General features: G+C 45.4%; 2 protein-coding genes across 2 annotated transcripts in view; one reads left to right on the top strand and one right to left on the bottom strand.

Annotated features, from left to right (window-relative positions):
• Positions 1 to 5,599, top strand: part of IGFBP1 (insulin like growth factor binding protein 1) — a 6,851-nt gene extending 1,252 nt beyond the window's left edge. The window contains exons 2-4 of the mRNA XM_009898367.2: positions 1,105 to 1,283; positions 3,174 to 3,302; positions 5,053 to 5,599. Coding sequence (XP_009896669.2) covers positions 1,105 to 1,283; positions 3,174 to 3,302; positions 5,053 to 5,184 — 440 coding nt within the window. The 3' untranslated portion in view covers positions 5,185 to 5,599. The remainder of the gene's footprint in view (positions 1 to 1,104; positions 1,284 to 3,173; positions 3,303 to 5,052) is intronic.
• Positions 5,600 to 22,149: 16,550 nt separating this feature from the next.
• IGFBP3 (insulin like growth factor binding protein 3) lies at positions 22,150 to 39,960 on the bottom strand. The gene is made up of 4 exons (XM_009898368.2): positions 39,224 to 39,960; positions 35,186 to 35,421; positions 31,658 to 31,777; positions 22,150 to 22,731 (listed from the first exon to the last, which is right to left on the bottom strand). The coding sequence occupies exons 1-4, from the start codon at positions 39,597 to 39,599 to the stop codon at positions 22,606 to 22,608; spliced, it is 858 nt and encodes a 285-aa protein (XP_009896670.2). The 5' UTR covers positions 39,600 to 39,960; the 3' UTR covers positions 22,150 to 22,605.
• Between the last annotated feature and the right edge of the window lie 31,484 nt (positions 39,961 to 71,444).

Here is a 71,444-nt window from a genome sequence, read left to right as displayed (position 1 = left end):
TTATGCTATTTGATTAATCAGGAACTTTTTCAGTGCTACTTCATTATCTTGCAATTTGATGTTTTCACCATCATTACTGCTATCTTCATGCAGTGGTGACTAAGGTGACTCAGTAGCATTTCAAAAATAATCGTTGGTGATCCAAAATGCCAATGGCTGTTGGTGGCTGGAAGTGGAGATTCTCTTGTACTTGAGAGGGCAGGGAGGGGAAAGAGTGGTTACTAAAACTGGGTGTTTAAGCCTCCTGACGTTAAAAGGTCTAGGATTTTATTTGATTCTCTCCTTGCTTTTCCTTTTTTTTGCTTTCATTCTTTCCCTACTCTATCTTCCACCTCCATTTTCTTTTAAACATCACCAAAAGAAAGAGGTGTTTTCCAGTCCATTGGATGGTTGCAGCCTTGACCCAGCAAGCTACTTGAAGGCATTCAGACACTTTTATCCCATGACGTGGCCCTCCAAGTGCAAAGTGCTTTTTTTCCTTCCAGTGAGAGAGTTCACGCGTGCTAAGTGAGGCACTGACATGCAGGCCATGATCAGGCACAGCCAAAGAGCTCCTGACTATTCCATCCACTGCAGGCCAGCATGAGCTACTGCTGGCTACTGTGGATTGCTGCCCCATCTTATATGTGAGGCAAGCCATGGAACAAAGTACAGGATGCCATGGGATCAGGTCTGGACCCCAGTACCTTTTCCAGATTAAAACTGAAATGCATCATGCTGATGAAATTATAGATTCATGACAAGTTTAACTCCAGTCTTTCCTCATTTAGCAAAGTCTCAACCATCTACTGTAGCCAAGAAGGGCACTTTCTTAAATATCTGAGATACTGGCTGCAGCTTCATCTTTGAGATCAGAGTGATCTTGAAGGATCACAAAATAAGGAACTTGTCAAAGAACAGCTGATATGTCCTCCTATGAATTTATGACAAATTTAATCTGCTGTGTTGCAGATGTAGTTTTATTCCTTCTGTAAGAGGCACTGCAGTGGATCTCAGGTGTTACTTTTTATTGCTGTTATTTCTTACTATTTTTTTCTTTGGAACTTGGAGAAATAAATGCAAAAACTGACTGAAGATACTCACATTATTATCACTCCTTTCCAGATTCTCTCGAACCTGAAGACCTGCCTTTGGAAAGTACTGAGTTGACACAGGCTCAGCTGCTGAGCTATCAGCTGATGTTTCCCATAGGCCATGACAAATCCATCCCCTGGAATGCCATCACTGCATATGAAAATATGAAAGCCAAGAGAGTATCTGAACTCAAGAAGTGGAAAGAGCAGGTGGGTTGGGGTTTTGTTTGTTTGTTTGTTTGTTTTTCAAACCTTTCAGGGACTGTTTCAGTAGATGTTATTGATTTAGAATACAAGATTAAAATGTGCATGACATCCTACTGGGATGACAGCACTTTGGGTGGCCAGAAAACAGACTTCTGAAATGCCTCTATCAGGTGATTGAGGAACAGGCAATGGGGCAGAGGCAATAAAAACAGGTGTACACCAAGGGCCAACAGACACTAATTGGATCACAGGAGGTTCCACCTGAACATAAAGAAAAACTTCTTTGAGGGTGGCAAAGCACTGGACCAGGCTGTAGAGAAGCTGTAGAGTCTCTGTCTCTGGAGGCATTCCAAACCTGCCAGGACGTGTTCCTGTGTGATTTAGTCTGGGTGATCCTGCTCTGGCAGGGGGATTGGATTGGATGATCTTCAGAGGTTCCTTCCAGCCCCTACCAGTCTGTGATCAGGTGTGTCCTGTACAGACTCCATGCCAAGGCTGAGCCTTCCTTTGCATTTCCTATCACTTTATAATATGAGTCCTTAATTTCCAGGAGCCCATGTTAAAATCTTGGACTCCTTATGTATTTTAGTCAAAAAATAAAGGTGTTTGTCACTGGTCCAGTGCTCAGTGGCATGAAAGGGAGTCCTTATATCCAGGTATTGATGGCATGCCGGTGCAAGCCCAAACGTGTTTCTTGCAGATGACAGGGATTCACCATCAAGTAGCTGCGTGTAAAATGACAGAAAGCTCAGCAATTAAATTGAGCTTTTACCTCCGACACTGCAAACCGCAGTGGAGCTGTGGAGCCTTTGCAAGCAGGTCCGTGTTCCACTTGAGGGCACCAGAGAACCGCAGTTCGACCAGTCCCAGGCAGCGAGCGGCACGGCGCTGAGTTAGAACCGGGCACCACACAAGCCCAGTTTCCTAAGGGGCACAGACACCCTGAAAAACAAAGCAAAAAACTAACTAACCCCCATCTCAACCTAGGAGGTTTGGTTACACGTGCAGAGCAGGACTTAATCATTTATCTTCTCTGAGATAATTCTACGAAGTGATGTCAGCTCTGGTTCTGAATTGTAGGCTTTGCTTTTCTCACCCAGAGCCCCACACTGGCTTGAGCAGGACTGCTTGTGTGAGGGGCGGGCACAAGGAGGTCTTGCAAGAGGGCATGATCATTTCACACTCTGAAGTGAAAAGTACTTCTTTACTTACTTCTCCTCCCCTTTCCCTGCTTTGAGCACACTAGGCGCTGTTAAAGCATGACAGCCGTGATTTGGGGAAAGGGAGGAAGCAAACTGTGACAACACTGAACAATGCAACAAGTTCTTCATTCTCAGTTCCAGGCACTTTGGGTCTGGGTCTCAGAGCCACGGGGCTGCCCTCTGTTCTGCTTTGATGACAGCTCTGTCCTGCACAAAAGATAAACACTCAGATGTTTGTTCTTGCACCATCTCTATATGCCTTTCACCTATTCTCCATGCAGCAACAGAGTGCAGGGCCATGGCAACCCAGAAGACGTGGCTGGGCTCACGTACACCAGCCTCCTAACGTGCACCTCCCCATAATAGGAGAGATTGTGCCCTTGGAGCAGTAATGTGTTTACTTAGCACAGGTTAAATTTCCTTGTGTGGCAATTGCAGGACTTAAATCCTCATGTTTCTGAGGACAGAAAATACCTCAAAGAATAAAAAACAAAGGCCTAAGTGCAACACCAGAGTTTTCTGGCCGTCCTACTGAAACAAGTAAAAGCTACCTGTCAAGCAGCCTGGTGCAGATTATATGACTAATAAGCATTTTGAGCTGCTTTTTTGCGGGCTTTACGCTGGTCACTTTTTGTTTGGCTTGCTTCTGTGTGATTTTGGTATTGACAGCCTTTGCTTGGTGCTCTTGCAGGGACCTTGTCAGAAGGAGCTCTACAGAGCACTGTATAAATTGGCGAAGGCTCAGCAGCAAAGCGGAGGGGAGATATACAAATTCTACTTGCCCAACTGCAACAAGAATGGTTTTTACCACAGCAAACAGGTACCTGCTTCTTCCCCTGCCTGCGCACAAAGCCCTGCCACCAGCCTGGCACAGTCAACCCTTCCCTGGCCCTCTGCTCCCAAGCTCAGGAGCTTGCAGCTGCTGGAAAAGCGGGTTGTGAAAACAGGGATACTTGGTTGTGAGAGCAGATGGTTTGTCCTTCTTCTCTTAGAAGTGAGCTGCATGCTGTGGGCTGACAGCAATGGAGGCAGGAGGCTTTTCCATTCACAGAACAGGTGCAGGCAGGGCCGTCTCCAAATTCGTTTTAACCCTGTCTGCTCCCAGGCCAAATCAAGCCCCTGGTCTATTCACACACTCATAGTTGACATTAATTCACAGTGTCCACCCTACTGCCTGCAAAGGCCATTGAATAGATAGAAAACATTGCAGAGAAAGGAGGCTCTCAGCTCCCAGGTGGTGAAAAACTCACATAGGCAGTGAAAAAAAACCCTCTGGAGCAAAATTAGCTTTCTGAAAGGGTCACCAAAAAAACTGGATCTGTGCTGCTTATGGATTATGTTATGTGCTCATTTCCATCACAGCCTCCAAAAGAGCCATTGCAAGTTACACCGAGAGTAATCGGTAAACTAACTAAAGCTCCAAACCTCAAGCCACACCCTGCTAACCACAGGTCATGCACACAAATTTAGCAGGTCTGCATAAATCTGTGTCATCGAGACTCCTTGGTTTTGGGCATGCCAGTACCGTGTGACTCAGACACTGTGACCCGCGATCTAATCATGCACAAACAGAATTCTGTTTAACCCCCTCACAAGAAAAAACAACAACAAAGCAAAACACCTATTTTTGCCTCCTTGCATTAAGGTCCAGACCATCCAGTCACTGCTCTCTCCCTACCAGCTGGCATAGTCTGCCTTCATAGAAACGCAGAATCATAGAATGGTTTTGGTTGGAAAAGACTTCTAAGAGCATCGCGTCCAACCATCAGCCCAAAACCACCATGGCCATTAAACCATGTCCCAAAGTGCCATATCCACACATTTCTTGAGCACACCCAGGGACAGTGATTCCACCACCTCCCTGGGAAGCCTGTTCCAGTGCCTGGCCACTCTTTCAATGAAGAAATTGTTCCTAATCTCCAGCCTAAACCTCCCCTGGCACAATTTCAGGCCATTTCCTCATTTTATCACCTGATACTAAAGAGAAGAAACCAACCCCCCATCTGACTCCGGCCTCCTTTCAGGGAGGTGTAAAGAGGAATTTCCTTTGGTTTCTCATGCTGGAAGACATTTCTGATTTACAGTGCTGTTTACCAAAGGGTGGGTATACTGTTTTCAATCCAGTGTTGCTGAGCATGGGTCAGGAGGGTAGATTTAGACTGGATAATAAGAAGAAATTCTTTCCAGTGAGGGTGGTGAGACACTGGAACAGGTTGCCCAGGGAGACTGTGGATGCACCCACCCTAGAGGTGTTCAAGGCCAGATTGTATGGGGCCTTGAGCAGCCTGGTCTACTGGAAAGCATCTCTGCCCATGGTGGTGGGGTTGGAATTAGATGATCTTTAAGGTCTGTTCCAACCCAAACCATTCTATTAATCCGTGAATCCATGAATCTCTAGCCAGTGTGTCGCTCAGCTGTTCTGTCAGAGCAGGGGCCACCCCATTAAAGAAAGTCAGTGCACACCAGATACCCCCAGCTCTGCTCCTAGTTCTGTCCAGCGCTTCTGCTTTCAATGTGGCACAGGTAGCCTTCTGCTGAGAGTGACTTACTCTGTTTTGCTAATCACCTAGTGTGAAACCTCACTGGATGGAGAGTCTGCTGGCTGCTGGTGTGTCTATCCCAAAAACGGAAGAAGAATTCCTGGATCTCCAGAAATGAAAGGAGACCCCGAATGCCAACAGTATCTCGACTCACAAGAATAAAACTCAACACATTAACTCCCACCAGGTTTCCTGTGGGGCCTGCCATTTCAGGAAGGTAGCTTTTGTGTGCCTGATTTTCAGCCTATGAGTAACCTCATAAAGTAGCTTTTTGACTGCAGGGGGATTGCTCAGATGCTGGAGTGACAGATACCAGCAACTGCAACACCAAGTCCTAAAGCCCTGTGCATACCTTGTTTGTATAATACTCTTGTGTGTAAAGCTTTTGAGTTATTTATTTCACAGTACCTGTATTTTTGTGTCTGTGTGTGTTGTTACTAATTTATATCCTCAAACACTTTATAACTTTATATGTAAATACTTAATGTTATTGCTCTTAAATGTATGGATCCTATGTTGGAGGAATGTTGCTACTTAAAAACTCCTAATGGCATAACCCTGTTGGGGGAAAAAAATGGCTTGTAAACTTGCCTCTTTTTTTTTTTTTTTTTTGTACTGGTTATTTATAGATATAAAACTGAATTAAAGAAAGAAAGCAAAAAAGCCTTCAGTAGAGAACAGGCTTAGAAACTTATTTAAAACCTGCTTTGTTTGTCTGTCACGTTGCTTTTGCACCTCAGTTTCAGTGTCAAGCTGTTTCTTAAAAGATAATATCTCAACCCTGGTTATAAACAGAGGCTTCTGATGGGATAGGGTTTGTCTCTGGTTTCCAAACAGGGAAGAACACGACAAGATATTCTGTGCCAGCTTTGGACAGGTGTAAGTTCTTCACCTGTTGACATTGTCATGTCATTTAAGATGAGCTATTCAATCCTATCCTCTACACCGTCTTGCTTTCTGCTTGCTCCCAAATTCAGTGGCAGGTGGGAGAGTAGAGAAAAAGGCACCTCTGGCAGATCTGCCTCCTGAGTTTCTAGCTTCCCTTTCCAGAGCTCTCACTGCCCAGTTCCACTTCTCCCAGCCTCTCCAATCCTGGCTGTGCCCCGTAAGCCTTTGTCTTGGGCAAAGCAGCCTCCAAGGAATGTTCTGAAGAGGTTTCTTATATAGGGACTCTGGATGCCTTCCTCCACTCAGAAGTATTAGTGAGTTTAAAAGATAATCATGGAATCCCAGCACGGTGGATGCTGGAAGGGACCTCCAGGCATCATCCAGTCCAACACTTCTGCTAAAGCAGGGTCATCCGCCACAGGTTGCCCAGGATCACAATGTCCAGGTGGGTCTGGAATCCCTCAGAGGAGACTCCCCAGCCTCTCTGGGCAGCCTGCTCCAGGGCCCCAGCATCCTCACAGCAAAGTTTTTCCTGACATTTAGGTGGAACCTCCTGTGATCCAGTTTGTGCCTGTTGCCCTTTGTCCTGTCACTGGGCATCACTGGGAAGAGTCTGCCCCCTTCCTCTTGCCTCCCACCCTTTAGCTCTTGCTGAGCATTGAGAAGATCTCCTTTCAGGCTGTTCTTCCCCAGTCTAGATAGACTCAGAGGTCCCAGCCTTTCCACCTTATCAAGATGCTCCAGTCCCCTCTGTTTTTGTAGCCTCTGTTGAACTCTGTTCCCTGTCTCTCTTGAACTGGGAAGCCCAGAATTGGACACAATACTCCAGGTGTGGCCTACCTAGGGCAGAGTAGAAGGGTAGGTGAACCTGCTGGTCATGCTCTTCTTAGTCCATCCCAGAACACCATTGGCCTTCTTGGCCACAGGAGCACACTGCTGGCTCAGTGTTGGTACTGGAAGGAGCCTTTCACTGCACAGAAAGTCAGAGGTCATAAAAGGGAGCCTGGGGAACAGCCCAGCCTTACTCTTTCAGATGAAAGCACAGAAGAAGGTTCCTCAGCTTGGGATACAGTCTCTCTCCCTCTACTCCATGTTTCTTCGACTCAGTGGTCACAAAGAAAAAGAAAGAAAACAAGTGACTTCCCTGCTGGCTTCAAGCTGGTGTTGTCCATGGAGAAACTGGTATGGGACTTAGCAAATCCCAGAGGTGGAAAAAGGCTGCACCAACCCTGCCTAATAGAGCAATAATATTTTGCAAGAGCCTGACAGGGTGGAAACTAGGCATAAACCCCTGCTGCTGCTTGTTGGCACAGGCTTGGGGTTTGAAACAGGAGTGGGAAGTGGCTCCCAGAAGCTGCAAAGCCAGAGTCCAGAGGTCTGTGCTCTCTCTCTCATAACTTTGTGCCTGCAGAATACATTTGCTGCTACGGCATCTCAGTGTGGGCCCATCAGGTTGGCATCTAGTCAACTGATCCAGATTTAAAACTGTAGGTATTCTACTGAGCCTCTTGTAAAGTGTGTTTTGGTCTTTCCAAGGAAGGCACCTGCACTAAGTTCACAGGTGATGATCAGCTGGGAGTGAGAGTGTTAATCTGCTGGAGGGTAGGAGGGCTCTACAGAGGCGCCTGAACATTGATGAGCCATAACCAGTTGTATGAGATTCAACAAGGCCAAGGCCAAGTCCTGGGTCCTGCACTTGGGGCACAACTACCCCATGAACACTTCAGGTTTGCAGCAGAGTGTCTGGAAACTGTCCAGCACCTGGGGGTGTTGATCAACAGCCGACTGAAGATGAGCCAGCTTGTGTCCAGGTGGCCAAGAAGGCCACCAGCATCCTGGCCTGTATCAGCAATAGTATGGCCAGCAGGACCAGAGAAACAATTGTCCCCCTGGTCTCAGCACTGGTAAAGCCATAGCTTGAGTAGTGGGTTCAGTTTTGGGCTCCTCACTACAGAAAAAAAAAACCAAACAACATTGAGGTGCTGGAGTCTGTCCAGAGAAGGACAACAAAGCTGGAGAAGGGTCTGGAGAACAGATCTGGTGAGGAGCAGCTGAGGGAGCTGGGATTGTTTAGACTGGAGAAAAGGAGGCTGAGAAGAGACCTGGCTCTCCACAGCTCCTTGAAAGGAGGTTGGAGCAAGGTGTAAGTAACACAGTAACAAGCAATAGGTCAAGAGGAAATGGGTTTCAGTTGCACAGGGAAGGTTTAGGTTGGATATGAGAAGAACCTTCTTCACTGAAAAGGTTCTCAAACCCTGGCACAGGCTCCCCAGGGAGGCAGTTGAATACCCATCACTGGAGGTGTTTCACAGAGGCAGAGATATGGTGCTAAGGGACATGATTTAGCATCAGTCTTGGGAGAGTTAGAGAATGGTTGGACTCAATGATCTTAAAGATCTTCTCCAACCAAAAAGATTCTGTGATTGTGATTCCAAAGGCAGTTCATGGCACTGCTGTTATCAATAATAAACATCTGACCTCCCTGCAGTGAGCTATAGAGAGACCTGGGTGAAGCTGTGTTACACCACCACACTCACTGCATCCACATGCAATGGCAAGAGTTTTACCAAACTAAGAAAGAAGCACCAAATTTCAGTCGAACTTTGGAGTCCCTTCATGAAGCCTACCCAGTGCTGAGTAACTATCGTGTGGCACTGTCAAGAGAAACCACTGAAGGAAAAAGAAAGAAGGGGAGCTCACCTCCTCACAGCTCCAGCATGTTGCTTGAGAGTACTCTGACTCTTCCGACCCCACTGACCTTGTGTAAAGGTTGGCCAATGGAATCCTGGCCTGTATCAGGAACAGTTTGGCCAGCAAGAGCAGGGAAGTCATTCTGCCCTGTACTCAGCACTGGTTAGGCCACACCTTGAGTCCTGTGTCCAGTTCTGGGTCCCTCAGTTTAGGAAAGAGGTTGAGTTGCTAGAACATGTCCAGAGAAGGGCAACGAGGCTGGTGAGAGGGCTCGAGCACAAGCCCTGTGAGGAGAGGCTGAGGGAGCTGGGTTTGTTTATCCTGGAGAAGAGGAGGCTCAGGGGGGACCTTATTGCTCTCTACAACTACCTGAAGGGAGGTTGTAGCCAGGTGGGGGCTGGCCTCTTCTCCCAGGTGGCCAGCATCAGAACAAGAGGACACAGTCTCAAGCTGCACCAGGGAAGGATTAAGTTGGATGTTAGGAAGAAGTTCTTCACAGAAAGAGTGATTGGCCATTTGAATGTGCTGCCCAGGGAGGTGGTGGAATCACCATCACTGGAGGTGTTTAAGAAGAGATTGGATGGGGTGCTTTGTGCCATGGTTTAGTTGATGAGATGGTGTTGGATGATAGGTTGCACTCAATGATCTCAAAGGTCTTTTCCAACCTGGTTAATTCTATTATATTCTATTCTATCTTATCTCTAAAGAGCAGAAATTCATAGAATCATAGATTTATTTCAGTTGAAAAAGACCTTTAAGATCATTGAGTCCAACCTTCAACCTGAGACCACCATGGCCATTAAACCACGTCCCCAAGTGCCATGCCTGCACATTTCTTGAACACCTTGAGGATCTTCATTGGGATCATTATATCTAGAGGGGAAATATCGGTTGTGTTCATGACTATTAATAGTCTAGTTGCTATTTGCAGTGGAGCACTCTGGTGGGCAGCTCCTTCCCATGGTTTGCTGGGTGGCAGGTTTCCATCCTAGCCATGAGGAACTAGAATTTTTACCAGCAACAAGGTTGTCAAAGAACTCTGCTTTAAATGCGAAGTACTAGGCACAGGAGTTGCTTTGTGCAGCATTCAGGCATGACAGGCCAATTTCTTTGAGGGGTTTAGCTCCTTACCTCCCACTGAAAGCAACAGGGGATGGGTGGCTTCTTAGCTGCAATCTGGCTTCCTGTGACATCTTGCCAGGACTCACCAGGACAGGACTTCTGTTGAGCTACACTGGGCTGGGCTGGCTGACTTGGGCCAGACTTTGCCATATACTGGGATTAGGACTAATGCAAGGAGGCAAAGAAGGCAGATTGTCTCTCCTCTGTCACAGTGCTGCTAGGAGCTTGGACTGCATTTACATGGTGATCACAACACGTGGTGATCTCATCTGGTCACCTGTCCTGTCTTCTGTGATTGGCTTCAGTAAAAAGGTGAAAAATCCAAGGTCTGGACTTATGTTTGGTTGGTTGGTTTGGTTTGGTTTGTGTGGTTTTTTTTTTTTATGTTTGTAAGGCTTTTTTAAATTATTTTTATTTTTTGGTTTTTGGTTGGTTAATTGGTTGGGTTTTTGGTAGAGATTTGTTTCTTTGGCTTGTTAGATTTTTGGCTTCTGGCAGCTGGCAATCTGGGCTTCAGTGTGTGCCTGCCACAGTGGTCCCATCCATGCTGGTGATCCAAGCCTAGTGGGGATGAGTGAGGAAACAAGGAAGGTGCCACAGGACACTCCTAGCAGCTCAGGTCACTTGCTGTGCAAAGGAGATAGAATCATAGAATTGTTTCAGTTTGTGGTGGTTTTACGCTATGCCTTTAAAATTTTGCTGCAGATTTTGAGCAGAAAAGTAGAAAACTATGAATAAATCACTACTGGGTGTAAAAAAGGAAAACAAAAGAGTATTCTAAAGCAAATTCTTTGGATAAATACCTGGGCTGCCCAGGGAGGTGGTGGAGTCACCATCCCTGGAGGTATTCAAGAGGGGATTGAATGTGGCACTTGGTGCCATGGTTTAGTAGTCATGAGGTGTTGGGTGACAGGTTGGACTTGATGATCTTTGAGGTCTCTTTCAACCTTATTGATTCTATGATTCTATGATAAGAGGAGCTGTATCATAAGAATTCTTCACATTTCCCATTTCCCATTAAAACTACCACACAGTTGGAAAAGACCTCTAAGATCATCAAGTCCAGCTGCCAAACCAACACCACCACAGCCATTAAACCATGTTCCAAAGCGCCGTATCCATACATTTCTTGAACACCTCCAGGGATGGTGGTTCCACTCAGGCAGCCTGTTCCAATGCCTGACCACTCTTTCAGGAAAGAAATTCTTCCTAATTTCCAATCTAAGCCTCCTCTGACACAATTTCAAGCCATAGGTGTCTATAGGTGAGCACCAGAAGTGTTTGGTTAAGCTTATCTGAGCACCCTACCTACACAGTTTGTGCTTCTCTGTGCCAAAAACCTGCCAGGTTTGCTGTAGTGGTGTTTGTTCCAGCTTTGCCTCCTCCTGCCCCTGGCTTCCTGCCAGCTGCAAAATGCTCATACCACAGAAATGAGGTCACTGCCCTCTCCACTGTATTTTCTACCCTCCCTTTTCCCTAATGCTGTCCAAGACAGCCTACAGTAACCTGGTACTGGGCTTTGCTCATGCTTAGCCAAGTTCTGATTATGACTTTGGGGTACGGCAGTGACACATTTGTGTTGGCTGGTGCTGGCAGAAGGTGAAGGGGAAAAAGGAAAAAGAAAATGGGGATGGAGGGCAGCCAACACCCACACTGAAACCTCATCAGCATCTCTGTCACTTCTCCACTGTAAGAACATCTGCTCTGCAAAGGCAAAACACAAGCAGGGAACAGCTTTCTACAGACCCAGTCCAAAGCACGGTCAGACATGAAGCATGCTGAGGGAGCTGGGATTGTTTAGCCTGGAGAAGAGGAGGCTTAAGGGAGACCTTATTGCTGTCTACAACTACCTGAAGGGTGGTTGTAGCCAGGAGGGGATTGGTCTCTTCTCCCAGGCAACCAGCACCAGAACAAGACGACACGGTTTCAAGCTGCACCAGGGGAAGTTTAGGCTCGAGGTGAGAAGAAAGTTCTTCACAGAGAGAGTTGTTAGCTGTTGGAATGAGCTGCCCAGGGAGGTGGTGGAGTCACCACCCCTGGAGATGTTCAAGAGGGGATTGGATGTGGTACTTGGTGCCATGGTTTAGTAGTCATGAGGTGCTGGGTGACAGGTTGGACTTGATGATCTTTGAGGTCTTTTCCAACCTAATTTTTTCTATGATTCTATGTTAAGCTGTAGTTTTTTTCTTTTCCACACCAGTGTGTTCCTTTGACCTTGCATTTGCTAATGAGAGTCCTAAACACATGGCAAAGCAAAAAAAGCTAACAGCAAATGTATCATAAAATCACAGAATCATAGAATCATTTCCGTTGGGAAAGACCTCTAAGGTCATCAAGCCCAACAGTCAACCCAACACTGCCATGGCCATCAAACCATGTCCCCAAGTGCCACGTCCATACATTTCTTGAACACCATCAGGGACAGTGACTCCAGCACCACCCTGCCCAGCCTGTCTCTAAGCCTGACCACACTTGCAGGAAAGAAATTTTTCCTGATATTCAACCTAAACCTCCCTTGGCACAATTTCAGGCCATTTCCTCTTATTCTATCACCTGATACTTGAGAGAAGAGACCAGCCCCTACCTCGCTGCAACCTCCTTTCAGGGAGCTGTAGAGAGCAGTAAGGTTTCCCTTTAGCCTCCTCCTCCCCTTTCCTTTCCTCAAGGGGAAGGAAAGCCGGATGGGAAAGAATGGCACATGGCACAACCTTGTCCCAGGATTTATTGCACTCCTTGGCTCCTGCAGCATCAGGCATGACACGAGAGCCTCAACAAAACGCTAAAACCCAGCAGCCTTTTCTCTGCAAAGTCAGAACCAAAGGTGTTTGTGCTTTGCCAGCAGTGCAGCAGCACTGACTCGGCAGAATTAGAAATGTTATTTTTGTACCTACATGGCAGCCTTGTCTGATGTCTAATGCCTGCCTGACCCATAATAGTCATAATAAAAAGTATCTGTGGGGGGAAAAAAAAATGATTCAAGTGTCTCATTCCAAGCTGGACTCCTAGCTCATGCTGTAAGTCGTATGGACAACTCCTGTCTCTGGATAACTTTCACCTTTCTGGGGAAGAGGAGGCTGAGGGGAGACCTCAACCTGAAAAGAGGTTGGAGACAGGAGGGGAGGGGTGTGGGGGCGGTCGTGCTCTCTTCTTCCTATTAGCAAATGACAGGATGAGAGGGAATTGTCTCATGTTACACAAGGGGCCATTTAGATTGGGTAGTAGAAGAAATTGAGGGGGTTTTCAAACATTGGAACAGGCTCCCCAAGGAAGTGGTTGAATCCCCAACCCTGGAGGTGTTGCAAAGAGGCAGAGATGTGGTACCAAGGAATATGGTTTAGCACCAGACTTGGTGAAGTTAGAGAATAGTTGGACTCAATGATCTTGAAGGTCTTTTCCGACCAAAACTATTCTACAATTCAATGGTAGAGCAGCAGCCCAAACAGCCTCCCCAGGCTGCACTGACCACAGGTCCCAGCCTTGCTGTCTGCTGACACATTTCATATATCTGGACCTATTATTTGATTCAGTGTTGTGCAGGGGCTCCAGTGGAGACTCTGACCACATAGGTAAGTGGAGGTACGAGCACCTTAAAAACCACCTAAATGTGTTTAGCACATTTGCCTTCTTTAAAGCTTTGGTAGGCAGGATGCAGTAAGAGTAGTAAGGCTGAGGTAAATGGAGAGCTTCTCTTAGTGCTATGTCACCCTATCTTACTTAGGCACTTTTAGGTAAAGGCAGAAGGGGACAAAGCAGGAGAGGAGCTGCTGGGAGCACAGCCAGTTAGTTAGCTCTGCGCTGCCAGAAAGTCCCCAAACCAACGGGAGTGCCGCCGGAGTCCAGACATACCAGCACTTGCACTCTGAGTAAAGAAAGCAGCTCTGACGATAGCTCTGCCAACAAACAAGGGCTTTATTTTCTTTTCCCTCCTTCCCTTCTCCCTTGGCCTACCTCCTCCCCCCAGGGTGCAAAGTTCATCTGCGGGTAAGCTTCTGTGAGGTTCCAGGGAGAGGGGCAACTTGCTGCAGGAGAGACCTGGCAGCCAGGGTGCTTGAGGAATGTTGAAGCAGGGTCACATGAACAAATCCAAACTTCATCTGTTCCAGACCCTGGCTTTTTCCTGCTGCAGATGTTTCTGCTCTCCCTTCCAGACTTTGTGAAGGCTGATCACCTCTTGAGGTGCAGTGTGGGCAGAGGCATGGGCAGCCCAGCAGAACTAAGGGGTGCACAGGGAACGCAGGGCTGCACACATGCTTGTCTCCTTGGTGCTTCCCATCCTGGATGCTGCCTGCCCAGTCGGCACAGTGATGAAAGCAGCAGCTCTGTGCTGCAGTCTTGCTTTGCAGAGCATGGCACAAGCAGGTCTTCCTCCTTCCTCGTGGTCTCAGCCTCCTCCAGCTGCTATTAAGTGAGCAAAGCACAGCCTGTCTGTGCCTACCCTCAAGTTTTTAACTGCATAATCATGCCAGTGGTGATGTGGGATTTGGGTTTTCTCTCTCACTGATGGTGCTCTTTAATTCCATGTGTGTAGATGTTGAGGTTCCTCAAAAAAGCATCTTCATGTGGAATGTCTCTGGAGGCCTAGAGCAAATGCTGGCTGTATCATCACCTTCTTCCATATTTTCTCTTTGCTTGAAGCTTCTGTTTATTGCTGTTTGGGCAGCTGAGCCCTCACCATTTAGCTCCAGCAAGGGAACATAAAAAGGAATGCAGCAACATGCCAGCAGTGGCAGGGCAGCAGCAGCTGTGGACATGTAATGCAGGATCAGAGGGCGGAAGGTTGTATGTGACATCCCTGTGATAAAGCAACAAGAAAGACTTGGAACTGTTGGAGCAGTTCCAGAGGAGGGCCACAAAGATGATCAGAGGGCTGGAGCACCTCTCCTATGGCATCAGACTGCAAGAGTTGGGGCTGTTCAGCCTGGGGAAGACAAGGTCTGGGGAGACCTTCTAGGAGCCTTCCAGTACCTGAAGGGAGCTACAGGAGAGCTGGGGAGAGACATTTTGTGAAAGCTTGTAGTGAGAAGATGAGGGGCAATGGCTTTGAGCTGGAAGAGGGAAGATTTAGGCTGGGTATTAAGAAGAAATTCTTTACAGTGAGGGTGGAGAGACACTGGAACAGGTTGCCCCTGGAGGTATTCAAGGCCAGGGACCTTGAACAACCTCATCTAATGGAAGGTATTCCTGCCCATGGCAGGAGGTTGGTACTGGATGACCTTTAAGGTCCCTTCCAACCCAAATCATTCATTGATTCTAAGATTCAATGATTCACACTCAGTTGCTCAGGTCTTTTCTGCTGGGTGCAAGTTATGTGCTACTTAGCAGATGTAGGAAACAACTCTCCACCTTGAGCATTCTCTATGTAGCATAAAGAGGGAGTGAGGGGAATGCATGCTCAGCCTGGCTCTCCTTAGGAAGCCACCTCACTACTCGGCTTCTTGAAGGTTTCACCACATGTGGCTGTGGGAAGCCATCCTTCTCGATGACATTTTCTTCAGATGCACAAGATGTTTCTGGAGGAAATCTCAATAGCACTCTGCAGCAATCACTTGGCTGCCTTGCTTTCCATTGCCACTCACAGAGAGAGTGGTTGGGTGAAATTAGCCATGACAGAGAAAGGCTCTTCAGGAATGCGAATGGGTCAGCAGAAGTGGAAAGCCAGGATACATCCTGCAGCAGGACACACATTCTGCAAGGATAAACTGAGATTTGCAGCATTACCCTTTGCTTCTGCTAATACCTGGTCTCCAGGGTCAGGGTTTTTTTTTTAGCTGCAGCTCTCAGCCTTGAAGTTGTTTGTGAAAGCAAAAGCAAAGGCTTTTACAGTGGGATTTTCTCCAAGGCTGGTGTATGTGCTCCTACAGCTGCAAACATCAGAACTGCAAGAAATAATTCTTAAAATTCAGAGTTTAAAAAGTACAACTTATCCTGTTCAACAACAGCAGAAAAAGGATGTAACATCTCAAACAATGTGTTGTATAATGCAGATATTATACATTGTGCTGGAGATCCAGGCACCAAGCTACCACATCCTGACAGCTTCATAGGATCACAGGATGACTGAGGTCAGAAGGGATCTCTCAAGATCACCTGGTTCAAGCCCCTTGCTCAAGCAAGGCCACCTAGAACTGGTCGCTCAGGACCATGTCTAGACAGCTTTTGAGTATCTGCAAAGATGGGGATTCCAAAACCAAATGGAGGTTAAATGCTTTCCAGCTGGAAGAAGATCCTCTGGTCCACTGGAGACACCAAAACATGGTGTGTTTCTAATGGCCTTAAACAAAATAATTTTGCATGCTTGCAGATGAAGGCATTCCTGATACTGACCAGGCAATTTCCTTTTGGAATGTTCCTGTTTCGGGAAAGAAGAAGGAGTGGGGAAAGTAAAAGGGGTCCTTTCTAACATGGAAATTAATCATCTTCTTCTGCCAGAAGTCCATAGATGTGAAGAGTTCCTACAGGAGAAGCAGACCCAGGTACCTACATAAACATTTCCTTTTGAACACTAACACTGCCTGCTTTGGCATCCAGGAGAATTGCTCAGCAGTTTTCATACTTTAAATATAATTCCTATTGCTGAGACATCAAATCTCTGTGGAGCCATCCTTGCTTACAGGGTTTCAGTGAGCGACTTAAGAGATACCAAAAAATTATTTCCCCAAAGGTTTGTAAAACCATTACTTATAAATTTAGGGCTGGGTTCAATAAAGAATTATGCTGTTAAGGTTGCTATGGAATCATGTGTTAAGGTTGCTATGGAATTTAGTCATAAAATGTTCAGCCTGTACTAAAACCTAATTAATTCTGTGGCTTTTGGTATTCATTGGAGCCTCCTTCTTCCCCTGTGCACAAATAGCTAAACATTATGCCCTGAAGGATGTGCATGCCAAAAAGGTGGAAAAGGATATTCTGAGCTCAAGACTATGGCACAGTAAGTCTATTTAAGAAAAAAGAAGAGAAAAAAAAAGGGAACTTTCTCAACTAGTTAGAAAGATAATAGAGCTGCCTGCAGGCATCTTTAACTTGCATTCTGGTCAATTATAGGGATTTATGCAACTATTTATTACACTGGTTAAAGGAAATACTTGCCCCATCAATCTGGGTGACAGACAGTACCCATGAGATGAAATATTCTCAAAAAGAAAGTAGTGGGTTTTGCAGAGCACACATTGAGCTCTTGTAGTGCCTTCCCAAGCAAGTACTTGTGAACAATGTTAGTAGTTGCAAGGCGTTTTCTGAGACTTCACCTGAGCTTTTCCTAAGAGCTTCAAAAGTTCTTCAAAGAGGTTAAAAATAGGAAGAAAAAAAAAAAGATGACAAATGTTCACTGAAAAGTATGTGTCAGCTGAGCTGAAGGAGGTGAAGGCACCAAACTGTGGAGTTCTCATAGACTGGCACAGGCTGCCCACGGAAGTAGTTGAATCCCCATGCCTGGATGTGCAGAGATGTGGTTCTGAGGGACATGGTTTACCAAATCACAGAAATGCTCAGGTTGGAAAAGACCCTCAGGATCACTGAGTCCAACTGATAACCCTACTCTGCAAAGCTCACCCCCAAACCATATCCCCAAGCACCACATCTAAAAGATGGTGACAGGGTTGGTGGCTCCATTGCCTCCCTGGGCAGCACGTTCAATGCCTGACCACTCTTTCTGTGAAAAACAGCCTTCCTAATGTCCAGTCTAAACCTACACTGATGCAGCATGAGCCTTGACAGAGTTAGGTAATGCTTGGACTTGACGATCTTAAAGGTCTTTTCCAACCAAAGCCATTCTATGATTCTTTTCTGTGCTTCTAACCAGGAAGCATTTTTCTAATGCTGAACATGAGCCAGCAGTGTGCCCAGGTGGCCAAGAAGGCCAATGGCATCCTGGCCTGGATCAGGAATAGTGTGGCCAGCAGGAACAGGGAAGTCATTGTGCCCCTGTACTCAGCAGTGGTTAGGCCACACCTTGAGTCCTGTGTCCAGTTCTGGGCCCCTCAGTTTAGGAAAGATGTTGAGTTGCTGGAATGTGTCCAGAGAAGGGCAACAAAGCTGGGGAGGGGTTTGGAGCACAAGCCCTATGAGGAGAGGCTGAGGGAGCTGGGGTTGTTTATCCTGGAGGAGGCTCAGGGGAGACCTTATTGCTCTCTACAACTACCTGAAGGGAGGCTGTAGCCAGGTGGGGGTTGGTCTCTTCTCCCAGGCAACCAGCACCAGAACAAGAGGACACAGTCTCAAGCTGTGTCAGGGGAGGTTTAGGCTAGATGTTAGGAAGAAGTTCTTCCCAGAAAGTGATTGGCCATTGGAATGTGCTGCCCAGGGAGGTGATGGAGTCACTGTCACTGGAGGTGTTTAAGAGGGGACTGGATGAGGCACTTGGTGCCGGGGTTTAGTTGATTAGATGATGTTGGGTGATAGGTTGGACTTGATCTCTAAGGCCTTTTCCAACCTTGTTAACTCCATTCTATTCTATTCTATTCTATTCTATTCTATTCTATTCTATTCTATTCTATTCTATTCTATTCTATTCTATTCTATTCTATTGCATTGGTACCATTTCTGCCACCAAAACCAGCCCTTCACTCATTGCAGCTCTTAGAAGGAAACATTATTCATCTCTGCATGGATGAACATCTTCCTTTCAACCTATACCAACCCACATTCTGGATGTAGCCCACCAGTCTTTCTTTGAATTGCACCCTGGCTTCCCACAGCCAGGAGAAAGGTCTCTAAATGACACGTTACTTGTCTATGGAATTGAAACCCTGCCTTCAGGAATGTTGAAGAAATAGAAAAGGGAAAAGCCACCACTGATTCTCATAGTTTCAGAGTTGTTTGTTTGGGGTATTTGTTAAGGTGGGAAAAATAATGATATTTTGCATTTTATACCAAGAATGCCAGCTGCCAGAAACATCAGCTAGAAAAGGGCAAGCACCCAACATGAGTGCAAGTAACTGCACTCATAAAAACATATCTGAAAGGCAACTCCTGTGAAAAGGGAAGCTTGAAATTACAGGTGAGAAAATGTTTGGGGGCTATTTTTAGACAAAGCATTTGTTTTAAAGGCATCTGTTGGGAAGAAAATAACCAAAGTGCTTTGCAGAGTGACAATACTCTTTTTTTAAGTGCCCCCCTATGGGTGTTATGTTTTCTCTATTACTCTAGGCTGGATGTTACTTTTAGGCTGGATGTTAGGAAGAAATTCTTCATAGAGAGAGTCCATTGGAATGGGCTGCCCAAGGAGGTGGTGGAGTCACCATCACTAGAGGTGTTTAAGAAGAGACTTGATGGGGTGCTTGGTGCCATGGTTTAGTTGATTAGACGGTGTTGGATGATAGGTTGGACACAATGATCTCAAAGGTCCCTTCCAACCTGGTCTGGTCTGGTCTATTCTATTCTATTCTATTCTTGCTAAAGGAGCTGAATGCAATGTCTTAAACAATTCAGAGCACCACAGATTGTGTGGGTTGGAAAAGTCCTTTAAGATCATCTAACTCAGCCATTCTCTAACTCTACAAAGTCTGGTGCTAAAGCCACACCTCTGTCTCTTTGAAGCACTTTAAGGGATGGGGATTCAACCACCTCCCTGGGCAGCCTGGGCAGGGTGAAGTGGGATGAGAAGATGCTTTTCTTTTTTCAGAAGGCTCAGGAGACAACAATTAGAAATAAAATAAGGCAAATGACTAACTTCTCTGAACCTGACCGTCATTTTCCTTTCTATGGTTACCTGCCCAAATACTGGTGTGTATTTAACTTTCTTCCCTCTGTGAAAGGATGGGAAATGAACTGCTTTACAACTGTTTATAAAACCAAAAAGGCCCAGAACTTACTGTTTGGGGTTGTTTTGTTTTGGCTTGGGTTTTTTTTTTTTGCCAACAAATCTTAGCAGGTGTTACATTTGCACTAGCAATAAAAATATTGCAGTCTTGACCTCACAAAGCTTTCTGTGACCATCTGTTAGGAAATCTCTGCAGAAGCCTGCAGAAAGCAACACTTCACAGAGGCTTCCTTACTCTGAGGTTAAAAAGCTTCAGTTGCAATAGTGATGTGAACTCATATTGTTAAGAGGATGCTCAGAAGCCACACAGGGCTATTCAGCCAACAAATAAGCTTGGGTGTAAGGTTTTATAAACATCTGATTGATGGTAAACAAGTGTTTCCATGCTTAAGTTGGAAGTGAACTTAAAGATCATCTAGTTCCAACCCTCCTGCCATGGGCTCGGACACCTCCTACTAGATGAGGTTCCTCCAGGCACCATCCAACCTGGCTTTGTATAGATCACTGTTCTTGAGGGGTAAAGATCATGTAATTCCAGCCCTCCTGTCACAGAATCACAGAATCATTTCAGCTGGAAAAGACTAAATTTAATCATTGAGCCCAACTATTCTCTAACTCTACCAAGTCTGGTGCAAAATCCACGTCCCTCAGCACCTTATCTCTGCATCTGGGGAGCCTGTTCCCATCTTTGATAACCCTTTCAGGGGAGAAGCTTCTTCTAGTATCCAACCTAAACCTCCCCTGATGCAACTTGAGGCCATTTTCTCTTGCCCTATCACTTGTTCCTAGGGAGAAAAGACCAACACCTGCCCAACCTGGTCTTGAAAGAAAGTGTCAAGAACTCTTGAAGCTCTTGAAGAATGTCAAGTGCTTCAAGACATTTGCCACTGCTGGCAGGAACAAGGGTGATTTGAATTCACCAGATGGGAGAAGAACAGGCTCCTCAGCCCCACAGTCTTCTGTCCCCAACAGCACATCCAGCTGGAAACCCCCCACCCTCAGTCTCTGGAGATTTCCCAACCCAACAGCAAATTACAGTGTTGCTGGTTTCTTTTTTTCTTTCTTTTTGTTGTTTTTTGTTTCTACAGTGACATCAAACATCGATAGTGACACATATAAGAATATATTATATATTTATATAAATATATAAAATATTTATATAAAATATATAAATAAATACATATACAAAATATGGCATTACTTTCCAGAGAGATGTTACAGATCACCGGCCGCCCTCTTTTGCTTCTCCAGGTGTCATCATCAGACAGAATTTGTCCGTCAAGTTCAGCAAACAATCAGCCTCAAGCCAAACAGGAGAAACTTTGCCCAAGTCTTCCTCATCTGAAAGCATCGCACGAAACCAAATCCCTTCACTTCCAATGAAAAGGACATACGACATCGTGGCAGTCAGTTGGATTCAGTCTTTAAGCCCAAGGGTCCTTAGTCCTACGCTTAGATGCAGGTGAATCATTTCTACCAAAGTCAAAGCAAGCAACAAAGAGTTCGCGATCCCCCCCGCCCCGCCATCTCCTGGGCGGCGTCTGACACGGGAGTTCCTCAAACAGAATATCTGCTTTTGGTAGAGTGTACCAAGGTGACACAGAGTAGATAACAGCTTCTCAAAATAAATAAGCAACTCAAAAAGGGCTGGCAGTGGAATGGCCAATTTTTTCTTGTCTGTTAGCATGAGCAGGAAATGTGAGCCCCGCTGCACAAACTGAAGTGAAGGACAGAGGCAAGAAGGCCTTACGGACAGCATCAGTGCAACATTGAATCCTTTCCAGTGGCATAATTCAGTGATGGGTATGTTAGAAATACCAATGAAATAATCACAATCAAACAAAAGAGAGAGAACTATTATCTTGATGTTTGGATGTTTGAAGTTAATTCAATTTTTAAAAAAATTAAACAATTAATGGAATCACAGAATAGTTTGGGTTGGAAGGGACCTTAAAGATCACCTAGCTCCAGCCCCCCTGCCATGGGCAGGGACAACTCCTACTAGACCAGGCTGCTCAAGGCCCTGTCCAATCTAGCCATGGACACCTCCAGGAAGGGGGCATCCACAGCCTCCCTGGGCAATCTGTTCCAGTGTCTCACCACCCTCACTGCAAAGAATTTCTTTCTGATAAGCAGTCTAAATCTCCTCTCGTCCAGCTTTAATCCATTGCCCCTCATCCTATCCCAACATCACTTCTGGAAACACATCCTTGGCTCCACAAATTCCTTCCCATTGCCTAGAACAGGTCAGTGGGTGCGTGCAGATGGATCTATACATATCCGTAAATCATTCCATACCCTTAACTTCCTCTTTGCCTACAGAAGGATAATTATTGCCTGGTATTTGGTATTCACATGTTACATTTAAATAAGGTTTATTTAAAAAAAACAAACAAATGAAAAAAAAAACCAAACCCCAACACAATTATATTAAATACAGACTAAACAGAATAGTCATAATATATTTTACAGGAAGAAAGGAGGGGGGGAGGAAATTAGCCACGTCTTTTAGTTCAGAAATATGCTTCTTTAAAAAGTTCTTTCAGACTTCTATAAAACCTTTTACCCGTGAAGATTTAAGTTTCCCATCAGAGCTGTAAAAAAAACAACAAAAAACCAAACCCAAAAAACAAACAAAACCCCCAAACAAAAAAAACAAAAACCACCCAACCTTTAAATCCCTGTGGGGTTTTTGTTGGTTTCTTTTTGCTTTAATACTTTTACAAGTTTACAACTCTTTAAAAAAGAAAGAAAAAAAAATAAGTAAACCCACAACAGTATCTTTTGGGATCAAATTGGTCACAGGCTGTTCTTTCCAACAGTCAGTGGAGACTCCCTGAATCCATTCTGAAGTGCCTTTTGTTCTTCCTCTCTCTCTCTGGGTATCAATAGTGCAGGTTTGGGTGGGAATCCAGAGCTCCCTACACGTCCGTAGGAAGCCCAAAGCATGTGGGTGGCGGGGTACAGCTGCAGTAGAGCCTGTGGAGGCTGCGGCTCCCCATCCCCAGACGTAGCAGACAAGAGCTCCTCACTCCTTGCAGTCCACAGCGCTTGCCCAGCCCCTCCAAGGTCTCTGCGAGGTTCAACGGCCATGCACAGGTGCCAGAAGAGCCGGCAGCCAGCCCTCATTTGCTTTCCAAGTTGTAGCAGTGGACATCTCCCTTGCCCTTGCCGTCGTAGCCAGGCAGCGGCTGGCCATACTTATCCACACACCAGCAGTAGCCTCGCTTCCGGCCCTTGGACGGACGACACTGCAAGAGAAGACAAGGCCCAGTTAGCAGCACTCCTTTTGCTTCATTGGGTACCTCTAATTCCATGTCTGGCTTACACCTGACTGAATACAAATCAATCAAGGGCAACCTCCTTTGCCCATTCACCCTCTGGGGCTAATTACACCATGAAACTGGTCTAAAAATAACCTGAACACAGCCTGATGGACCATTCCCTGCTGTTGGGCAGCACGGTGTGAATGATACAAATGCTTTGCTTGGAACAGATCTCTAACATCATCAAGTCCAACCAGTCTCTAACTCTACCAAGTCTGGTGCTAAACCATGCTACTCAACACCACACCTCTGTGGCTGTGAAACACCTCCAGGGATGGGTATTCAACCACTTCCCTGGAGGGGCCTGTTACAGTCTTTGAGAACCCTTTCAGTCAAAAAGTTTCTTCTTATATTCAAGCTAAACCTCCCTTGGTGCAACGTGAGGACATCTCTTGTCCTATCATTTCTTACTAAGAAGAATAGGCTCAAACCTCCCTTCAGGTGCTTGTAGAGAGCTGTGGGGTCTTCCTTCAGCTTCCTTTTCTCCAGGCTAAACAACCCTTCAGCTGCTCCTCACCAGCCCTGTTCTCTGGATCCTTCACCACCTTCATTGCCCTTCTCTGGGCCTGTTTCAGCACCTCAATGACTTTCTTGGAGCGAGGGCTCCAAAACTGAACCCAGTATTTGAGGCGTGGCCTCACCAGTGCTGAATACAGAGGTACAATCACTGCCCTGGTCCTGCTTGTCACACTATTCCTGATCCAGGCCAAGATGCTGGTGGCCTTCTTGGCCACCTGGGCACATGTTGGCTCATGTTCAGTTGGCTGTCAATCAACATTCCCAGGTCTTCCTCTGCTGGGCATTTTCCAGCCATTCTGTCACAAGCCTGGAGCGTTCATGGGGTGGTTGTGACCCAAGTTCAGGACTCAGCACCCGGGCTTGTTGAATCTCACACAACTGGTTGTGGCTCACCAATCTAGCCTGTCTAGATCCCTCTGTAGAGTCTCCAGCAGATCAACACTTCTTCCCATCTCAGTGTCATCTGCAAACTCAGTTCCCTCCTCTCCAGATCATTGATAAAGATGTTAAAGAGAGCTGACTCCAGCACTGAGCTCTGGGGAACATCACTTGTGACTGAATACCCACTTTGAATACCAGCACTGCTTACAGTGATGCAGGTGGGTGAGTGGGGCCCATCTTTGGAACAGACAGTTAAAGGCTTTGTTCTACACTGAAGCACAGGTCTGGAAAAGCCAAATGCTGCAGCAATAAACAGCCTTGGTGTGCATCTGTTGGCTGGAGGCATTTCCATACTGTAGCTGTCATTTATCAACAGATACGTAATCCTTCTGTGCTGGGGTCATCACTTCAACAACTGCTAGGTGTGCTAGAACTTTACACTGGTCTTTGCCTATAAATAAGGTGCTTCCATACTGGTCTATAACAGACATCAGCTTTAGAAGTTGCCTGGTGGGATTTGCCAGCAATGCTGAACAACCTGATTCCTACTAGAGGCAGCCACACCAAACTTTAGGAATAGCATGGCAGCAAAAACACATTATTAAGTCCAATATGTGCTAAGTGGTCACAGAAGTGCCTAGGAACCAACAATGACAGAAACTAGACTATAGGAGGTGACACGCTGCAGGCTGCATTCAGTGTGCTTCCCTGGACAGCTATATACTGTGAACCTCTGGGACCCTGCAAGGCTTTTGTACCCACTTGAAAGACCCATGTCTCCAGGACACATTATCTTACTGGGTTTGCCACCATCAACCTCATTGCCTCCACACCAGCTCCTATTTTGAGATTTGGTGATGCAGGACTCGCTGCAAACTGCAAGCATCAGCTTTTTCAAAGACTGAGGTTTCATCTGTTGCATCACCAACATGAAATTGTGCCAGGGGAGGTTTGGGTTGCATATTGGGAAAAATTGCTTTAGAGTGGTCAGGCATTGAAACAGGCTGCCCAGGGAGGTGGTGGTCACCACCACCGAAGGTGTTCAAGAAATGTGTGGACATGACACTTAGGGACATGGTTTAGTGGCTATGGTGGTGTTAGGCCAGTGGTTGCACTCAATATTGTAGAGGTCTTTTCCAACCCAAACAATTCTCTGAAAAAGACAGACTAGGCTGAAGCCAGGTAACAGCTGTCAACACTGCAAAGCCTAACATGCAAGTAGAACAAATGCGGTCTCCCAGACCACATTCACAGCAATTCAAGTATTTCAGAGGTTCAGGCTGGCACCAGTCAGGCAATTTTTTTCTTCAGCATCTAACAGGAGTGTCCCCATCTCCCATGCAGCTCACATAACAGAGGCTCTTCTCCATGGAGGTACATAAGAAAATGCCAAGCAAACGCTGGGCTTCACATGCTGCCCAAAGTGCCTGACCCTTTCCACATCTAGCTTAGGAGCTCAGGAGAAAGGGTGGCATTTTGGAGGGAGCTGTGCATATAGGGTCACTCCTGGGACAGCTTGCACCAGCACACTGGCCCCGAGCCAATTAATTTGTGGCAGCATGGGGAAGGGTACACAGTGTTTCCCAGGAAATTGTGAAACAAATGAGAGTAGATGACATGCTAGATACAAATTTTGTAACAAGCTTCCATCTTGTATATTTTATTTTAGAGTAGATGAAGTAATGTTAATCACCCTAATTGCAAATTAATCTACCCTTGTGGTACATTTTTGAGTAACAAGCCTAGTGCAGCAATTATACAATGCCTTCTCTTCTCCAAGTTTGCAGTCCTTCTGCTCTAGCCCCACATAAATGGACAGCAACAGGACAACCAAAATGGCCAGCAGCATCCTGGCCTGGATCAGCAATAGTGTGGCCAGCAGGACCAGGGAAGGGATTGTCCCCTTTAACTCAGTATTGGTGAGGCCACGGCTTGAGGACTAATTCAGTTTTGGGGCCCTCACTGCAAGAAATACACTAAGGTATTAGAACATGTCTAGAGAAGGGCAACAAAGCTGGTGATGGGTCTGGAGAACAGGTCTGGTGAAGAGCAGCTCAGGAAGCTGGAGTTGTTCACTCTGGAGCAAAGGAGACTGAGGGGAGACGTCACTGTTCTCTACAACCCCCTGAAAGGAGCTGGGTGGGGGTTGGTCTCTTCTCTCTAGGAACAAGTGATAGAAGGAGAGGAAATGACCTCAAGTTGCACCAGGGGAGGTTTAGCTTGGATATTAGAAGCTACTTCTTCACTGAAAGGGTTCTCCAAGACTGAAAGAGACTCCCCAGGGAGGTGGTTGAATCCCTGTCCCTGGAAGTGTTTCAAAGAGGCTGAAATGTGGTGCTGAGGGACATGGGTAAGCACCAGAGCTGGTAGAGTTAGAGAATGGTTGGATTTGATGGTCTTAAAAGTCATTTCCAATCCAAACAAGTCAATGATTCTATGACTCCACACCAAGATCAAGCTTAAAGTACCTATCATCTTGTTCTAGGCCAGGCTGAAGATGTTCAAACCTGTTGAGGGAATAGCTGCATTAGCAATTTGACAAACAATATGATGAACTGCATTTGAGTTCCTGTTACCTGTTGGCCTGATTTTCTGCACTAAATCTTTACACCTTCAAGTTTTACAACTGATATTGATTGTCTGAACAACCCAGGCTGGGCTTGTGCCTACTCTCCAGTAGGTCTGTGAAGGGCTGCTCAAAGTCCACTGAGGTCAGTGGGAAATTTTCCTTCTATTTTGGTGTCAAATGGACTGAATCCTACTTTCAGTGTTATCAACATTTGGTGGTTTAAGTTCTTTGTACTCAGAATTCATAAACACCAACCTCTGTATGACTAAAAATCTGACAGAAAAGGAAACTGAGGCAGCAGTTCTTGAGTTGTTTTTCTTAAGAGAGAAGGCATAGATGGAGCTGGAATTTGAGCACAGGGCTTCTGGCTGCCAGCCTGGTGCTTGGGCAATGAAACTATACTTCTGCTAATAATAGTAACACAGCCTCCCCTTTTAGCAGCACTATATGAAGTCTGTTACACAACCCTTGCTGATTCATAGGCTTGCATCATTCTCAAAACAAATGATCAATTAAAGTTATCTCATGTCATTGGAGTGTCTGATTGCATTTTACATTTGCATAATTGATTTTGGGGTTTCAGAACCATGTGCAGTTCATCTGCAGGGACACCTCCTATAGTTCTAGTTTTGGTTTGTTTTTCTTCTAGAAACTTCATCTGGAGAACAAAATGCTTAGATGATTCTACAGCTGAAAAAAGCTCTGTGAGGACACAATTTCACTTTCTTCAAGCTGCCATTTTGTGCTCCCCCCTGGTCATACGGGCAATAGGAAAACACTTCTCATACACCAGTGATGCTTTCATCCCAAAGCAGCTAGTTGCATTCATGGACTGGCTTAGGTTGAAAGGGACCTCAGAGACCATCCACTCCAACCCCCCTGCCATGGGCAGGGCTGCCTCACAACTACACTTGGTTGCCCAAAGCCACATCCAATCTGGCCTTAAACACCTCCAGGAAGCGGGGCATCCACGACCACTCTGGGCAACCTGTTCCAGAGTCTCACCACCCTTGGACTGAAGAACTCCTTCCTAAGATCCAGTCTAAACCTCCCTCAGCTTAAAACCGTTCCTCATGGTCTTGTCATTAGACACGCTTACGAAAAGTTCCTCTCCAGCTTTCCTGCAAGCTTCCCTTCAGGTATTGGAAGGCAGCTATAAGGTCCCTTCAGAGTCATCTTTTCTCAAGGCTGAACCTCAGCTCCCTCAGCCTATCCCCCTAGCAGAGATGCTCCAGCTCTTCAGTAATCCTTGTGGCCCTTCTCTGGACTTGCTGCAACAGTTTTATGTCCTGCCTATGATGGGGACTTCCCCACAGAAGTGGTGGCAGGTTCACACAGAAAAAATACAACTGCTTAATAACCTCTCTAATGAATTTTGTACTCCACATAGATTTCGTGGCACTGCTCAGCGCTTCTGCATGAGTTCAGAAGTCCAAAAAGCTGGAAAACTGCCCAAGCAGTGGAGCCAGTAATTACTTCTGATAGGAGCACCAGCTGCCAGCTTCCATGCCACCTGCTCCTCTCCTTTCCACAAAGAAATGCCGCAGAGGCATTCGAGGGGCACAGCAAAGCATATGGTATCCCATTGAATTCCTGGTCAGCCCAGAGGTCTCTGTGGAGCTACAACTGTGGTCTCCTGGAATAGACAGCAGACAGCACTGACATATACCTCAGGCCGTTTGGCTCCCGCCAAGCCCAGCTCTGTTTTCTGTGGAACAATGCCAGCTCACATTTAGGCGAGTATCTGGGTCCAGGACACAAATATGGGGCAATTCTGGTAATTACCCTGTATAATAATTCTAATTTCATCAAAACCCCCTTTTTTTCCCCCCTTTTCCATGCTTGAGGCAGAAACGGGCCTGCATCAACCTATTCCACATAAATATCCCCAAACACCAGGGCTGAACAATAGAGCCTTACATGTGTGATTTATTAAGACAAGGACTCTAAATTTTAATAGGTCTGACTTTGAAAGTTTATATATAAACACAACATGTGAAATATTTTGCATGTTATACCCTGACAGCTCAATTTATGTTCTTAACATCATATGAGTATTATTTCCCATGGTTGTTCCTGAGAGGTTAATTTCTAGATATCCACAAATGTCTGCAAAAATAACTGCAGGTGACCAGGAAGGCTGAAAGTACTAACAGCTAAAGTGCCTTCTGAATCAGTTTTAATGGTTCCCAGGGTGATTATAATTTATCAGATTCCTACCAGCACACACCTATCTACATTATTATCCTAGACAGTGGCTTTGGCAGCTGTTTTCAGAATTAAAAATGCCTAGCTCACACTTGGGTTTGGATGGATTTATTGTTTCCTAACCTATTATTCTGGATTTTGTTGTCACAACAGAATGTAATTGAATTACAGATTGAACGCTGCCAATAATAGCACTGAAGGAAATTAATAAAATAGCCTAGCATTCTGTTAAGGAGATTAGACATCTGCTCACAGATCCCAGAATATCAGACCTACATGTTGATGCTCCAAAAAGGGAAGGAAAAACACACAAATATCACACTGCCTCGTGGACAGTGAATTCAGCCTGGACAGGACTTACTCCTAAAACTGCTGTGCCTTTCCCGCCCCCCCCCCCCCCCCCAAGTTAATTCTCTGAGGGCAACTGCAATACATTATTTTGGGGTTGTATTTTGCTCCCATGAGAAGCAGCCTGCCTCTGTGACCCCCACCCTTTAAAACCTGCTCCCAGGGTTGATTGAGGTTCATTTCCAGGAGAAGCACTCCCACTGCACTTCATCTGAAATGTTTTACTCACATGGGGTTCATCTGTGGGCATCTCCTACAACATCCTGAGCTGTCTCCACTATGAAATTGGCAGGGTGCTTCAAGAGGTTGGCCAGGTATGAAGATGCTTCTTCACCCTCGATGTTTGCTGACTGCTGTTGCATATGTTGCAGGAGCCTTTGCTAAAGCAATCCAAAGGTCTCCAGAGACACTGCACGAAGGGCAGAAGCCATGTCTGTGTTCTGCACCTTATTCACATCAATCAGCTACCAGGAACAATGACTAGGTAAGTTAGCCATCTTTCCTGGGTCTTTTTCTTCCACATTTTGGGTTTTTTTCCTACCTCAGCAGCAGAACTATGACTGCCCTTTCAAGTACAGTCATCCTTTAAAGCCAGGCACTTTAATACGTGCTTACTGTAGTTCTGCTTTACTACACACACAAGCTGCAGGCTGCCTGCAAACCACCAGCTTTTTGCTGATGGAGCAAAAAACCTCAGAGTCTGAAGGCAGATGAAAGGAAGATCTACTGAACAAAGTAAATACCAATCTGCGGGCTTCTGTAATATGTAGAGCAGGAAAAGGGCGACTGTAGGCCTGTGTGCCTTCAACACAGCTAAATGCTGTGCTGCTCTGGACTCACTAAGCAAAAGTTTTCATGGCACAGACAAAAAGCACAGGCCCGGGCTCACTCCTCTTGGCAGCCCAACCATTTCAGAGCAAATAGGCCAAGATGTGAGCACTACTCTTTGCTGCTTTACACGCAGTGGGACATCAACGGCACAGACTTGTCAAAATTCCAAACAAAAAGAAACTCTGTCCCTGCTTGGGAGTTGCCACCACCTGCTCAGGAAAAGCTGGGGAGCGTAGACAAGCTCAGCAGTGTGCATAGAAGGTCAAATAGTGTAGTCAATGCTGGGCTGATGGCAGAAGGGAAGGCTGAAAACCTCCCCTTACTGCAAACATCCCACCTGACACTGCCAGCTTAATTCAGAGCTCCAGGGAATACCCAAAAGGGAAAGGCTGTTTCTGAGAGCTGAAAGCCAAAAAGTGGAGAGATATCATCCCTAAAATAAGATTGCCTAGTTAGAGCTTATCCTCTCACTTCCAATCAATGATCAGCCTTAGCTAGTAACAGAACCAATAAATCCTCTGGTTCCCAGAGAAAGAAGGTCACCCATGTGAACCCAAACAGGAGAGAAGATAGTCCACAAACAAAATCTGTCCCTTCCAAAGGGTTTGCCTTGAGGAATGTGTGGCCAGCAGAACCAGGGCAGTGATTGTTCCCCTGGACTCAGAATTGGCGAGGCCCCACCATAAGTACTGGGTTCAGTTTTGGGGCTCTCATTGCAAGGAGGACATTGAGGTGCTGGAATGTATCCAGAGGAGGGCAATGAAGCTGGTGAAGGGTCTGAAGAACAGATCTGGTGAGTAGCAGCTGAGCAAACCAGGGTTGTTTAGTCTTCAGAAGATGAGGCTGAGGGGAGACCTCATTGCTCTCTACAACTGCCTGAAAGGAGGCTGGGAGCCACAGGACATCAGTCTCTTTCCCCAGTTAGCAAGTGACAGGATGAGAGGAAACAGCCTCAAGTTACACCAAGGGAGATTTAGTTCGCATATCATAAGAAACTTCACCAAAAGGGTTCTCAAAGACTGGCACAAGCTCCCCAGGGAGGCAGTTGAATCCCCACCCCTGGAGGTGTTTCCAAGAGGCAGAGATGTGGTGCTGAGGGACATGGATTAGCACCAGACTTGGTAGAGTTTGAGAATGGTTGGACTTGATGGTCTTTTCCAACCAAATGACTCTATGAAAAACTTAGAGAAACTTTGGAATTCAGAAAATTTTGGCATTATTCCAAGACACACATTTGAAGGCAGGTCACTAACTAAACACTGGAATTAGATGTGGTACACATGCTAAGCAAAGAACTTGGCATGTCGTGCACTGCCCAAGGTCCAGAATTCAGGAGCTTCAACGGTAGCAGTGAATGAGGAATGCTGCCATAGCTCAAGCTGACAAAACTAAAGCAGAAATATCTGCAGTTTAGGTCTGCATTTGTCAAGAAAGGTCACAACCCCAGAAGCAGAGAGGGCTGAGAAGTCACCCTTTGCCACAGAGTAACTCCTAGATGTATCACTTTCCCGATGACATGACCTGGATTTTGGAAGCAATCAGGGTAGCACATAAAGGACAGATATATCCCTCTCTCAAGTTGCTCTCTGTAACATGATCCAAGGCAGTTCTTCTAGGAACTCTCCAGCAGCTATTTACAATTCAAAGCATTGATCTATTGCAGTCATATGGCGACTGCAACATTTAGCTCTGTGGCTTATTACAGAGGCACTGCTTTTTTTAAACCAAAGGGCATTAGTATCTAGGACACCAGCCAACCCATGTGTGATTAGGTATGAAGTTTCTCAAATGAATCTGTTGTCATGACCAACAGAAAATAAAAACACTGTCCCCACTTGACAAGGTTCAGCACTATCAGATCAGGTCCTAAAACTGGAAATTAACTAGCTCCTCTGCAAAATGATACCTAATGCACCTTGATGGAAAGACCCATCAGTGAAGATGCAAAAAACAGGTGAAGTGCTTTCGCTGAAATGATCAAGACTCTGTACTTACTTGCTTTTTCTTGTAGAACCCCTTCTTGTCACAATTTGGAATATGAAAGCCCCTGGGACTCAAGACGTTCAGGATCTTTAGGTGGTTTAAAGTGTCTTCCATTTCTCTGCGACAGGGACCCTGTGTGTTAGAAAACACAAATGAAACTTTTATTCCCAAAAGCTCTCTTACATGTGAGAGTCAATACATCTTTAGAGAACAAGAAACACAAACCCAAACAGCTCCATCAGAACAAAGGGACAGCTGGATATGTCAAAATTTCAGAACAGTTTGGGCTGGAAGGGACCTTAGAGATCATCTAGTTCCAGCCCCACTGCCATGGGCAGGGACAGCTTCTACTAGATCAGGTTGCTCAAGGCCCTGTCCAACCTAGCCGTGAACACCTCCATGATGGGGGCACCCACAGCCTCCCTGGGCAATCTGTTCCAGTGTCTCACCACCCTCACTGCAGATAATTTCTTCCTGATATCCAGTCTAAATCTCCCCTCTTCCAGCTTTAATCCATTGCTCCTTGTCCCACCACTACAAGCCCACGTAAAAAGTCCCTTCCCAGCTCTCCTGTAGCCCCTCCAGATACTGAAAGACCCCTAGAAGGCCTCCGTAGAGCCTTCTCTTCTCTAGGTTAAACAGCCCTGACTCCCACAGCCTGATGGCATCACAGACAAAATTCTGACTTCCTGCTTTATTGAGGATAAATCAATTTGTGAAGAGTAAAGGCCCCATGCAGAAGCATGGACTGGCATTCCCAGCTGAAATCACAGTCACATATAGCTATGGGAAGCCTTGCCCAGCGTGTACATCTATCCTACACAACACAGCTCAAGTTTGGGAAAGCTGGCTTTGCACCAAGGGGAAAAGAAGAAAGTGGGCAACTGGAAAGACACTGCTTGGTAGATTTACCCTAATAGCATTTGATTTTTATGATTTTGCTGGATTTGAAAGCTTAGATGGGATGGATTTAAGTGAAAACAAGAAGTTCAGCATAATATATATATATATAAATAGCGCAGCTCTGGACAACAATTCCCATTTTGACTGAACCAGAGAAAGCCACACAAAGGAATGGTTGCACACAACAGTCTCAGAATCACAGGATCATAGAATTGTTTCAGTTGGAAAAGACCTTTCACATCAGAGTCCAACTATTATCAAACTCTGCCAAGTTTGGTGCTAAACCATGTCCCTCAGCACCACATCTCTGCTTCTTTGAAACACCTTCAGGAATGGGGATTCAACCACCTCCCTGGGCAGCCTGTGCCAGTCTTTGACAGCCCTTTCACTCATGAAGTTTATTCTAATATCCAACCTATACTTTCCCTGGTGAAACTTGAGGCTATTTCCCATCCTTCTATTGCTTGTTGGATGGGGAAGAGACCAAACCCCACCTAGCTCCAGCCTTCTTTCAGGCAGTTGTAGAGAGCAACGAGGTCTCCCCTTCAGCCTCCTCCAGACTGAGCGACCTCAGTTCCCTGAGCTGCTCCTCACCAGACCTGTTCTCCAGACACTTTGCCCACTTTATTGCCCCTCTCTGGACTGTCACCAGCACCTCATTAAATTAGTATGTCATCTTCTGCCTCACTTTCTCCACCTCCAAAAGGTTGGCAACCATGTAGTAAGGATTGGCTCCAGGACAATGAGCCAAAAAGAACTTCCAGAAGCACTTTTAAGAGCATGTCTCAAACGCCAACTAATTCTTTCTCACTGCAGCCCTTCAGGGTAGGGAGTAAAGCATTACAAGCCCCACTACACAGTCAGAAAACCAGGAGTGGAGGAGTTCCCATTTTGCCAGAGGCCAAGGAGGTAGTTGGAGTCAGCAGTGGGATCAAGAGTAGCACCCTAGAAACTCTCTGCTTAGCTACACTGCTGTCTTTGCACATCACTGACTGGGCCTACCAGCCCACTGCTTCAGCTGGGACCCAAAACAATTCCTTTGCATAGCTGCATGGCTTTAAAATGTTTAAGTTGCTGTATGAACACAAAGACTCACTGGATGCCATTTTTAATTAGTGAAGTAATGACATTTATACTTTCAAGTGGTAATATTAATAGTTTGCTCATGTGAAATGTCTTTCATGTGAGTCTGAAAGCATATAGACTCCACAGTTCTGCTGGAGTTTGATTTTATTATTTTTTTATTAGCAGAGACCTTCCTTGCTGCTTTCACCTTTTCTTTCAGTATCACTCTCACAAGCTCCAAGCATACCCTTTAAATTGCTGGTTTCATTGGCAGTTCCTTTTAAAGAGTGAAACTACTCAGACACACTGACTGCAGATCATACACAGTCAAATATTTGGTCCTGAGGCAGGCCTACAAAAACACTAGCTATTTTTTTCTTTTCATTGTCTGCAAAGTCAGAGAGATCAATATCAAAAGCTAACAGGCAGACACAGCTAGAAGGACATTTGCTGACAAAGGCACCTGTCCCTGATAGACTTCTTCCTGGTTCTTAAATACACCAGTAGTCTTGGCAAGTCAGTGCTCCTTTACATATGGGGCCCAACTACCATGGAAGTGAAATGGTGGTCCTAGTTGAGACCGGGACCCTATTTCTACAGAGCTACCAAAGCCCATTCTTTTACTGTAGGTAGTTTACTTCATGGTTTTGGGAGGAAGACACACTGGAAGGCAGATACCAAAGTGGTTTTACTAAATGGCTGGACATCAGTGACAAAAGCGCAGCTTCACCATCTTTGCTGTGTTAGCTTGCAGGCTATGCTCCCTTCAGACACAGCTTCCCACCTCATACATGTTTCAAAACCTTCTTTGGCAGATGGGAAGCCATGGCTGGTTTCACCATGACTGTTTTGATGCAACACTGAAGTATATCCAGGCATATTTTTTAGGCCATCTGGCACAGGTACAAAACAACCCGGTGGTTATCAGCCAGGATATCCAGGAAGAGGAATTATCCTCTCCTCAGATTCACCACACTCCGGCTGTCCCACAAATCCACTGAGCACAGCTGGTAGGAAGCAATAGCTCCAAACTGCAAGTGGAGGTGCCATTCAGCACATCATTCAAGCAACAACTGATCAGTCGAGACCCTAATCCTCAGCCCAGGCTAAGTCTTCCTCCCTTGGCTTGTGCTGTGACGCATGAACACAGTGCTGCTGCTACACTGGATATAAAACATCTTCTTTTGATTATTGCAATTCAACAATGCTCTTTGCAACCAAATTTAACGATGACACTATTAAATCTGCCCCATGTCAGAGTGGTGGTAATTACCAGCAGAGGGGAACAACAAGAACTTTTGATCTCTGAGAAATGACTCAGTGAAAATCACACTTTTATCAATACAAACATCACTGTGTCAGGCCTCCATGTTTTCAGAATGTGATCTGCTGATTGTGGGCATTTGCAGATCCAATAATTTTACTGGTTAAACAACCACAAAGCCCTAAATGGCTACAACAATTTCCACCATGTAGTTATTTAGCGTATCTTATCATATGCACAACATGCATACACATACATGCAGACACTCAGGGGCTGGGAAATGCCTTTCCATTCCCAACTGTACTTACATATTCAGTCTCTTGCTTGGATTCAGAAGAGAAGTTCAGTGTGTCTGTGCTCTGAGAGTCATACTCCACTTTATATCGCTGTGTGTTTTTGGCTTGCACTTTCCTGATGATGTCTATTTTGATGTGGGGCGGATGTGATTTGGAGGAGTCCGGCACCCTGTGCGAGTTGGGGACAGCCTGACTCTCGATGCTGCTGCTATTCTGGTCGTCGTCTTCCTCAGAATCACTGGAATTCCCTTCAAGAAAAACAAATGCAGTGAAGAAACAATGTTAATCAATTGCCAGACACATTAGTCTAGGTGGTTCATTTTCCTGGATAAAATAGTGATGAACTTCCTGTTGCACATGCAAGAGCACCTTTGTTGCCAAGCGGTGACTGTGATAACTGAAGCATCCCCGTCAGCCTGGCAAGGTACCCCAGGCACTGCCTGTGCTGGCTACCCAAGGCCGAAAGCCAGCCACCCCCACCACTCTGCAAAGCCACACGCCGTCCGCTAGCTCGCCCCTCGCTGCCAGCTGCAGTTTCGCCCGCCGGCAGAAGGGGGCAGGTCTGTGCGGCCAACGGTGCAGGAGCCCCGGCCCGCCCCACCGCAGAGCCCGCTGCAGCCCCACCGGGGAACCCGGGGCAGGCCCCACTGCGGAGCCCGCTGCAGCCCCACCGCGGAGCCCCAGCAGCCGGACCAGGCAGCCGGGAGCCGACCCCAGCACAAGGCGCGGGGCTGCCCCCACCGCGACCGCTCATCCCCAGCCCCATACAATCAGCTTTAGTTCAAGGCGGCTGGTTTGGGTGACTTAGCAGTGGAGTGTGTGACTCTTTGTCCTTCCCGGGATAGCAATTTTTAATATATTTTTTTTTCTTTACAGAAAGAGGCGTTAATATAATAAATCCTACCACAATTCACGATTGGAATTAGTTCTTTTCAACGCTTTTTCATATCTTAATTTTATTGAACAGACAGGAGGGGAAAAACCAACCAGCATATTTTCATTCTTCCACCGTTTTAAGTCAGAAGCATTTCTAGGTGTGCAAAACACATTTTAAAAGTAACAGACAAAAAAAAAAAATGCCATTCGTGCTGTAACCGTGCCAAAAGGACAAACATCTGCTTTCATCACAAGCTTCAAAAATATTTTCTCTTTAAACTGCCCTCCACAAAAAACCACAGGGGAAGCACATTTTTTCCAAAATACTGCATAAGCCCAGTGCTCCTGTACCTTCCGAGGTATTTGTCTACACTGCATTTCTCCCGCTCAGGAGGCTCCTGAAGCAAAACTGCATTCCCCCAGACAATTTTTCAGCGTTGGATATTCCTATCAGCTAAGCAGCTCAGTCCTACTAGTTGCTGCCTTGGCTGCTGGCCCTTCTTGGGGGAGGGTGTTGTTTTATTTAAGGAAATCTTATTGGGAATGTATACAATGATAACTGCTGTGCAAGGAACATCCTGGAAATCTGTATGAAAGTTCTACATCGTGGCTCACTGAAAAACCACAAAAGCCGAGAAATTCAGTACTCAACCTGAAAGCCCACGTTCACACAGCCCATTGGCTCTAAATTCTTCAACACAGGCAGTACAGTGATGCTGCCAATGCACAGGAACAGGGGAGGCACACGAGGAGGAGGAGGGATCCCAGTCAACATCTTGGTACTGGTGGTTTTGGTGTAGCCACTGCTGGCAATAGACATAATTGACCAGGAAAATCTAACTCCCACTGCAAATGGATTAAGGAAGTTTAAGTCTTAAGTCTGAATTTCCTGGCTTTTGTGGGTATAACTCAGACTCTCAGCGGTATTTGAACATATTTTTAGTGGTTTAATGTCCTGTTTTTAAACAGTGGGGTTTTTTTCCTCCACATTCTCAATGAAGTTTGAAAGAGACGCTCAATGAAGTCAATGAAGAAATGACACAATAAAATGTTACAATGTTACAAATGTGAATTTCCTAGATACTATGCCTACTAGGTTTATTCAATCAATCCAGTTCATTAGTTTGCCTCCTCTGCCAAAAAAAAAAAAAAAAAAGAAAAGGGCAGAAAATATTCTTAATATGCAAGAAATAACACCCAGGTTGGTCCTTTCAGTTTAGATAACCATCACGTTTCAACAGCACTTCTTACACTCCAGTTTGGGACACTCATAATGCCACATTTCAAACGGAAAAGCAGATGTGATGAACTCAGTTACATAAAATTTGGTGCCTTGTTAATTTTACCTGCTCCTAGCAGAAACAAAACTGCTACCAGAGTTACTCTGCTCTCTTAAAAAGCAGATTAGAAGGGTCACACATGCATACCAATAATTAACCCTTCTGTGCCCCAAAAAAATGAACTGAAGAAGCTACTGTAATATACAGTGATTACTGGCAATTTCTGTCAACTAGGAACAACCCAAAGTGCATGAAGTAATGTAACCTAGCTGTGTGTAAGGGAGATCATGTGAATGTTTGATTTGGAGCTGGAAGCAGAGGTCTTTTTGAGGAGGCACATGCTGCATGCTATGGGTCACACACAGGTTCAGCTTACTTCTTCCTCCTTGCACACCACGTTAAAAACCTTCACTCCTCGACTGTGAACTCTAAGGGTCCTACTTTGCATTCTTGAGGAATCAAAGCGTCTACTGATTTCAAAACTAGAGTTCTCCCCTAGCCAAGAGTGCAGAAACAGGAACTTGGCATTTGGACTATTTAGGCTGAAAGTGGGAAGACTTCCAGCAAAGTGCAGCTCTGCCTTCCCCTTTCTCTTTTTTCTAAGTCAACTGCTAGAAGCACTACCCCTCCATTAAGCAGCTCCAACTCAAGGATGGAGAAGACCCCTTCCTTCAAACTCACGGGAAGGATGAACATGCAGAACCATGTTCATGTGATGAGGAATGCTGCTCCATGTTCCAAAAAGAGTCAGAACTTCAGTAGGAAGCCCTGAACTCTCATGCAAATTGTCACAGCTTGGGAGTAGTGCATAAATAATTAGAATGAGGCAACTGGCAGCCATGAGTGTCAGAGATAACTGGAGAACTGGTGCCGCTTCCTCGGCTAAGCAGAGGCCAGCCAAAAAGTCCGTGCAACTTAGCAGAAAAACTGGCTCTTTAAAAATGCAAACAGTGGAAAGCCTTTTGACACACTTTTCTATTAAATAAATGTTAACATACTTGCTGTTGGTTAGCAAACAGTGTAATGAAATGTTTGCACACAGGGACTGTGCTTTCTTGATCTGAATCCCAAGTTTCCCAGCCTTAAGCTTCTAAATGTGCAGGCTAACAGAACTTTTTCCAACCGTCCCTTCCTCTTCAAACAAAACAAAACCCTCTCTGTGAGCGTCTCATTTACAAGACATCCAAGAGGTACAGGAAAGCTTCGTTCAACCAAAGATTTATTTGCAGTGCAGGCAAAAAACCCAACGTCCTCTTAAATACTGCTGTGCGAAAGCTTTGTTCTGAATAACCACCTTCCCGGGCCAGGGGAATGTTTAACTCCTTCTGCTTCTTCTTTTCCTTTTTGGTTCTCCGTGTATAGTATTGCCCTGCCTTGGCCAAGCTGCTGCGCGGGGTGGGGTCAACCCACACTACAGTTTTCCTGCACCCTCTCTCCAAGAACACCAGGGACCAAACGGAGAGGATTTCACCGTCTCTCTCCATCCAGCACTCTGCAGCCTTCCAGCCCCAGGCACCCGCAGAACCAACATGCAATCCTTTCCCCCGATTTCCTTTCACAAAGAGCAACTCTGCCGCCTTTGCGAGCAGCTCTTTCACAGCATACACGTTGAGGCACACAGACATACACATAAATATATCTATCTGTGCTGTATCTCCCCTTTGCCTGCTTCCAATCGACCCTAGCCTCGGCTACGTGGCTGCCGGGGTAAGGCAGCGAGCGAGGGGCCTTTCCGGAGGGGCAGCTCTGCCGCAAGCCGCTCCTGCTGCCGCAAACTTGCTTTTGAACTTCACAGAAACCAAGGGAACAGCGAACAAGGCAAGAGGCGTGCATGCAAACGATCTCCTCACGTTTCACCACCCCCCCTCCCCGTCCTGAGGCGCAGCCCCCTTACCTGCAGCGTGCGGTCCGGGCAAGAGGAAAGCCCGCAGCTTGCCGCCCGCCGAGGTGTTGGTGCAGACCCCGCGGCCTTCCAGAAGCGCCTGCAGGGGCCTCGCCTCCTCGCGGCGCGGCTGGCAGCTGAGGCCGGCGCCGCAGCGCTCGGTGTAGATGCCGCAGGGCTGTCCCAGCAGCAGGGCGCAGGTGAGGCAACAGCCGCAGCCCGGCTCCCGCACCCGCTCAGCGCAGTCGGGCTGCAGGGGCTTGCACTGCTGCAGCGCCCGCGCATCGCAGGGCTCGCAGCGAACCACCGGCCCCGCCAGCGCCGCCGCCCGCCGGACCAGCAGCGCCAGCGCCGCCACTGCCCACAGCACGCCGGGCCGCCGCACCATGGCAACGGGCGGAGCGGGAGGGGGGCCGCCGGGAGGTGCCGCCGCACACCCCCGGCTAAAGGAAGCGGGACAGGCGGAGCCCGGCCTGAGGCCGCGGGTCGGCAAGCGGAGCGGCGGGCACGACCCGAGGGGGCTGCGAGGAGATGAGCCCCACCAGCAGTGCCGGGGGACAAGAGGGCTGCGCCGTCGGCACCACCCCGCTCTTCAGCCGCCTGCCTTTGGTCACATAAACGTAGTTACGAGCTCGCTGGCAACAAAGACAACTTTTTTCCTTCTTTTCTCCCTGCTTCCTCCTTGCAGAACGCCTGAATCACTTGGCTCGACACTAAGTTGGTTCTTTTTTTGGCCACACACAACACTCAGGAAATGGAAAAAATAAAATAAAATTTAAAAAGCCAAGCCCAAACGGTCTGAAGAAAACTTGGTCAAAAACTCCTCAGCAAAGAAAGGAGAAAAGAAAGGAGGAAAAGAGGAAAGACAAAAAATTATGCGAGAGAAGAGGGGAGGAAAAAAAAAAAAATAAGAGAGCAAGGTTTCTTCTGGCTTTATTCCCTTCGCTTGTAGCCTTCCAGCTCCGCTCCCCACCACTCCGCGCCCATCTGTCCCCTCCGTGCCTCCCCGGCCCGCCCCTATATAGGGGCCGCTGCGCCGGCCCGCCCCGCGCCGTGAGTAACGAGCGGCGGGAAGCTCCAGGCTAGCCAGGCGCAGGTTTCGGTCACAGGGCGCTGCTGGGGGAGGGAAGGAGCGGGGGGAGGGAAGGAGCAGGGGGAGGGAAGGAGCAGGGGGGGTGCGGCGGCAGTGCTGGGGGAGTTAGGGCATTCGGGATCAGCTGTGAAGGAAGAGGGGCAGCCCGTGTGGCTCTGTGTGTGTTCGTGTCCCCACCGTGCTTCTGTTTGTATCCCTGGCAGCGGGACAGGAGACCGGAGCAAAGCTTGTAGAGGGTGCCCTAGTTTGGACTCCTGTACTCAACCCTTTCTGCCGTGGGGCTGAGACCCCGGCTACCGAGGAATTGTGCCTTTGCTCACAGGCACAAACACACGTTCAGAGCAGTTATCAGCAATGGTGTGGTCAACGGGACCAGGAAAGAGAGTCCAGGACCCTGGACTCAGCACTGGTGAGGCCACATCTGGAGTACTGGGTTCAGTTTTAGACTCCTCACCACAAGAAAGACATTGAGGGGCTGTTTAGTCTTCAGAAGAGGAGACTGAAGGGAGACCTTATTGCTCTCTACAACTCCCCAAAAGAAGGCTGAAGCCAGGTGGCGGGCAGCCTTTTCTCCCTAGTATCAAGTGTTGATGACCAGAAATGGCCTGAAATTGTGCCAGAGGAGATTCAGATTCGATACTATTGGGGAAAATTTCTTCACTGGAAGGGTTGTCAAAGACTGGAACAGGCTCCCCAGGAGGTGGCGGAGTCACCATCCCTAGAAGTGTTAAAAAAACATATATATGCAACACTGCCTGACATGGTTTAGTGGGTATGATGGTGTTGGGTTGATGGTTGAACTTGATCTTAGAGGTTTTTTCCAATCTTTATGAATCTATGATTCTATATATTTGGGCCAGTTTATGGCACATGAGACAGCTGCTTTTCGCAGGGTGATGGGAGGAAATGTCTATATACATATAGTGTTGCTCTCTGGCACAGGACACAGACCATGTCCTTCCCCAGCCTCATGGCTGTGCCTCCTCTTTCTTTTAAAAGTGTTTCCTGAATCCATACAACCTCTCCTTCCATAAGAAAACAGTTTCCATTGCAACATCCTTCCAAATCCTGAAAAAAAAAACCCCATCCTAAACAGCAAAAGAACCCCACAGTGAAACCCTCTGTCCTTTTTGCACCATGCCCGTGTTGATGTTCTGTTGGTAGCCCCTGTGAATTCCACCTCCATTCGCCCAGCTTATCTTGTCTCCCCTGTTACCTTGAGCTTATCTTATCTTTGATGGAAATCCGGATTGGCAAATGCCAAAATTTGTGTCTGTCCTATGTGATGCTCACATGAGGTGATGTGGAAGGGGATGGTGAGGTGCAGACACAGACATGCATATACACATATGGTCTTTCAGCCACAGAAGCCTTCTCTTCATGCAAAATAAACCCAGTAATGCTCACAGATACTGGTTTAGACAAATATGTTCTGCTGTGAGAATGGTAAGGGCCAGACTATGGCTCTGTTTTCAACTCCATTGTTAACACTGAACCTCACCTACCAGCAATTCATCAACTGTTCACGTGCCTAAGTTCAAGTGGAAGAGTGGAGTAAATATGTTACTGCTCAAGGTACTGGAAATGGCACTGCGAATCACACAACCTGCAGCTTCCACAAATCAGGTCTGGTTAGGTGTTTATTATCAACTATTAACTTTATTCAGTAATGATACCTTCCAGATACCATCTTGAAAGGTAGCAGGATGAAACGTAACAGGATAAAAAATTATTTTATGTATGAAGAGCATGGTGTAAAAGTATACAGAGGCATTCCCTCAGGAAATAAAGATGTGCTGGAGAGACTAAGCTGTTTTAGCCTTCTGTTCTTCTGCTCATTTTGTCAATTGACCAAGAGAGGTCGCACGTTGCCCAGGATTGATTCAGAACCTCGCTAAATCTAGGCGAGCCCATCTACAAAGCGGGAATTCATCGAGCACAATATACACAGGGTTGGATTGGGTATTTTTGACTCTATTGCAGAAAAGCTTCCTGTTAACTCTCTATTTTGCTTCGGGTTTAATATGTGTTTATAGGTGATGAAGGCTGAAAATTGCTGGGATTGTCTGGCAATGAGTATCAGGACTCAGATTAGGTCTAGCAGAAAGAGGAAGCTGCCTTCTTTTCTGCTTTAGTAGTATATCAAGGGTCAGGGCTGCACTGGCCACTAAACAAGTGACAGGTTCTCTCTATGAACGCCTCTGCTTCCCAAAGGGAAGAGGAAGGGAATAGGAGAGAGACTTCTTTAAGATAAGGCATTGGAAAAGGCTGCCTAGGGAGTCACTGTCCCTGGAGGTGTTCAAGAAACTTGTGGACATCGCACTTCAGGACATGGTTTAGTGGCCATGGTAGTAGTAGGTTGATGTTTGGATTTGATGAACTTAGTAGTCTTTTCCAACTGAAATAATTCTATGATTCTATTCTATGACCAATGGGTTGGGAAAGGAACTAAACCTGACAACAATAAGAACAATAAAATGAAATAGATATAAACCAATATCCAACCCAGCTCCATAATGGCAAATATGTCACTGTCACCACTGATGCTGTGGACACACACTGAGGAAGTCCCAGACTGGATTTGCTAGCCAATGGTAACTAGATTCAGGAGCTGGAGTCTGGGACCAGATTCAGGACCTCATGGACTGGGAGCAAAGGCAGAACAGAATCCTCATGGGACACCAGACATTGAAGAAGAGAACTTGAGCCTGATGATCCCTCAGCTTTCATGAGATGGAATCCCTTATTGGTCAGTTTAGGGTCACCTGTCCTGTCCTTTCCTCCTTGAAGCTGCAGCCTTTTTCTTCCTGGACCCTAAAGTGGCACACAAAATGTAGCAGTGCGCTTGGTCTGAAGCCCAAGCCTTGGTGCTAACTCTCTCCATCAGCATTGCCACTGCTAGCAGCAGCCAGTGTCTGCAAACCTGTCCTGAGCTGCAGCAAGTGCTGGCCCTGAGCAGAGACTGAGCTGGGAACTCACAGCACTGAGCAGAGTCAGTGCTGGTCCTGCTCAGACCAGGACACAGTAACACGGCAGAGTAGCACTGGATACTGTATGTTTACAAGCATCTTTTCAGATGGGGCAAGTTTTTACAGCTTACTGCTTTCAGAACTGAAACAATAAGGTGGGGGAAATGCTGGGAGAAGTAAAATGGGGCAAGAATTAGAGATCAGAAGGAATGAGTTGGACATAGAGCTTGTTCCTTCTCCATGGATTGTCCTACTACTGCAGAAGAGGTAGGAGAGGTCCTCCAGCCCTCTGATCATCTTTGTGGCCCTCCTCTGGACCTGCTCCAGCAGGCCTATGTACCTCTTGTGTTCAGTGCCCCAGAGCTGTACACAGTACCCCAGGTGAGGTCTCACAGAGCAGAGTGGCAGAATCACCTCTTAAATTGCTGGCCATGCTTCTTTTGATGCAGCTCATGATGCAAGTAGCCTTCTGGGCTGCAAGTGCACATTGATGTTCTTGTTATTATTATTAAACATTAAGAGTATATTTTCAGTAAAAGATGCTGGTTTGTAGGTTCTGAAGCTCTAAGCAGGTTATCATGCTTCTTGCACAACATATTGTCCTAGAAGGACATTTATGTGCTGGAATGTGTCCTGAGAAGGGCAACAAAGGTGACGAATGGTCTGGAAGACAGGTCTGGTGAGGACCAGCTGAGGAAACTGGGGTTGTTTAGTCCGAAGACAAGAAGGCTGAGGGGAGACCTTCTAGATCTCTAGAACTCCCTAAAATGCAGTTGGAGTGTGGTAGGGATTGGTCTCTTCTCCCTAGGAACAAATGACAGGACAAGAGGAAATGGTCTCCAGGTGTACCAAGGGAGGTTTAGGTTGGATATTAGAAGAAACTTCTTGTCTTTGAAAGAGTTCCCAAAGACTGGAAGAGGCTCCCCAGGGAGGTGGTTGAATCCCCATCCCTGGAGGCATTTCAAAGATCTGAGGTACATGGTTTAATGACTATGGTGGTCTTAGGTTGAAGGTTAGACTCAATCTTAAAGGTCTTTTGCAACTGAAACAATGATTCTATGATATGCTGAAGAGGCCTTTTAGATTTGCAGTCTGAAACCTACTTTCTTTACAGTGGCATGGAAGAAGAGTTATAAAGAATTATAAAGCAGTGAAGTCAAGGTACAAAAATTGCACCTTCTTGTAGGAAAAATTAGTTTGCTTTGCTAATTAGGATTGGTGTGGGCACTTTAAATTGGATGAGAATATCTTATGGATATGAAGTGCTTCATTCCTTGTTTCAAAAGCCAATTTCCTTAGATAGATGCTTTTTGATTGTGGGTATATGGTCTGGGTATTTCAGGCCTTTTCCCAAGCAGAACAGGAATAGCAAATTCAAAGCATAACTGAGTTTAAGACTTTCCGGAAAATTTAAATGACTCCGCAACCATGAAGTATCTCTTAGAATCATTGAAGCATAGAATTGTTTTAGTTGGAAGAGAACTTAAGAGCATTGAGTCCAATCATGAGCCCAAAACCACCATGGCCATTAAACCTTGTCCCAGAGTGCCTTGTCCACACATTTCTTGAACACCTCCAAGGGTGGTAAATCCACCACCTTCCTGGGCAGTCTGTTCAATGCCTGACCACTCTTCCAGTAAAGACAGGAAAGAATTATTTCCTAATATCCAACCTAAACCTCTCCTAGCACAATTTCAGGCCGTTTCCTCTCATTTTATCACCCGATACTAGTGAGAAGAGACTGGCCCCCATCTCATTCCAACCTCCTTTCAGGGAGTTGTAGAGAGCAATGAGGTCTCCCCTCAGCCTCCTCTTCTGAAGACTAAACAACCTCAGTTCTCTCAGCTGCTCCTCACCAGACCTGCTCTCCAGACCCTTCACCAGCTTCATTGCTCTCCTCTGGACATGCTTGTAGCAGTTTGGGCTGGGTGCCTCCTGCTGCTGCCATATGGGGTGCACTTATGGTGCCCCAAGTGTCCAGCCCAGTGGGTGGACACAGGAAGCTGCGTATTTCATACCCATAATGTCCTGCCCCCTATAAATCCATCTGCAAGGTCTCACACTTCCTCTTTCTCCCCTCACCATTCCTGTGGGAGATGCTCCCTATCTGGTAATGGAAGGGGAGTTATCTCAAGGCCTCTTAGGCCTGGCTAGGCCTAATGCCAAGAGGAGAAGTGGGGAGGGCAATCTCAGATCTGGCCAGCTTCGATTAGCCTAACAGTGGAGGGGGGGGAAGAAAGAGCCCTGGGGGTTTTCGGTGTACCCTCAGGTGGGGAAAGGGGAGTGCTGGGAAGCTTCTGGGTATGCTTTGGGATCTCCTTTGTTGCTGCACTTGTAGTTCTCTGTAAACCACTCACTGCTTTTCCATTTAAACTTTCCAACACTTCTGCAATCCATTTGTGTGAATCTCATTTTCTGCCCCAGTGGGAGGCAGGGGAGGATCTGCCTTCAAACTGGGACAATGCTCCAGCCCCTCAATGTCTTTTTCGTTGTGAGCAGCCCAAAAGTGAACCCAGTACTCAAAGTGTTGCCTCACCAGTGCCCAGTACAGGGCCATGATCACTTCCTTGGTCATGCTGATCACACTATTGCTGATGACAGAAGACTGGCACAGTGAATTAGGATCACTACGAGTGATCCGATCCTAAATCCATCGCAGGAATCTCTGTCTTTTAGGACCCATTAGTAAGGATCTTTAGCTGGAGTAAATCTTTGTGCATGAATTTGGCCACTAGATGTGGAAACCGCAAGAAGGGATCCTCAGATCTACTACAAACTGAAAAGACAACTTTCCCAGGACTACAGCAGCAAAACTTCTTTCTATTTTTTATTTTTTTTCCCTAGTCACATTCTCATGTCTGGGAAGCCATACCTAGAAAGAGACCAAAAATACATGTGACGTATTTGATGACGCATTCTTAGTATCCCATGCTGTCTGATGCTTCTTGTTGTTGTTCTGTTTTTCAAAATCCCATCTCCCTCAGGGCTAGTTAGAAAATTATCATGACTTTTCTTTTGGTTTTGGGGTTGGGGTTTGGTTTGGGGTTTTTTTTTTGGTGCTTCTTTTTTTTTTTCCTTTTAATTTTGTTTCAGAAAAGATTGTAAATAGGCTGGTTCCAAATTTCAGCACAGTTATCCTTGCACAAAGCCTATCTCAGCAATTCACCAGAGTGTTGTATGTCTTGGTTTTGGCTCTAAGCCAAAAAACCTTTGTCAGTTCTTAGGAGAATCTGGGAAGTCAAATGACAGCATAACAACAAACATTCTGCTTCTTCTGTGTTCAGTAGTTTCTCAGAAAGATAAATCACATAACCCAAACATGGTGGGGGTTGTAAGGAACCTCTGCGCATCATCCAGTCCAAGCCTCCTGCTAACACAGGGTCACGGAGCAGGTTGTCCAGGATCACAATAATCAGGCATGTTTGGAATCTCTCCAAAGAAGGAGAATCCACAACCTCTCTGGGAAGCCTCCTCCAGGGTTCCAGCACCCTCACACCAAAGAATTTTATCCTCATCTTTAGATGGAACCTCCTGGGTTCACTTTGTGCCCATTGCCTCTTGTCCTGTCACCGGGCACCATGGAAAAAAAGCCCAGCTCCATCCTCTTGACACCTGCCCTTCAGCTCTTGCTGAGCATTGAGAAGATCCCCTCTCAGGCTGCTCTTCTCCAGGCTAAACAGACCCAGGTCTCTCAGCCTTTCCTCCTCAAAGAGACGCTTCTGTCCCCTCAGCATCTGCTGGGCTCTCTCCAGTAGTTCCCTGTCTCTTTCATACTGGGGAGCCCAGAACTGGACTAAGCAGTCTGGATGTGGAGGACTAGTTGAAAATGCAGCCCCAAAGTGGACTCTGTGCAGAAATAGGAGCTTCAATTTACTAATCTGAGAGCACTGCACAAACAACTTGTCCATATAGATTGGTATAGGGGGCTGGATTTACAGCACAGTCCCTTGGGAATTGTCTCTGGTTGTTTGGAGGAAAAAGACAGTGCTCTATTTACACTATATTTAAAATAACTTGAAAATGCACTTGAACTTGAGGCTCACATGCTGATATTTAGGATGAGAAGAAACAGCCTCATGTTCATAAATTCATAGAATGGTTTAGGTTGGAAGGGACCTTAAAGATCATCTAGTTCCAACCCCTCTGCCATGGGCAAAGACACCCTCCACTAGATCAGGTTGCTCAAGGCCTCATCCAACCTGGCCCTGAACACCTCAAGGCTTGGAGCCTCCACAGCCTCCCTGAGCAATCCGTTCCAGTGTTTCTACTACCCTTACTGCAAAGAATTTCTTCCTAATATCCAGTCTAAATCTACCCTCTTCCAGCTCAAAGCCATTGCCCTTCATCCTATCACTACAAGCCCTTGTAAAAAGCCCCTCCCCAGCTTTCCTGCAGGCTCCTTCAGGAACTGGAAGGCTGCTCTAGGGTCACCCCAGAGCCTTCCCTTCTCCAGGCTGAACAGCCCAAACTCTCTCAGACTGTCCCCATATGGGAGGTGCTCCAGCCCTCTGATCTCTTAGCCCTCCTCTGGACCTGTCCCTGCACCAGGAAGGTTTACATTGGACAGTAGGAAAAATTTCTTATCTGAATGGGGTTGTCAAGCTCTGGAGCAGGCTGCCCACGGAGTCACTGTCTCTAAGAGGTACTTAGGAACATAATTTAGTGACACACTTGGCAGGGTTATGTTTGTGTTTGGACTCAATGATGTTTTCCAATCCTAATGATTCTGTGATCTCTGAAGAGAAGTTACCATGGAACGTGTCTCTGCAAAAGAAAAACTGCCAGCAGTCAGTTCAGCAAAGTAGTCTCTCATGGGGTGTTAGTTTTTTGAGAGAACACTATGGTAGTCATAGACTTTCTGGAAGCCATTTCTTCTTGTGCTCTCACTGATTAAATTGTCTTTTGCTAAGAATTAAGAACAACTCCACTCTAATTAATGGATCAGGAATAGTGTGGCCAGGAGAAGCAGGGAAGTCATTCTGTCCCTGTACTCAGCACTGGTTAGGCCACACCATGAGTACTGTGTCCAGTTCTGAGCCCCTCTGTTTATGAAAGATGTTGAGTTGCTGGAATGTGTCCAGAGAAGGGCAACAAAGCTGGAGAGGGGTTTGGAGCACAAGCCCTATGAGGAGAGGCTGAGGGAGCTGGGGTTGCTTAGCCTGGAAAAGAGAAGGCTCATGGGAGACCTTATTGCTCTCTACAACTGCCTGAAGGGAGGTTGTAGCCAGGTGGGTGTTGGTCTCTTCTCCCAGGCAACCAGCACCAGAACAAGAGGACACAGTCTCAAGCTGCACCATGGAAGGTTTAGGCTGGATGTTAGGAAGAAGTTCTTCACAGAAGAAGTGATTGTCCACTGGAATGGGCTGCCCAGGGAGGTGATGGAGTCACCATCCCTGGAGGTGTTTAGAAAGAGACTGAATGGGGCTTTTGGTGCCCTGGTTTAGTTGATTAGATAGTGTTGGGTGATAGGTTGGACTCTATGATCTCGAAGGTCTTTTCCAACCTGGTAAATTCTATTCTATTCTATTCTACTCTATTTTATTCTAATTATACTGCATAAACAGTGCAAATGTAGCAGGAGAGGAAAGAGAGTGAAGCCCAGAGCTCACTTGTCAGTGATCTTGTAAGAATAATCCCTCACAAGGAGGGATTCCTCACTAGCTAGGAAATGGGAAAGATGCCAGGCATTATTATTGTTACATGGTGCTACTCAAAGTATAGCCTGTTCAAGAAATACTGCATCTGGGGGCAGAACAACCCCATGGATCAGTACAGGCTGGAGGCTGAGCAACTGTTGGAGAGCAGCTCTGGGGAAAAGCACCTGGGAGTCCTGGTGGTCAACAGGATGGCTGTGTGCCAGCAATGTGCCCTTGTGACTGAGAAGACCATGATATCCTGGTGTGTGTCACGAAGAGTGTGGCCAAGAGGTCAAGGGAGGTTCATCTTCCCTTCTACTCTGCCCTGGTGAGTAGAGTGTAAGTCTTTCACTTACACTGCCCATTTCATAGAATCACAGAAATAGAGAACCACTTTGGCTGGAAAGAACCTCTAAGGTCATCAAATCCATGAAGATTCAGCCACCTCCCTGGGGAGCCTGTGCCAGTCTTTGAGAACCCTTTCAGTCAAAAAGTTCATTCTAATAACAACTTAAACCTCCCCTTGTGCAACTGGAAATCATTTCCTCTCATCCTATCACTTATTACTTGAGAGAAGAGACCAACCCCCACCTGTCTCCAGCCCCCTTTTCAGGGAGTTGCAGAGAGCAACACGGCTCAACCTCCTCTTCTCCAGACTCCACAATCCCAGTTCTCTCAGCTGCTCCTCACAAGACCTGTTCTCCAGACCCTTCACCATCTTCCTTGTCCTTCTCTGGACCCTGTCCAGCACCTTCATGTCTTTCTTGTAGTGAGGGCCCAAAACTGAACCCAGTACTCAAGATGTGGCACCACCAGTGCAAAGTCCAGGGAGACAATCTCTTCCCTGGTCCTGGTGGCCACACTATTGATGATCCAAGACAGGATACTGTTACCCTTCCTAGCCAACAGAGTATAGACTTTCCTAGAAACTGTTAATTCCTCCTTCATGCTCTTAGCACTGGAAGGAAAAAAAAAAAAGGGCAGAAAAAGCAGATTATCCAAAGGAAGCACACGACTTTAAACTGTTTTTTTTCCTTTGCTCTTGAAATTTTTGAGTTTTTAGCATTTTAAGTTAAACCTACTTATATTTGCCTTATAAAAGTCTACCCTGAGAACTTGCTCAAAGGAGATGGGATTTATTTCAAGACACTTTAGAGAGAGACTAGGTCATGTTTTCTTGGCCAGGCAACTTCTATATAATTCTAAGGACATGACCCTCAAAATATTTATTATTATAGTAACAGTATGCTATTATATAAAGTAATAGTAATATATAACAAAAATAGCTCTATAGCTAAGTGAATGGAAACACAGGCATATAGAACTATGTTAAACCTGCTGTCAGATGATGAGAGTCATGCAGGCATTCCCTCATCTCTATGTGTGACCAAAGGAAGGCAGACTTTTTCATTATTCTTAATTAGATCCACACAAAAAAAAAAGTGAAATTACAAACCTAATCCATCCCGAGCAGTTTTGCTTTAATAATCCAACCAGAGGTCCAGAACCATCTTTGACTGAATCAAGATGAATAATAGCCATCAGACTTTTTTTTTTCCTCTTTCTTTCTTTCTTTCCAGACAACTGAACAGACTAGCAGCTCAACAATCTGGAAATTATTAAACATATAAATAACACACCCCCCCTTTGGGATGGTAAAAATATTAAAAACAATGGAGAATCATTTGAACTAAATCATCTGCTGTCCTATGTTGTGGGATCTGCGAGATGTGGCAATAACAGATGATATGAAAACACAAAGTTCTTAGAAGCAGCCTACATTTGGAATTGATTTGTTAAGCTGTGAATTTTGTGCTTTCAAAAGCAACAGTACCATGATTGCAAGTGTGCATTAAAAACTATGCTGGTAGTAGTAGTAAGATGGAGGCGATGCTTTCTGTCTTCTGCAGACCGTTATTGTTTCCATATGGGGCATTCCTTTTCACGGTATTGATGATCTACTGTAATTCTGATTGCTGCTGAGGTAACTGTGCCTCCTTTAATTTGTTGTATTGCAGGTATCCAAATGACAGACACTTTGAAACAGGAAAGACTTGATCCCATAAATACTGTTTGTCATACATTGCCATCCTTCAGTATAAAATAAGAGAGGGGCTTGTAGTACTCTAAGGAAATGAGAGCTGCTTCAAACTTTGCATATCATTTAGTTCCATTGTTATAAAAGACTAAGAGCAGGCTGAAGCACAAGAAAGCAACTAATCCTTGCATTACTCACAATGGCAAACGCTGCTGACACTGAATGAGATGGAGCTGAGGCTGCTGAGTGGAGTAGTTGCCCTTCATTGGGGTACACATTAGGAGTCGTTAAATCCTTATTCAGTGCAACTGCTGAAGCAATAGGGAGCCACCGCCCAGAACACTGGCCACATGCATGGCTGGTCAGATGCTAAGCTGTGTGGGTGGAGGGATTTCTCTGGGAGCTGAACACAAACATGAGGGTTGGGCATTGCTGGAGTAGAGTTGTGCATGCGCTCAGAAGAGAAACAAGCAGCGCAAATGCCACAGAAACAACAGAGATGTCACAGAATCGTAGAATTATTTCAGTTGGAAAAAATCTTTACATAGGATCATCAACTTCAACCATTCTCTAACTCTACCAAGTAAACCATGTCCCTCAGCTCCACATCTCTGTCTTTTATACACCTCCAGGGATGGGGATTCAACCACCTCCCTAACCCTGTTCCAGTGTTGACAATCTTTAGAGTGAAGAAACTTCTTTTAAGGTCCAACTTAAATCTCCCCTGGTGCCACTTGGGGCCATTTCCTCTCCTCCTATCACTTGTTACTAAGAGAAGAGACCAATACCCACCTATCTCCAACATTTCAGGGAGTTGTAGAGAGCCAGTGTCTCCCCTCAGCCTCCTCTTCTCCAAAAGAAACAAATCCACTTCCCTCAGCTGCTCCTCACCAGACCTGTTCTCCAGATCGTTGCCCTCCTTTGGACCTGCTCCAGCACCTCAATGTCTGTCTTGTAGTGAAGAGACCAAAACCAAACCGAGTACTCAAGGTGAGGCCTCACCAGTAATGAGTCCAAGGGGACAATCCCTTCCCTGGTCCTGCTTGTCACATTATTCCTGATATATATATATCAATAGCTGGCAAAGTACTGAACTAATTAGAAATTCCTAAATGTTAGTGCCACTCATTGCATACATTTTGAATCTGATCATGGCTGTTAGGTTTTGTATATGAGTGCATGTGGCATGTCTGGAGAGAATGGTAACATTTTGTTAAGAAAAAATGCCTTGGACATGTAACTATAGGTTCAGATGAAATGGTTTAGTGACTCTCATCAGCTATATTATGTTTGAAACCACTACATCACAAATAAAAGAGAAAACCCAGTATTTACTATTTAGACCCCATTATGTGTGATAAAGGTAGTAAAGATTAAACTTACAGAATTTCTTCAGCCATGAATTCTCTTCAAAAGGACGTGTAAAATGGCATTTGCAAAATCATCTTATTTGTACCTTTTTGTTGCTGACAGCATAAGCTTCAGGGCTCCTGCCCTAAAACACCATGAGAAAAAGACAAATCACTTCACAAGCAGACTTTAAATAATACTTTGTCATGGTAGTTGCACTAAAATTTACACCATCATATCTTTTATTTACCAATTATATTAAGTGTAGGTTTGTGTGCAGAAGAGTTGGTCATGACTTCTGTATTAGTAAGATTTAGAGGTAGAGCTTTTCAATCAGCCTCATGTTACCATTCTAGTTGCATATTATTGTTAAGTACTGCAATTATTTCTATAACAAGAACAGAAAGTTCTGAACCCAAACCAGGCAGCTTGGATGTCTGAGTACATGTGTAGAACTCGATGATCTTAAATGTCTTTCCCAACCAAAATGACTCTATGATTGTCTGTACAACCATAAGAAAGAGATAGTCTTTTCCACAGCCATCCTACAAAGAATAGAAGGAAGAGAATTAAAGAGGTTTCCCGTGGTACGCCATGTTCTAATTTAGAGTCCCCTAACCTAGAAATCAGAGAGGAGATTTTGTGTACAGTTGTGCAAAGTTTGGCTTCCCAATATAAAACATTCAGTTCTGTCAAGGGTCAGGGCTGGCCTGTCCCTAGAGAAGTGCCAAAAGCTCTCTGTAAATACTGCTTCCCAAAGGGAAGAGGAAGGGAGTAAGGGAGAGACACTGATGGGTTGGGAAATGAAACCATCTGGGATGGAAATAAGAACAATAAAATGAAATAGATGCAAAACAATATCAAACCCAAACCCTGATGGCAATGATGTCACTACTAACGATGTGGGCAGGAGCTGGGGAAGTCCCAAACTGGACTCAGCAGCACATGGGAACCACATTCAACAGCTGGATTCTTGGACTGGATGTAGGAACTCATGAATTGGGAGCAAAGGCAGAACACACAGAGTCCTCATGGGACGCTAACCAGTGAAGCTGAGAACTTGACCCTGGTAACCCCTCAGCTTTATTCTGAAGATGCCATCCATGGGATGGAATCCCTTGCTGGTCAGTTTAAGGTCACCTGTCTTGTCTCCTCCTCTCCACAGCTGCAACCTTTTCTTGCTTGCACCCCAAGGTGGCACACAAAATGTATCAGTGTCCTTGGTCTGCAACCCAACCCTTGGTGCTAGTTCTCCTCATCAATGTTGTCACTTCTGTCATCAGCCATTGTGTGTGCAAACCTGCCTGAGCTGCAGAAAGTGCTGGCCCTGAGCAGAGGCTGAGCTGGGCAGTCACATCACTGAGCAGAATCAGTGCTGGTCTGGCTCACACCAGGCCAGGTGCTAAGCAAAAAAAAACAATACAAGAAGGAGGAGCTCCAACGGGGCTGGACAGGACCCCAGCACTCCTTCCTTGCACTACAGCCAGCAATGGCCTCACTTTCACTACTTAAAAGGAAGGGCTTGATATTGGGGTTAAGAAACAATTCTTATTTACCCTCTGGCAGAAAGTGAAAACTCTTGGGATGCTTGTAATACCTGTCTTCTTTCAAAACTAAATGTCCTGCTCATGACTCTAGGACAACAGAGTCTCCTAGCACCTTTGCAACACAAAAGGTGACGCCAGTCTCTTAGCTGTATGAGTGCCTGTATGTAAAAGAGGCCAAGAACCGTCTCTGGCATTGAAACTCACTAGTATGACATGACACACATCTCCAGTGCTAAGCTCTCCCATCCCCTAAAAGTAAGTAGCTGCCTCTAGACTGCCCAAAACATCTCCTTCAGGCCACCATGAAACCTCAGGGCCTCATTGGGATTGCAGCTTCAGGAATGGTCCCAGCATACAATTACTTTACTGCCCTAGACAGGAAGGAGATGAGTGAACATTTTGTGTGTTGATGCTTTAGATTGCCCAGGTTTTGTTTAAGGAGGAATAATGGTCAGCTTGTGCCACAAGCCTTACTAATGATCTCACAGCACCAAGCGCTGCAGGACATGGCTTGTGCTTGTGAACTGGCTGTTTAGTTTAGTAGTATAAACACAGACTTCAAGTCTTCTGCATGCAAAAGGGTTATTGTGGGTTCAAGGGCAGACCAGACAAGTATTTGGAAGATAGGTCTCCTGAGAGCTGCTAAATAGCCAAACCACATGAGCTACAGAAAATCCCCTGAGCTGAAAACAGCCAGGGGTTAGGGGAACAGTCAGGAGATGTGTCATATATGGTTGCCCCATTCTCACTCTTTCCTGGGAATCAACTCAACAGCCTGTCTTAGAAAACAGATAGATGGACCTTTGGTCTACACCAGTAAAGACAGAATCATAGAATCACTAAGGTTGGAAAATACCTCTAAGATCATCAAGTCCAAACATCAACCCATCACTACAATGACCACTAAACCATGTCCTGAAGTGCCAGATCTGACTCCACCACTTCCTTATTCTCATGCTCTCAGGGATCACAAAAGCCATGAGTGCAGCACCGAGCTCAGCTGCTGAAGACTTTCTCTTTGTACCTGTATGTACATATCCACACATGTGTTTGCTATCTTTTTCTAAGACCTCTTCCTTCTCACTGAGGCTGCCATGAAATGGCAGAAAAGCCATGCTGTCACTGCAGCTGCAGCAGTGATCTCAAAGGAAGATGACAAGAGCAAGAAACTTCACTCAGCTACAGTCAGATGTCTAGATTTTGAGCCTGAATTTCCTATACAATGATTAGGTAGAGGGTATGTCAAGATGTTTCACTTGTTTGTGGTAAAAGCTTTCTTTTTCAAGTTGCCTGATAAAATAAAATTGAGGTTAAGAAAAGACAGGGAATTAAATGTTTTGGTAACACTGGAGAACATGATGTGAAAGTGGAGAGGGTGAAAGAGTGAGGATCCACTTGAAAAATTTCCTGGTTTAGCAGTTTTATTTAATTTACTTGTCTCAATTATTCCCTAAACCAATATCCAAGAACTAGCTATTTAATAACACATGATACTAGGGAAACTTTCTTCACTGAAAATGTGGTTAAGCATTGGAACAGGCTAGCTGGGGCAGTAGTGGAATCACAGCACCTGGAAGTGTTCAAAAACATGTAGCTATGGTGCTGAAGGACATGGCAGTGCTGGGTTAACGGTTGGACTTGATGATCTTAGAGGTCTTTCCCAGCCTTAATGATTCTATGATTAGTGCACCTTTACCGCTTGGACACCACATAGTTCTCAGGGATCCTTTCTTGCTGAAGTGGGATACTCTTTAGTCTGGAGAAAAGGATGCTGAGGGGAGCTCTTGCTCACTACAACTCCCTGAAAGGTGGTTGGAGTCAGGCAGAGGTTGGTCTTTTCTCCCAAGGAACAAGTGATGGGAGGAGAGGAAATGACCTTAAGTTGTACTCAGGGAGGTTTACGTTGGATATTAGAAGAAACTTCTTGACTGAAGGGAGGTGGTTGAATTCCCATCCCTGTAGGTGTTCCCAAGAGGCAGAGATGTGGTGCTGAGTGTCACGGTTTAGTGTTGAGTTGCCACTGTTTGGTTAAGAGTTGGACTCAATCTTAAAGAGTCTTTTCCAACTGAAATGCTTCCATGATGCCATGAATCTCAGGGAAAAGATCAGCAGTCCTGCTAGGCCCCTGATGGCTTCTTGTACCTGTAGCATCAGTAGACTGAGGCGGACCTTTGGGAAGACCATGTCAGCGGCAGTGCCTCCCTGTGACTCTCCATGTGAAGGGGCAGCTTGGACGAGCATGGTGCGTGGCCTGCCCTGCTCTTCCCGTCCCTTCTCTGCCCTGATCTGCCCAGCTCTGTCCCTCCCAGTCCTGACCTGCTCTGCCCTACCTAGCCCAACCCTGCCCTGCCTTGCCCCACCCTGCGCTGTACAGCTCCGCTTTCATCTGCCCAACCCTGCCCTGTCCTTCCCGGCCGGAGCAAGCCGAGCCCGCGGCGCCGGCACACCATGGGCCTGACCTTCCCCTTTTGCCCCCTGTCCCGCTCTGGGAGGTGGCTGGGCTCGGAGCCACTAACCCGTGTCAGCCCGAGGTCGACCCGCCCTCCTCCCGGACTGCCTGGCCGTCCACAGCCCCGGGCAGGGAAGCGCCGCAGAGAGGGTCACCTCGTGCCCCTGTGTCCATAAAGCTGTTGTCCCCCCACGAGGAGGCTGGTATCGGATCCAGCTGGGAGCAGCCAGCCCACGACTTGCTGCAGGCAGTTTATTTTCCTCTACTCTGCAGTTCTGACAAAGAAGGAGGCAGCCTTCTTCCCAGATCTGTCGCTGAGTTTTGCTGGAGTTTGAGCTGTGGTGCCAAGCCACATGATTTTTTTCAGGACATGCTTTTATAACGTGAAAGTTCCTGGTTAATCTTCCCTTTGCTCTGCTGGAAGCCGTTTGCTCGAAATGGAGCTCCTCTGGACTTAAAAGCAGCCCGTGAATGCACAGGAGTAAGGCCTTTTTGCAGGCAGCCCTGTGGCCACCGTGTTCTTCCTGCAGGCGTGGTGTGCATTCACCTGCAGACAAAATAAAGTGCACATCTGATAACACGTGTACTGTTAATTTTTCTAATTCACAGAATCACACAATTCCAGCATGGTGGGGATTGGAAGGGACCTCTGGAGGTCATCCAGTCTAACCCCCCTATTAAATTGGGGTCACCCACAGTAGGTTGCCCAGGGTCACAATGTCCAGGTGGGTTTGGAATCTCTCTAGAGAAGGAGACTCCACAAGCTCTCTGGACAGCCTGCTCCAGGGATCTGGCACCCTCAAAGTAAAGAAATTTCTCCTTACATTCAAGTGGAACTTCAGTTTGTGCCCGTTGCCCCTTGTTGTATTACTGGGCACTACTGCAAAGACATCCACTCTTTAGATATTAGTAAGTATGGCCAGGAAGCTATTTCTGAACAGCAATTAAAGAGAAAACAGAGGTTTTGTGGGCAAATTTGAAGACAGCTTTGCTCTTCAAGGCACCACTAATCTTTATACAATATAAATCAGAGAATCGTAGGATGGTTTGGGTTGGAAGGATGCCAGTGGGCTGGGTGTCTTGCTCCCCCTGTACAGTCCCATCACTCTTCTGCAGCAGCTGATGCTCATCACACTCAACTTCACAGTGGAGGTGACAAATTGTTCCCTGAAGAGCCAACATGAGTGACACCTCTCCATGAGGTTGCACCAGTAAGAGAAGGACAGAAATAAAAATGTTTAAGAAACAGCTGTGTTCTGAAGGGGTTGTAATTATATCGATAAAGCTGAGAGAGTACCTTAACACCATGACTGGAATTTGTTTTCACTTTCATTATGCTATACTTTTAATAATCCATGCAATGTTCCATGAGTGTTTGAAGCAGGGAAAAAATATCTTACGATCATTGCAAGCTTTGTCTGTAGTCAAGGCAGTAAGGCAGCTTTTGCATCATAGGATACACTAAGCAAGCATCCGCTCCCTGATGGAGGGGTGTGTGGGTGTCCAAAAACTGACTGCAGCACCTGCAGACTTGGATGCTTCAGCATGAATCTAAACCCCTGGCAAGGGTCAGGCCTGGGCTGTCCCCTAGACAAGTGCCAGAGGCTCTCTGGGAACCCTCTGCTTCCCAAAGGGAAGGGGAAAGGAATAAGAGAGAGAGACTGGTTGTTTGCAAAAGAAACTAATCTGGGATGTAAATACAAACAATAAAATAAAATAGATACAAACTAATATTCAATCCACCCTCTGATGGCAATGATGTTGCTGTCACCACTGATGCTGTGGGCAAGCACTGGGGAAGTCTCAGACTGGACTGAGCAGAAGATGGGAACCAAGTTCCACATCTGGATTCTGGGACTGGATGCAGGAACTCATGGATTGGAATTGAAGGGAAAATGGATAAAATCTCTCTTGGACAGTGGCCATCGAAGAAAAGGCTTGACCCTGGTGACCCCTCAGCTTTGTTCTGAAGATGCCATCCATGGGATGGAATCCCTTACTGGTCAGTTTAAGGTCACCTGTCTTGTCCCCTCCTTCCAGCAGCTGCAGCCTTTTCCTTCCTGCTCCCCAAGGTGGCACACAAGATGTAGCAGTGCCCTAGATCTACAGCCTAACCCTTGGTGCTAGCTCTCCCTATCAGTGTTGTTACTGCTAGCAGCAGATACTGTTCGTGCAAACCTGCCTGAGCTGCAGAAAGCATTAGCCCTGAGCAAAGGGTGAGCTGGGCAGTCACATCACTGAGCAGAATCAGTGCTGGTCTGGCTCAAACTGGGACAGTCCCTGAGAAATAAGGCACATTTTTGAAGTGCATACCTCCTCTTACTTGACAGATGTAAAAGTCAGGCTTTTAACCATGTAGGACACTGAATCTGAATCTGGTGCTCAGGATCAGAGTTTTGAACATACTTGGGTATGTAAAGATGCAGACAGATGACTTGTGGGTTTTTTCCATAGGACTGTCAAAATCTAATGGTTTCCAAGAAAGTGTAATTGTGCATCAGATTCACATGCCGAATAGAATAGAATAGAATAGAATAGAATAGAATAGAATAGAATAGAATAGAATAGAATAGAATAGAATAGAATAGAGCAGGTTGGAAAAGACCTTCAAGATCATCAAGTCCAATCCATCACCCATCACCATCTAATCAACTAAACCAGGGCACCAAGTGCCTCATCCAGTCTCTTCTTAAACACCTCCAGTGATGGTGACTCCACCACCTCCCTGGGCAGCCCATCCCAATGGCCAATCACTCTTTCTGTGAAGAACTTCTTCCTAACATCCAGCCTAAACCTCCCCTGGTGCAGTTTGAGACTGCGCCCTCTTGTTCTGTGTATGTCCTCTTGTTCTGTATATGTGTAGTTAAGTTCTGTACAATCAATGGATAGAGCAGGGATCCTCTGGAGCAGTTTGTTCCCACATCCCAGATGGATCACGAAGTCCTGAATACCAGTGTAGCAACTGTCTTCTTATCAGGTGCAGTATCGCTCCATGCTTTCATCTGAGATGGCATTTGCTGTTTCCTTTCCAAACTACAGCTCTCTCATCTCATGTGTGCCATATCATAAGACCCACTGAAGGGATGGAATCACAGAATGGCAGGTTAGAAGGAACCCCAAGGATCATCTGGTCCAACCTTTCTAGGTAATGGTATAATAGAAATGAGATAGCCCAGCAACCTCTCAAGGTGAATCTTAAAACTGACCAATGTAGGGGAATCCAGTACTTCCCTTGGGAGATTATTCCTTTGCCTTTGCTCCTTCTAAAACAAGAAAGAAAGACAGAAAATACACCCATTTATCCTTTTGAAGGCTTTCAATGGTCAATTCAGTCAAAGCTAACAACCATGAAGATCCAGCCAATAGGAAAAAACTTGACAGAAGGAATTTAATGGAATTTAAATAAGTTAATGTTTATCTTTCAATTTATATGCTTTCCTTTGGCAGCTAACCTCAACCTACACAAGTTAGAACATTTTAGCCAAATTATGTTTTCAGTTGGCAAGGATTTGCCATTTTTAGAGACAGTTCTGCCAGCTGAGATAATTTGGATGAGCTGGTGCAGAAGTTTACATTAGCGATTGGCAACTTTCTCCCCAACTGTTTTCTTTGGAACAATGAGTAGGAACAGGAGAAGATTGGCCTTTTTTTTTTTTTCCCCTGTGATTTATATGTGAAATTTCTATGGCATGGAAAAGCCACAGAAAGGTCTTGAAATTTCAAAATGAAGCCAATCACATATTGTAACATATTTTACAAGTGATAACGTGAACCACACATAAACATCAAGAGGATTTTAAAAGTATGTTTCTTGACTGTGATCTTAGGGAACATTTGCAGGCAAAGTAGAGGACTAGGAAAGGAATTTCCTTGCCTTCTCCCAGACAGCCCAATTGTTTGCTGTATTGAAAATGGACAGTAGAACATATGCTGCCTTTTTTGGTGTGTAAAGAGTCAGAAATGGGTCTTGTCCATTTGTCTCTAATTAAATCGTTTCCCTCTATCTCTTTCAGACATCCCATGCTTTCTTAGGCAATCTTCTGCAGACATAGACCTGGACCTTCTGCCTTTGTTACCTAGCCTCCCACACGCTGGTGAGATTCCAGCTGATCCTCACCCACTCAATGCTAAACCTGTTGGTCAACAGTTGTTGAGTAACAGTAGCTCTTTCTGTACCTGCAGGCACTGTATGGCAAGTCTTAGATCACTCCCATCAGAATCTGTGAAGCAGTAGCTCATGCAGTCTGTGTGCTGGTCTCATAAATCCCCAAAGACACTGAAATTCAACAGCCAAAAACTAAGAAATAAACATAAATGAGCCTTATTAGTCAGAGGGACATACAGCATTATCTTTGTTTTCAAAGGGAGAGAAAACAGCTTGCTAGACATTTAGCCTGAATTCTTATTAAAGCTTTGTGAAATCATGGAATCATGGACTGGTTTGGGTTGGAAGGGACCTTAAAGATTTTCTAGTACCAAGCCCCTGCCATGGGCAGGACACCTTCTACTAGACCAGGCAGCTCAAGGCCCCATCTGACCTGACCCTGAACACCTTAAAGGAGGTGTTCCAGTGTCTCACCATCCTCACCGAGTCTAAATCTCCCCCCTTCCATATTCAATCCATTCCCCCTTGACCTGTCACTTCAAGTCTCAACAGTCCATCCTGAGCTTCCTTGTAGGCCCCTTTCAGGTACCAGAAGGCTGCTCTAAGGTCTCACAGCCTGTCCCCATAGGGTAGGTGCTTCAGCCATCTGATCATCAGAAGACAGCCAAGTTGTAGTACTTGTCAAGAGATTGTGATAGAATAGTCTTCAGTGACTTACTCAGCCACAGAAGGACTCCTGAAAAGCATGTCAAATGAAAAGGCAGGATGAAGAGCAGGAAAAACGTTCCCATTTCTCCATCTGCTGAAAGAATGAGCTGGGGAAGCTCTAAGACCTCTTGCTCTGTCCTGTCTGAAAGTGGGCAAGCAGAACAGAGCTTATACAAAGTGTGGAGGAAAGCTGCACATCTTTCAGATATTCATAGCAATGTTCCTGGAGGCACAGGGAAGGATTATCATTCCCAGGATGCAGAGATACTGAGGAAAGCAAAGATAAATAGGGTAAGATAAAGGGTATGAAGTTGATATGCTTAAGTGCTTTCAAATCTAGTAGTGAATTTAAGTGAATAAAATTCACAGAGAAAGGCACTTTCTTTATGAGTTAGTGTGTCTATATAGTGTGGTTGAACACAAATTTGGTTCTGCGCATTGACAGCACAGGTTTAATTGATCCCTTTTCTCTGTCCTGTATGTCCCACAAATGATGTGTCCCTCCTAGAAGTGATATGGATGCACCCAAGCTCTCTGTGCCTGTCCTAGCCCCAGATCTGGAAAAGTGCATGAAGTATTGACACTGACTGAGCATGAGCCAGTACAGATCCAGATATAGTTTAACTATGTTATTTTGGCATAATGCCCAAGTGCCCTGAGGCACCAGAGCTTTGAACAGCTTAGTGGTACCATAGTAAACAGAAGGTGTCTGTCTCCTCATCAAAAATAAAGCAATTTTGCTTTTGTCTGTCAAGAAATTGCTATGAAGATACTAACTTAACTGAGCGAGTCCAGAGAAGGGCCACAAGGATGATCAAAGGGCTGGAACACTGCTGCTATGAGGATAGGCTGAGGAAGCTGGGGTTGTTCAGCCTGCAGAAGAGAAGACTCTGGGAGGACTTTGGAGCTGCCTTCCAATACCTGAAGGGAGTCTACAGAAAAGCTGAAGAAAAACTTTTTGTAAAGGTGTCTAACAACTGGACTAGGGGAAATGGTTTTAAGCTGAGGGAGAGTACATTTAGATTGGATCTTTGGAAAAAGTTCTTCAATATAAGTATGGTGAGACTCTGGAATAGGTTGCCCAAAAAGATTGTGTATGACCCCTCCCTGGAGGTGTTTAGAACCAGATTGCATGAGGGCCTGAGCAATCAAGTCTAGCTGAATTGTGTCTCTGCCATTAGCAGAGGGGGTTGGAGTAGATAATCTCTGAGGTCCCTTCCGACCTAAGCCTTTCTATGACCCTGTTTCTATGTCTAAAACCATCCTTTGCTATCACACAAAGCTTTTCAGTAAGTTGCCATAGCCTATCTAGAATCAAGTATGGTTCTTATTTTCTCATCCCTGTTGTTTGAAAAAGAACTTCACAGAGCCTATGATTAGAAATGTAGATAAATATTCTAGCTCTTACTCTCTTAGTTATATATTTAGAAACTTGAAATAGCCCTTTGCCAAGCTTCTGTTTCTCCCATAAGATGGATCCTTTATTGTCTGCATTATTCCAACAGGCCTTTTCTATCTCCACTCCAGTTCAGAATACACTTCTCTGAATACACATGACTAGAACTATGTAAAATATTCTACCCTATTTCATACCAATGCCTTGTATAGTACAGAAAGCCACAACACTTCCTTGTATTCAGTGAAAATGGTGGACTCTGGACTTGTTTTTTTCTCTTTTCTACACCCACATCACACTGGCAAGGTCCCTGCCATCCTTTGGCTGACTATTAATCCTGTGTCCTGTCCCTCTCTTTTGCCTTCAGATGATAAACACCTGATCTTCAGAAAATGCTGCTGTCAGCAGTCACTAAGTAGATGCCTGTGTCCTTTGTACTATGCAAACCTGTTGCTGTTGCTTGGTCTTAGGGGTCTTATTTTCTATGTAGTAACTTAGTCCCCAGCAGTATCTTCATTTGGCAGTCAACTAGAATTTCATGAGCACACACCTTGTTCTTTCTGTCTGTCTGGGTGGCTGGGCCCAAAGACTGGGGAAAAATGGAGTTAAATCCAGTTGGCAGCCCCAGACTGGTTGTGGACATCCCCTCCCTGGAGGAATTAAGGCCAGGTTGGATGAGGCTTTGGGCAACCAATTCTAGTTGGGAGCTGTCCGTGCCCATGGCAGGGGTGTCAGAGTAGATGATCTTTGAGGTCCCTTCCAACCTACCCCATTCTATAATTCCTTCTTCCAAAACTCTCTGTGATTAGCTATGCTGTCTCCTGTCAGAGGGTGTGTTCTTTCAGCTTCACACCACACATTCCCAAGCCTCTATTTCTGAACTTGCAGTTTCCTGTTGTGCTTCTTTCTGTGTTCTGGACAGGCCCTTTTACCTTCCCTCTCCTTCCTCTGTTTCCTTACAGTCAACAGCCCAAACTCTGCTTTTACTTTGAATGTGGTAATGACATTAATGTTGCTACTCTCATTCCTGCTTAGGTACCCTGTCATTACCCACATTAATTTCTACTGAAAACTAAAGAATTAATTTAGTATAGAGGACATTCTTTTATTAATACTTAATCATCCTTCTCTTCCCAATGTGTCTTTCTTTCCTTGTTCCTCTCTTGTGAGCTGAAGAAGGTGTCCTTGGCATTGTCCCTACCCATGTTGTGGGGGTTAGAACTAGGTGACCTTTAAGGTCTGTGATTTTATGATTTGGTTTGATTATGATTCCATGGTAAAGCTTAATTAGTGTTTTAGGTAAATTTGTTTCTTTTCTTTTTTTCTTACCCATGAAGATGGAGCCCTCTCCTCTTAGGACACACTTCAGCAGGGTTTGTTCTTCAATGTTGGTTGTCCTTTTAGCATCCTGTATGATGTATTTATTCCTTTTAGTATCACAGAAGCCTGTTAGTTGGAAAAAATCTTTAAGATCGAGTCCTACCATTACCTAATTCTATCAAGTCTGGTGCTAAACCATGTCACTCAACACCACACCTCCAGAGATGTGGATTCAACCACCTCCCTGGGGAGCCTGTTCCAGTCTTTGAGGACCTATTCATTGAAGAAGCTTCTTCTAATATCCAACCTAAATCTCCTCTGGTTTAGTAGGTTTGTAAGCCCATTTCTAGCAATCTTTTTTCTCCTTTCTTGGAAGTCTGGCTCTGGTTAGCAGTGGCTCTTAGACCTTATGTAATTCTGCTTCTACTCAAATCCATAAGCTGCTTTTCCTAGTCAATCTCACCAGTTTGCACCCAGTTTCTCAGAATTTCATCCTGTAAAACTGAAAATGAGAGTTAGTGTATCATATAATCCAAAGTGATTTGACCCAATCACTTTTGTCTAGAGTACTTCCTACAACCAGATTGTTTACAAGCTACTTTTTGCCTTCCAAATTTAAGTTCGGTATGAAATCCCGTTAGCTCATTGTGGTGGGTTGACCCTAGCCAGCAGCTAAGCATTCCACCCACTCAAACTTGTACGGTGTGGGATATCCCCTTGGTCATTTTGGTGAGCTGGACTGGCTGTGTTCCCTCCCAGCTTCTTGCCCTCCTGTTGCCCTACTCACCTGGAGGTGCAGAGCAGGAAAAACAAATCCTTGGTGCTGTGTAAGCACTGCTCAGCAATAACCAAAACACTGGTATGTTACCAGCATTGATTTAGATGCAAAGACAAAACACAACACCATATGGGCTGTTCTAATGAAAGTTAACTCTGTCCTAGCCAGAACTATTATACTCATTAACAGAAATCAACCAACTGTCACATTCAACAATTGTGATCCCAGCATGTTTCTCCTTTTCAGAATTTTCATATCCCAGATCTGTCTGTTACGTGATACTCATGGCTTCTGCTTTCATAGGTTATCGATTCTTTAGGGGTGATAAATAAAAACAGGGACGAGCAAAACTCTTAAGTGCCCCAAATCCTAAGGCAGATGTTAACAATTAATACATGGAGATTTTTTAACGCCAGTTTCAAGCTCATCTCATTGTTGTGTTGGTCCTTGAATTTTAGACATCCAACCTCATATCATCTCACAATTTATTTTCTTTTATGAAAATTTCTTGGAGCACATTGCAGTCTGTACAGGGCTGTTCTGCTGGACAGCACCTTCTCTGTTTGATTTTTCAACTAGTGTAGGTATACTATGGTTACACAGAAATGTGATCACATTGACTGCTGGTTTTCCCTGTCATGTGCCAGAAAGAATGTTCTTTGCAACCTTGTTCTAAGAGCAGAAAGGATATTTACCATCTTCCATTCCCCCAGATCAATATTTAAGTCTCAGACTGCAAGTTTTCACTATTATTTTGATAGCACAAGAATTCCAGCTTGCTTAAGGCTTCATCCAACCTGGCCTTGAACACCTCCAGGGAGGGACATCCACAACCTCTCTGGGCAATTTGTTCTAGTGTCTCACCACCCTCACTGTAAAGGATTTCTTCCTAATCTTCAGTCTAAATCTCTTCTCTTCCAGCTCAAAGGCTTTTTCTCTCATCCCATGACTACAGGGCCTTGTAAAAAATTTATGTGTTTCTCTGCTGTTCAGCCCCTCCACACACTCCTCATCTGTGTTGGACCAAGAAAATGTGCTGTAGCTTTTCAGTGTGAACCATTACTGGAATAAAGCAATAGCTTTGTAATACTAATATCAGTGAATAAGGAGCCTTATGACACAGTCATTAAATTCCCTTTTTATTTGTACAGTTAAAATCCTTAAGTATTTTTTAATAGCTCACTGAAAATAACATGGAAATCTTCCAGATCTTTCTGGCATCCTTTCTCCATCACATGCACTTACACGTGCACACAAACCTAGTCAGGTTTCAGATATCCTCAGCGGCAAGGAAAGCAAAGAGCAGGGATGCAGATACTGTGGTGCTTAGCATTTTCTGTAGTGGAAATAAGATTATATAGACATGGAGGTCCAGAGGGGAAATGCAGATGTGACAATGTTGTCATATGTCTACAGGAAACAAACAAAATCTTAAGACACCTGATAGTTCTGTGCTCTGTTGTCCTCCAGGGAAACCTTATAGCAGCCGCCTTCCAGTACCTGAAGGGGACCTACAAGAAACCCAGTGAGGGACATTTACAAGGGCTTGTAGCGATGAGAGGAATGGATTGAAGCTTGAGGAGGGGAGATTTAGACTGGTGATTAAGAAGAAATTCTTTACAGTGAGGGTGATGAGGCACTGGAACAGGTTACCAGGGGAGGTCATGGATGCACCTTCCCTGGAAGTGTTCAAGGCCAGGTTGGCCTTGAGCAACCTGGTCTCTAGTGGAAGGTGTCCCTGCCCATGGCAGGGTGGTTGGAACTAAATGATCTTTAAGGTCCCTTCCAATCCAAACCATTCTATGAATTTATGAATAATTGCACTCAGCCTTAATGACATTTTTCTTATTCCAAATCACCCCTTTAATTTCTGTAAGACTACTTTGGGGTCATTACTGTTCAGTGCAAGATAGTGTGTTACAGTTTGCCCCAAATGTAGTAAATATGTATGCATTTGGAATGACAGCTGTGGATCTCCCTTTCTGATGATATTCCATTTCACTGAGCCTTAATGACATTTCACTTACTGCAAATCACCCCTTTGATTTCTATAAGACTACTTTGGGGTCATTACTGTTCAGTGTAAGATAGTGTGTTATAGTTTGCCCCAAATTTAGCAAACATGTATGCATTTGGAATGCCAGCTGTGGATCTCCCTGTCTGATGATACTCCGTTTCACAGTGGTAGTTTTAATTTAACTTCAGTAATTATTTTCATTCAGGTCATGTTCATTTGATAATGTCATGCCTGAATGCAAAGGCATTCAGGCAGTGGAAGTAGCAGGAAACTAAAGACCATTTGTTCCATGATTTACACATTCTTAATACGTAGCCCTGTTTGCAATACTATTTAATTTACTTGCTTTGGCAACATCTCATCTGCCAGTCAGAACGGGAATCTGAGTCTAGACAGAAGATTCTTGCCTACTGTCTCAGAGATGGCAGATCCTGTCTTGCCATTCATTTTGAAGTAGACTTTTCCAATAAATAGATGATGTGAAAGTCAGTATGATATGTAAGAGAAGAAGATATTCTATGTGACTCCTTTACCATGACAAATTACTATCCTATTCCCAAGCACTTGTCTCAGTTTTAAGAAAACTAATTGCCAGGTGCTCTCTGCTAACTTCATGGCATTGCTCTGAGTCATCTAAGTTGTCTTGTATTTTGTGTTTTCAGGGGTGGGATTTTTTCTTTTCTTTCCTTCTAATTGTTAAGAAACAGACTGCAGTCTTGTAACTGTGACTTGCCACTTGAACTTTGTCTTTGAACTTCATGCCAGTACCGTTTGACTTACAGGAACAGTGAAAAGAAAGTATAATCCATCATAGCTGACAGCCATTTGTTTTAAATCAGAGTTCTCTAATTTTAGCAGTAAGCCTAAATGTTGAAGCAAACAGCTATATTTTTGCTTAGAAGTGCTTAAAGGTTTTGCTTAGAAGTGTTTAAGTGTAAATTTTCACCAATCTTTCAGGCTCAACGCAGATTCTGAAGAGGCATGAGGCCAGATGACTTTACGCCGTTCTTGGGGAGGTATTCTGTGAAGGTCAAGAGAAGTCTAAATATTGCACTTGATCCACAGCCTGTTCAGAAGTAGAATTATGATGAGTTTACTGGTCTCACTTCAGAGCACACAAAAATGTATTAAAATAATAGACAATGTGTGAATAAATAATTCAGTGTCTTACTGTGCATGTTGAAAATAAATTAGAACTCTTCTCAGAGTTTCCTAGCTGGGATTTTGTGTTGTCATGTATTAATACTTTGCTTCTGGGGTAATCCACATGCAAATAGAACAGTAAACAAAGAACTTTCTATGCCATGGGAGCGTATTCAAAGATTCATAGTATTATAGAATGGTTTATGTTGGAAGGCACCTTAAAGATGGTCTAGTTCCAAAACCCCTGCCATGGGTGGGGACACCTTCCACTAGACCAGGTTGCTCAAGGCTTTGTCTAATCTTTGTCTAATACCTCCAGGAAGGGGGTATACATGAGCCTCCTTGGCAACCTGTTCCAGTGTCTCACCACTCTCACTGTTATGAATTTCTTTCTAATACCCAGTCTAAATCTAACCTTCTCAAGCTTAAAGCCATTTCTTCTCATCACTACAGACTCTTGCAAAAAGTCCCTCCCCAGCTCCACTGTAGCCCTCTTTAGACACTGGAGGGCTGCTCTGAGGTCTCCATGGAGCCTTCTCTTCCTCAGGCTGAACAGCCCATCCCCACAGGGAGTGACTCCAGCCCTCTGATCACCTCCGTGGCCCTCCTCTGGACCCGCTCTATTAGTTCCATGTCCCTCTTATGCTGGGGGCCCCAAAACTGGATGCAGTACTCCTCTTAAAGTGTTCAGACAATCATGTTCTCCTGGAGAGAACAGCCCTGAGTCAGCACTCCCTCCTCTCCTTTCCCCCCTACCTTCTCTCATTTCACCCTAGCAGGAAGTGTAAACTTTTTCAGTGTGTCATACAAAGTGTGTAGGATACATGTCATTTCAGTCCTGTTGTGCACCAGTCATGAAAGCCTTGCTGATAGCATCACCAGACATTTCCTAAGCTGTTCAAAAACTATCACCTGTCTTCCCCACTTTCAATCTGACAAGACACTAGAAGCTGTTATGCTTTAGGAAAAAAAAAAAAAAAAAGAAAAGAAAAAGAAAACAAAAAGTGGGGGGGGGGGGGGGGGGGGGGGAGGGGAGGGGAGCAAAGAGGGAAAAAAAAGGCTGCACTTTCCAGAAAGACAAGTTTTTCTGCTTAGGTTCTTTGAGAGTTATGCACTTGGTTAACTTACATGCTCCCTTTTGCTGTCTCTCTGTTAAGAGTTTTTCCTGTATCCCAGAAAGTAGAAGAGTAAAGCAGATAGCATCTACTTTTGACTCAATGGCCAAATTGAGAAGCAATGCATAAATGGATGCAAGATCCTTATCAATGAGTGGATGCAAGGCTTAGGGATTTGTACCATGCCCAAGCAAGTTTAAGCTAGTTTAATTTAAGTGCTGAGTGTGGCAGAAGAAGGTGCTATGCCACGTTAGATTGCCTGAGACTAACTGAGGCCTGATCCAAAATTCAAAGGCTTAACGGCCTTTGAAGCAGGTCTTGAATTCCCACCTGAATCTAGTGATGTGGTTAGGTGCCAAAACTGGTATGCTGTCATTGCTGGGCTGATATTTTCAGATGTGGTCAAGTAAATAGCTTGATTTCTTGAAGCATTCAGTAGTCATTGCCCCTAAAGACTTGGTGACTGAGTAGTTGTACAATAAATATATATGTACACACACACACATATGCTGTTCAAGCTTAGCACCTCAGCTCATAAATTTCATTCACAGAACCACAGAATCACAGAATGTTAGGGTCTGGAAGAGCCTTTGAGGGATCATCTAGTCTAACCCCAGGCCAGAGCAGGCTCACCTATACGAGATCACACAGGAACTCATCCAGGTGGGTCTTAAATATCTCCAGAGAGGGAGACTCCACAACCCCCCTGGGCAGCCTGTTCCAGTGTTCTATGACCCCCACAGTGAAATAATTCTTCCTCCTGTCTCCATGGAACTTCCTGTGCCTCAACTTCCACTCATTGCCCCTTGTCCTGTCATTCATGCTGCACACTGTGTTCTGCTAAAGACAGGCAATGCTCAAGCACATGAAAGAACTTTACACACAAGATTTACGTGCACAATAACTCATGTGAAAGTTTTTCTCCTCATTTGTCACCTTCTCACTGATTCTAGACCTACTAATACTTTTGGAGGTTGAAGAGTTTCAAGCCCAGGTGAAGACTAGCATGGACGAGCGTTGACAGCTTTCCGCATGCCTCTACCAAGGTCTCACATTCTTGTGATAAGAGAACAGTCAAGTTTCTCTGCCCGTGGTACCTGGAGCCTTTGCTGAGATTGTCAACAAGGTTGCCAATTAGCAGCAATTGTGACATTTTGTTCATGTGTGTGATGCAAGACCTGCTGACTAGGAGCTGCTGAAACCACCAACTCATTTCACAATATTTAAACAGTAAATTACCATACCTAGCATTTTTGTCAACAAGCTGAGGGACTGATTGATTGATTGGGTGTGTACATCCTGGACAGTGATTATTGTCAGCAATAACTCCTCAACCTGTAACATTGTTTTGCATTTATGAGGATGTCAAGACACTTGCAGACAAAGCACTCAGGTAAGACTGGCTGTGCTCACCTTGAGTGATCCACTTGTACTCTCAGACCTCCTGTGTGCAATGTGTAGTGATTCATGCACAGGCTGCATGGAGGAAAGAAAAACCAGGCATGAAAGGAAAGGAATGGGGAAAAGAAAAAGAAAAATAGAAAGGAAAGAATAAAAGTGCTGCCAGGCACAAGAGTGAGAATGAGTAAGTCTGAAAGTTGTCTTGTACTCTGCATGAAAAGCATTCCTACCCTTTCTTGAGCCTATGAAAGTACAAGGAGATGGCAACAGTGCTCCATGGCAAAGGGTTAGTGCTTGTGAAATAGAGAGGAGTCTTAAAGGGAACAGATTAGAATATCAAGGTATCTGTCAGAGTCAAACATTCTCAAATACCTTGATCTGAACTCTCTCACTGCAGGTGGTGTACACACATTAAGATCAGTCAATACAGTGCAGATATGATACTGATGATGCAGCAAAGCAGAGTCTACTATTTGGAGAGTTCTTTCTCAGTTGTTATTTGCTTTGTGGCACACTGTCAGAAGCCTGATAGCTGACCAAAACCCATCATCCCTAAGGATATTGATAATATTGACAGTTCTCTGCAGTACACTCCTGGATGAAAGTGGCAAGAGTATACATTCATTCTAGTAGCTTCTTTAGCTCTCCTCACTAAACTTTCTTTCACTAAATACTCCATACCTCAGCCTAATTTTCTCTCTCCTTTCCTCAGTCATGCTGCAATGAGAAGAACATTTAAGATCCATTTTAACACATTTATTCTGAAAATATGCTGATCTTTCACCACCCACGTGTAGGCATGGCTTGATTTAGCAGCTCTTCACATCTGCAAACGTAATGCCACCTCTAGCTTCTGGTTTTTGCTTTGTTTCAATATCAATTACACAACTTCCTTTACAATGCATCTTCTCCAAAATTTTCCTGTTCCATTCTCCCTTTTCTCCCTTTTTTTTTCTTTTTTTTCTATTGGTTGTCTCATATGGTTTTCTACAGGGATTCAGCACAGCCATAACATTTTTCTGGAGCAAATGGAGATCACAGCACTACACTCAAAACGCTAGAGGTTGCTAAAGCCTGTGTTTATTCATTGAGTTTTCTTCAAGTGTAGCAACATGACAGATCTTACTGAACTCAACTCCTACCATTACTCTAAACACACCTAACCTAG

Source organism: Dryobates pubescens, chromosome 4, assembly GCF_014839835.1.
Source record: "Dryobates pubescens isolate bDryPub1 chromosome 4, bDryPub1.pri, whole genome shotgun sequence".
Lineage (NCBI taxonomy): Eukaryota > Metazoa > Chordata > Aves > Piciformes > Picidae > Dryobates > Dryobates pubescens.
The sequence above is the reverse complement of the archived record's forward strand: the minus strand, read 5'-3'. Positions and strand labels throughout refer to the sequence as shown.

Bases quoted from the DNA above. Each gene is read 5' to 3' on its own strand.
- IGFBP3 (XM_009898368.2), bottom strand. From the start codon at position 39,599: ATGGTGCGGCGGCCCGGCGTGCTGTGGGCAGTGGCGGCGCTGGCGCTG. The intron at 31,778-35,185 runs GTAAGTACAGTT...TCTAACACACAG, and splicing joins CCAAGCAAGAGACTGAATAT to GGTCCCTGTCGCAGAGAAAT. The intron at 22,732-31,657 runs GTAAGTACAGAG...CTTCTCTTGCAG, and splicing joins GGTTCTACAAGAAAAAGCAA to TGTCGTCCGTCCAAGGGCCG.